Raw genomic sequence first — 53,041 nt, forward strand, 5'->3', positions numbered from 1 at the left:
TTTAAAGACATAGGTAAGTCTACTTTAGAGATGCAGTAGGAGTCTACGAGGCCTTTGGACTTGGTCATTGGGGTTGGCGTCACTGTGTTATGCTTCTGAGATGTCTTTGTACTCATTTGCTGTATCTGTATTTTCAGTTTCTGGCTTCTCCTTCTCTGGACCACGCTCTTCATTCTTGTTCCCAGACGGCTGGTGGCGTCTGTAGCTGGGTCTACTGCAAGGATGCATCCAGTGTGAAGAAAACACGTAGGAGCATCGTGGTGCACGCTGAGGCGCGTATTTTGGGAGGAATCTCTCTGCAGGTGGCTCTGAGCACAGGACTTCTGCTCTCAAAGATGCCAGTGGGGCTGGTGCATCTCCCTCCAGGACTGCAGAACTTCCCACCACTGTCTCCTGCGGGCACGTGCTGAGGATAGGCCCTGGGAACGTCACAACGACGGGAGGTGGGTATATAATGACTCTGGAGGCGCCGCAGGATACAACACATGGGTCATTGCAGCTGGTAGCAAGAGGCTGTGGGCACTGCACATCGCATGAGTAGAAACACCGTCCTGCGTCCAGCTCCCCACGGAAGGACATCTGGGAGAAATGGTGGCCAACCTGCAGCACACAACGAGTGTTTCTCAAAGGGTTTGCAACCCGCCCCCCGCAGAGCCCTGCACTCCTGCTCCTCTCCTCGCGGGGAGGACGAGGCACATGCCGCGGCTGGGGACACTCTGTGCTGGAGAAGGCAGCACAAGCGGTGCAAGCAGAAAAGAGTGCAGCTCTTGTATTTTAGTTTTAGGGGCTGTGCAGGTAACATAGATGCTGTAGCAGAGACAACAGGAGCCTGTGATTTCAGGAAATGAAGCTCACAGGTCAGTACAGGCTTATCCCTTTGCTCCATTCACCCCATCGCCCTGAGTCCTCTTCACCCTGCCTCCACCCTCCCAAGAAGGACCCTTAGGCCTATCCAACATTCTCTAGGGATTTATTCAACTTCCATCCAAATTTACCACTACCATCCCTTGTCGACAAGCCATTTCCACCTCTGCCGTGCCTCTTTTCCCTCTCCCAGTTACAGATCCTGTCTGGGCAGCCACCAAGGACAACTGGAGAGGTACTGCAGCTGTGGCCAGTGACTTCAACATAGCCACTGCTGGTGCCACTGGTTGTACAGGAATTGGGTATTTTATATCCCTGTACTGGAGAATGTCCTTGCCTGGGATTATTTGTTTGTCTCAGTGATAGAGCATGCCCAGCCCCCATCAGAGTAATTATGCGTAATAAGATTCCTGTGCCTCTGCTGCAATTGTGCTGGGCACTGTATCAGTGTCTTGAGAGGTTCCTGCAGACTAATGAATCCATGTGAGGTGGGAATGGGAGGAAAAAAACGTGATCCCAGGTCTGCAAACGGGGGACTGCTCTGCAGGAGATGGGAGGACCCGATTTCGTTGCCATTCTGTGTGCTAGCCCCTGAGCTCCTAGGAAAATCTTGCCTCCAGATACCTCCAGATGGTTTGCAGAGACCATTCAGGGCAGAGCCAAAAACTTCACAGAGATTTTTGGTGCTAACTGTTTTGCCTAGACCCCAAATCCACCTTTTAGGTCATTCGACTGGAACTAATTACAAAAATATGTTGTGGTATTTGTCAAAGTTAAAAACTGCATGATGCAGAAGATTACCTATAAAGTAGCAGTTTATTTCTGTCCCTGGAGAAAAACAGGCACTTTCAGAGTCCAGTCAAGCTCATTCAGAGGTAGGTACTTAAAAAAATCATATTAAATGCCTGTTTCTGACCGCTGATTATGACGGAAAAGTTAAGGGGGATCCCATTCCTTATCTTGTCTAGCTTATCGTGCCTGTCAATGCTCAGCATCAGATGTTCTCATCAGAAAACCCCTGAAGTCATTGATTATGAAAACAATTGTCCTTGCAGAGTTTCTTCTTCCTAACAGTGCTATGATAAAGGTGTCTTAACCCAAAGAGAGAGTCTCCAGCTATGAACAGACCTGCATGAATGACCAGTTGAAAACTGGGGAGACATCGCTTAGTGAAATGAACTGTTTGCTTTAGCTGAGTTTTGGATGGTCATTCTGGCAGGAAAGGAGAGAGGCAAAAATATTTTAGTCCCTTTTTATCCCTTTAAAAACTGAATCTTGCTGATTTATGAAGAAAAGCTTTTGGAAAACAAATTTGAACATCTCAGATCTTCTCCAAGTTTTTAATGAAAAAGTAGTAATACTAATGTCACTGAGCAACCTGATTTAGTTGAAGATGCCCTTGCTGATTGCAGGGGATTGGACTAGATGGCTTTTAAAGATCCATTCCAACCCAAATCATTCTATGATAATGTTATCTGAACTCTACCTGAATAGAGTTTAAAATGTCTTTTACGTTGGATACCATGTAGTTACATACAGTTAATTGATAATAACAAAATTGAACTACTGCTTTTTTTTTTAAAATAAGAATGCCAGTCCCCATAGACATATTTCTAAGGCTGCACACAGTCCAAGTATACACCTAAATAACTTCTAGCAGACTTTTTGAGAAAGAATCTCGTTATTATTTTTAGGAAGCTGTTAAACCCCAGATCATGTTAAAGCAATGTTTTACTCAATATAATTAGATCAAGGTGAATGGGACTTACCAGCTCTCCAGGAAGAAGTCAAGAGAAATGGCCAGAGGAGCCCTGAATCCTTTGAGTTTTATATGCTTTCTTGAACTTGCAGGAGGGTGAGACAACCTTTGTGCATGAGATCTTAATTACTTTCCAAACAATTTTTCCTGCATGTGTAACACTTATAATTACTATAATTATTTTAACATTGTTTACCGGCATTATGCAGTTTTCTGTGGTACATACTGTTACATGCTGTGGGGTTTCCTTTACATTATATTTTCATGGTCTAAATTAATTGCTGAATGGGATTCTACCACTTCTGTCTGTATTAATGCAGGGATGCAACTTGCTCCAGTTTGTTCATCTTTGACTTAAACATTGACTGCGTGAGTAGTGGTTTGCATATAGCAACCCCTATATTGCAGACATGTTGGCTCTATCTACTGCCAGGTGTGGGATTTTAATTCATTCCCCTAAATCCACGCTAGCATTTGGTTGCAAGCATCATGGGGTTCATTTTTGTTCATTTTTGTTCACAATGATTTGGTTATTTGCTTCCTGTCCTTTGTTTCACTGCCTGTTGTCACAGGTTCAGCTGGAGGACGTCATTCTGCTTGAGGATCCCCATTCCTGCTCTAGGTACTGACCAGCTGCCTGTGCCTGGCTCCAATCACCATGCATGATCACAAGGCTCAGAAGCATAAACTCTGAAGGATGGCCGCTTACAGAGGCGTAAACTGGAAGGAGATAAGGTAATAATTTCTGCAGATACAAGTTAATAATTTCTGCAGATAGAAGGTAGATGCCAAGGTGGAAGACTTTAGCTGTCATCTATACCTGCTTGAGGACAAGAGAAGTCATGGGCTGAAAATGCATCAAGGGAGACTTAAGTATGGGGAAAAATTTGTAATCACATGGCTACTGATGTACAGGAATTGCTGAATTTTGTGGAGCCTCACTGATTTCCCAAGGATTCAGGTGGGTTCTCAGAGTTTAGAGTCATGCAGTGGCCAAAGCCCCCACCTTAACCCATTTTGCAGTGATTGCTTTTGAATGTAATCAGAAATGCATTGGTTAATGAAAATGCAAAAGGCCTTGAGTTGTCAAGGCCTGAAAACAACATCCTGTTTATGAGAACAACTAAGACCTTTTCATCAAAAAATGCATATTCTATAGCTGCTATTAGCCCTGAGGTGTTTGTCTCAGATAACAAGCTATTATTATTATAACGATAAAACACTTTGCATGCATAAACCAGTAATGAATATTTTGGCAATGTTTTGACGTTCCCTGTTGTGTAGAAACCTCACCTCACCGGTCTCCAATTTCCCCATCTTCTCTCAAAAGACAAGGAAAAGTTCACACAAAGTTATCCAAAACGCCAGACCCCAAATTCATAACTCATGATGGAGGCTAAGCCCATTGAGCTCTGTTACTAGAGATTGCTGGCAGTTTATATTAAAAATCATATTTCATACTCTGATGATGTCAGGTAACTTATGGATCTCTTGGTGACATCTGAACCAATTTCTGATCATACCCTTCTTCCTTAAAAATGAGAAAAGTGTCTGGAAAAATGCGAATTCCTGTTTCTATGCCACTTTACCTCCAGAGCATCCAAATACCCCGAACTGGAAACCCATTTACACTTCCCAGGCTTCCTTGTAGGAAGAAAAGACAGCAAGATTGCTGTTTAATTTCTAGAAGTTATCAGGCCTTCTGCACAAAAGCAGCTTTGGAAATGACAGTAGAAACACAACCCTAAACATCTTCTGCCTCTTAATACCATAGGCAATGTGGAGTTTATCCAGCTGGGGGACTCTTTGGACAATGGTTGCATGGAAAAGCTGTGTAAAGTAAGCCCAAAAAGGAAAAAGTCACTCTGTAGCCCACCTTGTCACTGTCCACTTCAGAGTAGAGCCCACCTTTGCTCTAAACACTCATTTGGTGGGTGAAGGTGGTAATAAACTGTTCCTTCAGTGTTTTCTTCTCCAGGGCAAACATACCCAGCTCTGCCAGCCTCCCTCTTCTTGCTCCCAGTGCTCGAACCACGCTGCAGCCTCCATTGACTCACTCCTGCCTGTCCATGGCTCTTGTGCTGAGCACCCAAGGAGGTCATGGAGGTCTGGATGTGGCCTCCTGAATGCCAGCTGGAGGGCAATCAACCCTCTCCTCCTGCTGCTGCCTATGCTCTGACTCAGGCAGCCCAGCCTGCCATTGGCTTTCACTGCCACAAGGATGCAGCACTGCGTCATGTCACCTTGGGGGCCACCAGGTCCTTCTTTTTTGTAGCACTCATGACCTTTCCAGGAGGAGATCCCACCACGGATCTATTTGATGAGGGAGAGCAGGGTCTCCTGCCAGAGAAGGTAGAGGGAGGAGAGAGGGAACAAGAGAACACAAAAACCACACTCATGCAGAGCGCCAGGAAAAGTTCAGCCACTGTTTAGCAGTTGTTTTGAGATATCAGGGTTTTATATTATTACCCCTTTATCAGGAGTAAGCCCACAGAAACAGAAGCTCAGATTTTTAAAAGGAAGCCCTTTTCTGCTGATCAATGCCACCTTCCCTACGCTAAATGAAGGGGAGCCTGGATCCTTTTGGGACCAAGAGCGACCGAGGTCAGCAGAGCCTTTTAAACCGTGCAAATGGGATAAATGCAGGTGGGAGAACTTCTGGGCCTGGGTTCTGCCTTAATTGTGACCCCCCCATCTCCCTCGCATGGCTCCAGACCTCCAGGCCTGTCCTGAGCATGCCGGTGCCTGTGGGGAGCAAGGGCAGAGAGGAACCAGGTTTTACATTGGCCTGCTGTAAGAAAGGGGTTGATCCCATGCAAGGTAGTCAGGAGGGAGCTGCTTGCTCAGACCTTTCTGCTTTTTTTCATTTAATTCCCTAGGGTTCGTGATTTAACAGAAGTTAAAATGAATTCTCTCTCCCAGTTGGGAGCAAGGCTCCTCCTAATCCTGGAGGACTGCTGGTAGCATCAGTCTCTGTTTTTACAGGCAAATCTATCACTTTATTGGAAAAAGGAGTCTATGGAAATCCTGCGTGGTCTGTTTGGGGTGCTGCAGAGGAAGGTGAGGAGATAGGAGGAGGTTTTTTCTGCTGGGATTTGCCCAGAGAGCAGCCACGGGAGGAGCCTCTGGGTCTCCCACTGCACCTTTAGATGGTGGCAGAGAGCTTCTGCCCAAGGAGCTCCTCCTGGGAGAGCCTGTGGTGTAGAGCAGGTGTGCAAAGAAATGTGTTTTGGGACTTTGCCCCTCACACACACACACACACACACACACACACACACACACATATATATATACACACACATATGAAATCAACTGACCAAGCACAATAACTATTTCCTGCTGTCTACCAAAATATCATTGTCAAGGAACAGCTGGAATTGAAGGTTAGTTTCCCCTCTGGTTGCAGTTTTCTAACCACAGGCTCTTGATGCTGATCACCCACCCGGTGCAGACGGGGCCAGCTCAGGGTCACAGCACCAGAAGAGACCTTCTGCAGCATCCTCTCTCCCTCCTGCTATGCCAGGGACTATCCCACACAACCCATTTCATAATCTGCTCAGCAGCAGTTTGTCCAGGGCCTAAATTGCAGAGCAATTTGCAGGGGGGGAAGCTTGTCCTGGTCGTGCGGTTCACGACTGAAATCTCTCCTGTGTGACCTGCATGTGATGCAGGTGCCACCAAGCTAAGCCTGGATGGACAGTAAACTCCTGTCTGAGGGCTGCTAATGCGTATCGTTACTTTAGTCAAGCCTTCTTCTAAATACCACCCTGCGCTGCTGCTTTTACTACCTCTCTGGGTGACTTTTCAAAACCAAGATCTGTTCCCATAGATGGTAAATCTAGTCCTAAACACATCGTTACTGCCCTTATTTTACAGAAAGGAGTGATATAGCAACAGGGAATAATTTTTTCCAGTAGTAGATATTAGAAGCAGATTTTAAAATGGGAAAATAAATCAGACAGAGAGCAGGAATCCAGCTGCAACCTGAGTTTAATATGACTGGTACAACCGGCAAATATAATTGATCTAGTTACAGTAAAAATCTCTCGGGATGTGAACATGGTGACAGAGTTGTATTGGTTTGACGTTGAAAGCCTGAGCACCTGCTCAGAGTTACTTTGCTTCTCACTAACATCTTTTTTGTTGCAGGAATAACTGAAGTGTGGTCAAAAAAAGAAAGGGAACATGCTCTATGAGTTTAACATGGATACAATGAAGGGTAAAATAAGGCTAACGCTTCTCTGGGAGTTAAGAATGGGAGCAGGGGGAGAAAAATAATCTCAGACCTCTGCTACATAGCTTGCTGTTTTTACAACTCCTTCTTTATCTCCTTTAGCAGAGCCATTTTGAAGCACAGCGGCTCTTCTTGGTGTGGCTTGAACGTTTCACTCCCCCGGCATGATGCTGGTGAGAGTGCTGGGTGGCCCGTGGGTAGAGGCACTTGGACTTGCTTAGATGTTGTGTCGACGAGCTCTTATGCTTGGTTCCCTCCTGTGGCAGCGAGCATTTGGTTGCATGTTGCTGCGAGGAGCACTCCTTTATCCCCTGCCCAGAGGAGCACTTGGGAGCGTGCGTCTGCGGTGGGCACTTGGTTATGCACTGCTGTGAGGAGTAAGTGGTGACGCACTCCTGCGTCGGGTAGCCCTTCATGCACTTCTCCTGGGGAAACCCACTCACGTACTCCTGCAGGAAAGACTGCGTTATGCACTGCTGTGGGGGACACTCAGTGACTCCCCGCAGTGGCGGGGAATAGCAGCTGGTCAGCCCCTGCGGGGAGCGGAGGTCCACGTTATACCGCTGTGACGCGCATCTGGAGATCTTCTGCGACCTGCCTTCGTTCTTGCAGGAGGATGAGTACTTGATCCCACATGGTGGGAACTTGAGTTTACCGGGCTCAGGGCACCTGGGTGCGCAGGGTGGGAGGCTTTTGGCTGTACATTTTTTCTCAGGGCGGCTGGTCTCACAGGGCTGGAAACTCTGCATTGTGCTCAGCTTCAGGCTGGGCTTCCTGCAGGGCAGAAGGCGAGTGGTCTCGCAAGGCTCAGGGTACACCAGGACACACTGCTGTATGTAGGGCTGGCAAGGCAACAGGGATGTCTGGGTCATGCTTGGCTGTGAGCACACGTAAGTAAAAGGTTGCGTGTAGTTTTGGCATCTCGGCATCGGGCTCTTGATCACACTGACTGGGTGGCATGTGGTACTGCATGCACTGGACTGGGGCGTGCATTGCTGGATGCTTTCGGTGATGTAGCCTGATTCCGGCAGGTACAGGTATTTATACCGCTCCCCATAATAGTGCATGGTCATGCAAGGTGCTTATGCCTGAAAGAAGCAGGAAAAAGACAGACAGTTCACATAGGCATCGGCTATTTTGGGTGATGTAGGACTCGGAGTTTCCCCACAGGCATTTCCACATGGTGGAGCCCACACCCTGGCTCTCCTGAAGGTCAGAAGCTCTCAGTGACTCAAGACCAGGCTGTGATTACCCAGGTGAGGAGAGGAGAGTCTGTTCTCAGCTCATGCCCCCACATCCTTCCCTTAAGAGCCCAGAAACAGTCAAGGATTGGAGCCAGGCAAACTGGGGACCTTTCATGCTGCCCTTCAAAGACTGGCTAAGTGTCCATCAAAGCATTTCACCAAGGAGAAGTGACATTGTGACCCTCTGCCTCACTACCTGGAAAAAATCCTGTGTCCCCACTGGGATGTTCTGCAACTCCCAGGCACTGGAGATGAAAGGCGAGCCAAAATTAAAGGTGTGTCCATGCTGTAATACTCAGGTGTGGCTGCAGTTCATGTGGGCAAACCCAAGCTGAGGTTAAATTAGCAAGCAGAGGGTAAGGATAGGTTTGTGGCAGCATGTACAACCTGCCTGCCTGCCTGCCGATTCATGCTCCCACAGGGCTGGCACCAGCAATTACAGACTCTAAGCTCGCTACCATAGCATCATAGAATCATAGAATTGCCAAGGTTGGAAGGGACCTTTCAGATCATCGAGTCCAACCATCAACCTAACTCTGACAAAAACCATCACTAAACTATATCTCTAAGCACTAAGTCTACCCATCTTTTAAATACCTCCAGGGATGGTGCCTCAACCGCTTCCCTGGGCAGCCTGTTCCAAAGCTTGATAATCCTTTCAGTGTAAAAATTTTTCCTAATATCCAGTCTAAACTTCCCCTGGCGCAACTTGAGTCCATTTCCTCTTCTCCTATCGCCTGTTAGTTGGGAGAAGAGACTGACCCCCACCTTTCTACAACCTCCTTTCAGGTAGTTGTAGAGAGCAAGAAACCTCTTTTTCTCCAGCCTGAACACCCCCATCTCCCTCAGCCGCTCCTCATAAGACTTATTCTCCAGACCCCTCACCAGCTTCGCTGCTTCTGCGAGCCATGCAGTCCCAACTTCATAATATTGTTTGAAAATCTTCAAGGAAGAGAAAAAAGGAAATAGAAAAGGATGGTTTCTACATATTTGGTGAAGCCATAGTAGGAAAGGAGAAGCTATCAAGGCAGAATCTCAGCTGGCCAAGTTTCAATGAGTTGAGAGAATTACACCCATTTAAAGCAGCCTCCAGTCTTGCGCTACTGGCATACCAAGCCACAGTGCCCTGGTTTTGTTGTGGTAACCCAAAGACCTGCTGTTGAACTGCCTGGTGTAACAGCTCTGATGGTGAAACCTCATCCTGGCAGCCCCTGTGCGAGCAGCACAGAGGGGAGTCTAGCAGAGACCTCATCTTTGGGGAAGGGATCGGGTGGCACCATGGTCCACACTCTCTTCCTGAAGCCTCTGTGAAACATCTCACTTTGCCTTGGCCTTGAAAGTCACAGGAGAAAACATGCCACTTCATTCCATGCTCCAGAAAACCCCAGTTTCAGGGAGTTTTCTGAGTTTTTAACAGGATTATTTTGAGCAGAACAGGTACTGGAACCACTGACGTGAAAAATACTCTGATTGAAAAGGTTTTTTTCATTTTGACATTGTTGGGCAATTGAGGTATATAATTAAATGACTGTAAAGAAACTGCATTTTCTGAACACCCCCTGTTCTGTCTATAATTATAGTTTTATCTTCCAAAAGCCTATCACTGTGTGACTATTAACAATAACAATGCTGTGTGTTATTGTCATTAGGAAAACTTATCACTACAATTATAATAATATTTGACTAATAAAACAGCCAATTGAAAAACAACTATAGTAATTGCTACTACTAGATATACAATGCTAAAGTATCTGGTGATGCTTATCAAGATAAAAAATTTCTAAAATAGAGGGATTATTTGCATCCAGGGGGTTGTTTGCATCTCAGACCTATTTTTATCATTGTTACCCTAGATAGAAATTTTAACATGTTCAGACTCAGCTAGAGAGTCTCTCTGCTGACTTTCACATTGACACTGAAGTTGGTCACCTTCTTCTTATTATCTGAAAAGTCACTTTGTTTAAATTCCAGAAAATAGCAGCAAATTTCTCCATACCACTTCCTTTCGAGGAGTTGCCTTTCCATGTGCAAGCTCATCTCTGACTCCCGCAGCGTCGAGCCCTTCCCGTAGTCAATAGCCTCCTTTGGACTAGATCTAACAGAAAACGTAGAAAAGCCCCCAAATCCTACTCCTGACTTCACAGTCCATCTGGAAGTGCTTTCCCAATATTCTTCAGTTTAGCACGGAGGAGATGCTCCCACTGTTGGAGCCACACATGCCGATGCTGAAGGCAGCATCCCCTAGAAGATGCTTCTCCGCGAGTACACAGGCAGGACCTCTGCCTGCTCTGGCCACCCAGGAATAAAATAGCATTTCAGGAGCTCCATTAAAAGCCAGACTTACCCACTTCATCAGTGAGAACAACCGGAGAGAAGTGCCTAAGAGAGCCCCACGATGGTAGAGCTTTTATACAGTGAATAAGTGCCCTAGGGGAGTGAGGTGGTTTGGCTGGGTGATGCTCTAATTGCCTCCCAGCCCTGGCCGAGCCACGTGCAGCTTCGCGCCAGCGGGAATGGCTGTCCTCGCTTTGTGGGGCTGCCATCGCTGCTTGGCACTGCCAGGACATCTGGCTTACCTGTGGGCTCCGTGAGGAGCAACATCCTGATGCAATGTGCCGAACTAGCAAAGCCCCTGGCAGGCCAAAGAAACATAGAATCAGAGAATGGTTTGGGTTGGAAGGGACCTTAAAGACCATCTAGTTCCACTCCCCTGCCCTGAGCAGGGACACCTCCCACTAGACCAGGTTGCTCAAAACCCCATCCAACCTGGCCTTGAACCCCTCCAGGGATGGGGCAGCCACAGCTTCTCTGGGCAACCTGGGCCAGGGGCTCACCCCCCTCAGAATAAGCAGAGGACACCTTGTCTTACACCAACATCTCACCACCCTTGGAGGACACCCTGTGCATGGGCCGCTCATGGTCCTTGCACTGCGAATCCCCATGCATGATGCCCAGGCGTCCCTGCCTGCCCATTGCAAATCCAGGCCAGCTAAACCAGAAAAAGATGGCAGTTGAGACCACCAAAGTGACAGCCCAAGGGACTCTTCATTTCCATGGGAGCTGCATGCATAAGTCCCCGCGGTGCCTTTGAAAACACCGTCCAGGAAGGACTCTTGGCAACTTTTTGCAGACCATAATTACTGTGGCACGCAGACTTCCTTCACTTACACAGGGAACCCAGGGAAGAGACAGATGATTTGGACTGAGAAAGCCTTGGGCTAAGGGCAAGACAGCTACTAAAAAGGACTTACCACCAAGTGAATAACCTGCCGAAAGAGGTGATGCTTTTCCAGCACAACAAAGAGGAGAAGGGAGGAGCGAGAGCCGGGGGAAAGGCGGCTGAATCAAACCAGGCTCGTGTCCTGAAAACACAAATTACATTTCCTGCTCTGATGCACAGTCTCTGCACGAGTCATCCCTCCCTTTGTTCCCTGTTTATGCCACCAATAAACCCAAGGCAAAATTAACAATGGCATGAGCATAAGTGCCGCCAAGGAATGCATTTTTACGTAGTCATATCTGCATAAGCGAAGGCCCTGGGATTTTTTTTCCTTTCATGCAAATCTGACACCTATGAATTGGGTTCCAGCATTCTGGGAATTCGGGTGAGGTCCCACACATTGAAATAAAAAGAGGTGAAATAAGTTAACTTGTAACGGAGTAGGTAGAAAATTTCTCACCAATATGAAGCACCAGGGATGCTTCTGGGTTGTATTGAAAAGACACATGGACACGGCTGGGCTTGGGGACATGGTTTATTGATGGACTTGGCAGTGTTAAGTTAGAGGTTGGACTTCATGATCTGAAGGGTCGTTTCCAACCTAAATGATTCTTTGCTTTGAAGCAGAACTTTGATCTCTGGCTTATGAACCACCAAGTAAGTTTTCTATTTGTGTTTTCAACAGAAAATCCAGAAGCCTGAAGGTTTGTTTATGATTTACATTTCTGATTTTTCCAATAAAAAAATCTCACCCCGTATCATAGAAAAAAATACAAAGTACATGTTTTCCCAGTTGAAGCCAACATTTCAAGAGCTACAAAAAACAAAGGGAAGAATGCTTTCTCTAGGCTTAACTTCTTTTCCACAGCTGGAGACAAACACGATGAATCCAACCTGGATTTCTCCAACTTTCATTGCGTTTCACATCCCTGAACTACAACGCCTTTCTTAATGTTAAATGATCTGACCCAAGATCTTAGGAATCAAGCTGGCGCCAGAAAGCAGGTAAACAGATTAATAGAATTTTTATAAGCTCCATAAATCCAGTTCCTGGGCAAGCTCCAGATCAAGTAGCCTTCAAGTAACCCTAATATTCAGTTTAGTGTTTCCAGTGCAGGTAGCAAAATATTAACCTGATGATAACATCATGCCCTGTCATCCCAATGTTCATAATTAGCATCTGTTACTTCCTTTCATCTCAGAGAGATGCACAGCGCCACATGGGACGTTGTTGTGGGGGCTATTATTATTCCCAATTAAGCACAGGGTAAACCGAGGCACATTGTGCTGTGGTCACTTGGCGGCGCAGCGTGAGTCAGAGCCAGGGTCAGAACCAGGCTCCATAGTTACCACCTCTTAAACAAGCCCCATGCTCTGCTGGCCGCTCCACCCCTGTGAGATGAGGTCCTGTGCCACCCAGCCACCCACCACCGGGCCACCTACCACCCAGGAAGATTCTCCTAATGATCCCCTGGGCTCTGGCTCCTATGGGAAAGCCACAATGATGTGACAGCTCCTCAGAAGGCCATTTCTTCGTTTTAAAGGGGACACAAGAGGTTGTGTTGGGTTGTGAACACTCTGCAAGGTGGAAGGAGTGCCACAGTCACTGCTGCTCTTGTATGATGCCTCTCCGGGTTGAAGCATCGTCCCTCTCCAGAACGAAGCATCATCACTGGACATTCAGGAGGAGGTATGAAAAGGGTCTGCTCCCCCGTCACACACTGTGCACCCCAGAGAAGCAGCCAGATACCACCTTGACATTGTTAGATGCCACCTCCTTGCCTTCAGAGGGCAGCCCATGGTGGTTCCCCAAGGTCACCGAGCAAGGGTGGAGCAGGGCAGGATGCAGGACAGCGTCCCAGCCCCAGTCACACCCTCGTCTTCTTCTTGCAACACTTGTTTTTTTATGCTCCAAATACGCATGATCCACTTAAGCGTGAGCTACTACTCATTTTCATAATGATAGGGCATATTACAGGATTTTTGTATTTTTCAGCCAGGAGTTCACTGTATTTAATAAAGAAGAACCACCAGAGGGCAAAAAGACAAGACATTTAATCTGAGGTCAGACAAGTATATTTATTTAAGTGTATATATATGTATAATACAAGTGTACATATATATATATGATTTATTTTCAATACAGTGTAGAGTACACGTCTTCAGGCAGCATAGAGAACATAGTTAATCACTTTTATAGCTGAAATATTTATAAAATAGTCGTGCTACAACTTTCAGTATTATTCCAGACTTTCTTTTGTTTCAAGTTGTGTTTTCAGTATTCATTAATGCCACCAAGTGAATAAAAACTTTCATGTATAAAGTTTGAGCCAGGACAAACTTCACCAAGCCAGAAATCCCATCTTTTTTGAGGACTCTGCTGAAATCAATGCAGAGTCAGTGTTTGAACGCAGCAGGGATTTCTGGCCACCTTCTGAAATGAAGGCCATGGGAATAAGATTCGTATACCTTTTGCTTAGCAAATTCACATTTGGTTTCCAAATCTGTGAGTGAAACCAGCTGGTTTGGAGAACTCGCAGCCTCGTGGAATCCAGGTTAACCTGACCATTGTCTCCCAAGGTCAGGACTAAACTCAGAGCCGGGCACGGGCCAGCCCTCTGCCAGACACCCTGCCAGTCCTCTTGATGCTGTCATGATCTGGACTCCTTCGACATTTCTATTTCTTTTTTTTTTTTTAATTTTTTTTTTCCTTACAAATCACAACTCGTTTCAATTAGGTGAGAACTTAACAGCATCCCACTAAACTATGCCTTGCAGCAGATGGTGGTACAAGCCACAGGCACCTGGAGTGCAGCCCTGGAAATAGTATCACAGCCTAGCCCAAAATAGAGCCGAGCTACAGGGGGAGGGCTTGAAAACACAGATAAAGCAGATTTAAGCCATAGGAACTAGTCGGCAGGTGGTGGGAGGAGAGAAATAACCCCTGCCCCAAAGCCATACCTCACGTTTCTTTTGTGGACCTTCCTTTCCCCTCCTCTACTTTACCAGGGCCATTTGGGCGCAGAGCAGTACTTTTTAGAGTGACTTGAAATTTTAACTCTACCTGACTGACATTGCTGTGGCACACACTTGGTGGCACACTGCTGCTGTGGGACACATTTGGTGGCACACTGCTGCTGTGGGACACACTTGGCGGCACACTGCTGCTGTGGCACACACTTGGTGGTGCACTGCTGCTGTGGGACACATTTGGTGGCACACTGCTGCTGTGGCACACACTTGGCGGCACACTGCTGCTGTGGGACACATTTGGTGGTGCACTGCTGCTGTGGGACACATTTGGTGGCACACTGCTGCTGTGGCACACACTCGGTCACACACTGCTGCTGTGGGACATATTTGGTGGCACACTGCTGTGGGACACACTTGGTGGCACACTGCTGCTGTGGCACACACTTGGTGGCACACTGCCGCTGTGGGACACATTTGGTGGCACTCTGCTGCTGTGGCACACACTTGGTGGCACACTGCTGCTGTGAGACATATTTGGTGGCACACTGCTGCTGTGGCACACACTTGGTGGCACACTGCTGCTGTGGGACACATTTGGTGGCACACTGCTGCTGTGGCACACACTTGGTCACACACTGCTGCTGTGGGGCACAGGTTGTCTCACACTGCTGCGGGACACACTTTGTCACACACCTGGTCGCACATGGCTGTGGGACGTACGTGCTGGCACACTGCTGCGGGACACAAGAGGTCACAAACTGGTGCGAGACACACTTGGTTGCACGCTGCTGTGGGACGCACGTGGTGACACACCTAGTGGCATGCTGCTGCTGTGGGGTGTACATGGTCACACACCGCTGTGGGATGCACTGGGTGGCACACTGCTGCTGCGGGATGCCCTTGGTCAGGTACGGCTGCTGTGGCACGCATACTGTCACATGCCTGGTGGCACACTGCTGCTGCGGGATGCAGTTGGTGGCACACTGCTGCTGGGGGGCATAGGCGGTCACACACTTGGTTGCACACTGCTGCTGTGGCACGCACTTGGTCACACAAGGTTGCTGCGACACACCCGTGGTCACACATTGCTGCTGGGGCACGCACATTGTCACGCAGCGAGGTACGCACGGCTGCTGTAGGATATGCTGGGTCACACGCTGCTGCTGAGGCACACACTTGGTTACATACTGCTGCCGCGGCACGCACTGGGTCACACACTGCTGCTGGGAGAAGCTGGAGGACATCATCCGCTGCCGGGGGACGCAGGGGGTCACGTACTGTGGGATGCACAGTGTCGAGTGCCAGGTGGGTCTGGCAGCGTACATCGGCGGGCACTTGATGGGGATGGGGTGCTGGTAGACTGGTGGGAGGCACTGCTGCGGGTAGCACGACATCTCAGTGAGGTTTCGGCAGGGCTGGAATGACATGTCAGAAAGCAGAGCCTTTAGACAAGCACCCACCTGCGGTTCTCGCTGTCCCGCTACTGGCCACGCCGCAGGACCGGCTCGCTGCACACGGTGCCGGACACATGTCCCGCCTATGCCACAGCCTCAAAACCACACCAGCAGCAGCTGAGGACCCAGCCCATCATTTTTAACTCTGAAACACAGCACCAAGTCAAACGGTGGGGCAATTCAGAGACGCAAAGCCCAGACGGCAACTCCCTCCCCATCACCAAGACATCCAAGGGGAAAAACTGATCTTGGAGGTCAGCAGAGGAATGGCTGATCTCAGCACTGCCTTTCAATCGTTAAATCCAGTTTTTCCCTCCTGCTTTTGGTCGGCAACTGCCTCTGACCTCCCGTTGATGCATCAAGAAAAAAGCCCAACCTAGAAACAACCTCTCAACCTCTGGCCACATCTGCCATAGCAGGAGAGGCAAAGAGCACCCAAGGCACCGCTGCCTGATGAGCCTGTCACACCGTGGGCAGGCAGAGGTTCACAGCGCAGTCCCAACATCCCAAAGTTCATGCTCATTAGGGAACAAAAGCCAATTAAAGGCTAGTGATACCACAACTGAACACAAACCTCCTTACAGCTCTTCTAGCATTCGGTTCCCTGACATGCCAAAGCTCCTCTGACCGTTGTCAGGGCACCCTCAAAAGCAAACAACTATAGCAGCACCCAAATTACTACCAACAACCTTTCCTCACATTTTACAGAAGCGTCTCTTGGACTCGGATGCCCAGCTGGAGACACTGAAAGTGAGTGCAACTCTAGCCCCGACACAGCAAGTCAAACCGCCCAGGTTTAAAAAGTTTTCCCACAGAGCAATTTTAATGCGCAAAAAAGCAGAAATAAATTTGCATTTCAACGGCTACAGAGGCTCAGGACAAACCAGACTTACCCAGCTCCCTGTGAGAACAGCTTTGCGATGTGACCAGTGAGCCTGAGTAGAAGGAGTGCTTTTATATAGCTACTAAACGTGCCTGGAAGGTATGAGGTACTCACGACATATCCTATTAGTTCCTATGCAAAAGCCGTCCTGTGTGCAACACTCGCAGTGACTAGCATCAGTGTACTCATCCTGAGGATGAGTAGTAGAATGTCAGCTCCCCGTAGTAAGAGTAATTACCTTTTGTATAATTCGCCCTGGCATGGGAAGACTGAATGGTATTTGGAGAGGCAGGCAGCAGCAGCATCCCCTGCCCCAGGGGTTTTGCAAGACAACCCAATAACACGCTGTTAGGGCTTTCCAGAGGTCTCACAGTCCCTGGCAATGTCCTAGTGGTCCCCAGAAATGGGGCCATTCTGTCACTTGACCTCTTTCTGCTCGCACACGGCATTGGTTTCATGCTGCGAGAGCTGTGCTGATGGCTCCATGTCCTTCTCTAACTTGAGGCCCTGGTTAGAGCTTGGCAGCACATCTCATCTGCCAGGGTGGGTTGTGTGGTGGATACAGGGCACCGGCTTCTTGAATTCAAATAGGAGCTCCTAGTGAAGTTCAAATCACCCCCTTGGGTGGGTGCAGTTCATAGAGAACCTCATTTTTAGCTCACGTAGCTCTGCAGAGCGCCTGGCTGTTGGTGTCCCCATGCTCCCGTGATCCCAATGCGATAACCTGTTATCAGCACAATGGGAATACACCAGACAGTGACTCTCAGATGAGCGGAAAAGATGAGCTACAGTCACGTTTGATTTCAGCCCTTGCACAACAAGCTCAGCTGGCAAAGCTGTGACCGGCAGCACGACAGGCCACAAAAAGCAGCAGGAGCAGACAAACTTCCTCCAGTTCTGCGTGTGACTTTCTCAGTGAGTCAACTTCTTATCGCACACTGCGTCCAGATTAAAGAAACCAGGTAGAAAACTGGGAGAATAATTTTTTGAAGTCACTGAAGATCTAATCAATGCTTTCATATGTACGTTGTCACATGAAATATCCCCAAAAAGCGACAATTTCTTCCTGCTCACTACAAAAAGAGCTGAGGGGGACCAGTGCTCTGTCCCACCAACGTTTAGCACTGGCTGAGATGAAACCCAGTTCTGAGTATATTTATTAAAAACTGGGGTTTCTTGTGAACTAAAGAAATGGCTCTCCCCAGGTGGTTTTTGAGGTGAAGAAAAAGGTCTGTAAATAATTTCATAACGAAGCCGAATAAAGTTTCAGGACTCTTGGACAATTATGCCCCTCACCAGGCAAGAAACACAGAAGGTGAAATGCTCCCTTTACCGTAGGCTTCTCCAGCAAGAACGAATCCTGACCCTTGCTAGTGAGCACTGAGTGCGTTCAACCTTGCCTGAACCACAAGAAATGCAGCTTTGTTGTGGCATCTCTCCTGCAGAAATTGGTTCTTTGATCCAAAGCTGTAACTCTTCATTGCTCTTTAGCTCCAAAGGTCGTAGGTGTGATCCTCCCTGTTAACCAAAGCGAGCAGTTCACATTTATATTATTTCTAGTCTAGTCTGGATGCCGGCACCGGCCTTCAAAGAAACCCTTATTTCATGCCATACTTGACTGAAACCCACATGTACCTGCCTAAATTACTGAAAGCCCAAGTGAACTTCAATTACTTGATCATAACAATAACTTGTCTTTCATGTTAATATCCAGCAATATCTGTAAGACTATGCACCTAAACCCTGTTAATCAATACACTTCAAAACTACAGTATCACAGAAAGACAGACAAACCCAATTAGGCTCCTTTTCAACGTTGGCAACATAACAACTTTGGAGACTTTCACTATGCAGCAGTTAAATGAGCGTTTCACTTTCACATGACAATGCCTGTCAAAAATGTGTGCTTCTGTTGTCATCATCTGTGCATATCCTGTTAGTAGCCACCTTCTCCTCACATGCCAGTCCTGTCCTGCAGTGGTTGTCAGCTTTTTTAACGTGCCTGACTCAACCTGGAAAACAGCACAAGAGGAAGGTAGGAAAAGAAGTTAAACCAGGGCTGTGGCACTGAGAAGCACCAAGAGGGAAGCTGAAAAACATCCTGGAGGAGATGCCAGGTGAGACGTTAGGGAATCCACCACCTTCCCTTTAATAATCCAGGAATGCAAAGGAGCACCGTCACAGTGCAGCAATTTTGGAGGATGAGCCAATGCACCAGGAATGCAAAGCTCCCTGCCAGCTCCAAATATAGAAATCTGGCAGAAGAACAAGCCAGCCAAAAAACAAGAAGATAGAAGAAACAAGGTAAATTGGCTGGGTGTGATCTGGGATATTGAGTTGAAACCTCAAGTGATGTAAAAGTAGCCTGGCTCCATTAACGGTAACAAAACATACCAATAAACAAGGAGCTGTAAAGGAGGAGGGAGCTACAGTGGGGAGGTGTTAAGCATTAAAACTAGCACATAGTGAAGGACGCTACACGCGATAGGCTACGACAGCAAAGCCAAGGAAGAGACTCCCCCCTTGAAGAAACAGATCCTCCTTGAAGAAGCACCTGCATGGATCTGGGATGGCCATTTCCTCCAGCCCCCCCAGAGCATGGCCGTGTCCTCCAACCTTGCCAAGGCAAGGTCATTTCCTCTGGTCTCTCTGAGGCATGGCCATCTCCTCTAGCCTCACCAAGGCATGGACATTTCCTCCAGTCTTGCCAAGACATGGCCATTTCCTCCAGCCTCACCAAAGCACAGCCATTTCTTCCAGCCTCACCAAGGCACAGTAACTTCCTCCAGTCTCACCATGGAACGGCCGTTTCCTCCAACCTTGCCAAGATACGGCCATTTCCTCCAGCCTCACCAAAGCATGGACACTTCCTCTAGCCTCATGAACGCACGGCCGTTTTCTCCAACCTTGCCAAGACACAGCCATTTTCTCCAGCGTCACCAAAGCATGGACATTTCCTCCAGCCTCACCAATGCATGGACATTTCCCCTGGTCTCTCCAAGGCATGGATATGTCCTCTGGACTCACCAAGACACAGCCATGTCCTCCAAACTGGCACGGCACGGACATTTCCCCAAGCTGTGCAAACCACTAGAGCGCAGCATTCACACATGCAACCGCCTCCTGCAACAGCCTTGCAGAACCAGGTACTGGTAGCTGGGAAACTACCTTCAGTTGCACTCTCTCTCCAGGAAAATGGTTTAAACTGGCAGCCTGTGAACTAGACCCAGCCCAATGCCTTTGTGTGATAGGACCCTAATGCCTAAATTCTCCTTACTGTACCAAGGCACTGGCATGAAGTTAAATCTGCGTTACCAACGCTCCCTGCAGCCCATCCACAGCCTCCCGGTCCCATCACTGTGAAAGCCAGAGTGCCTTATTCCAGCTGCTCATATCTACAGGTGTTTCTGGGCATTGAGAAGACCCACCGAAATGTTAGCTTGGCTGCACGCTGTCTTCTTCACGGGAGAGCAAGCCTGCTCCATTGACCACTGCAGGGCAGTAAGGTGTGTGCAGGGAGGGGAGGATGGAGAGTAAAGGAAACATGAGAAAATAAGCAGAGGTTGCACTTTTATTGTATCAGACTTGTAATTAGTAAGAAGCATACAGGGTGTAGATAATAAAACTTAACATATTATTAGCCCAGCAAGCAGTAAATTCACAGTCTTGCTATTTCAATGATTTAACAGCGCTGAAGGCAAAATGCTAACCCCATCATGCATTAGAATGAAATGCTCCTCACTTGGACTCCTTCTTGGTTCATTTTAAAAGTGTTTTATTACTTAATGAACTCTTGCTGTTCTGCAATTAGTAGCCCCACACACCTCTTTGTTCTGGTTGCTACCAGGCTCAGCGGAGGTTAGTCTCTGTAGAAAACCTGACTACACGATCATAATAGCCCTAGTGACTTTTAAAATAGTTAAGCTGAGCTATGGGGTTTCAACACAACTTTCTCTCTCCCCAGCCCCCATATCCATTAGCTACACCAGCCATTAGCTGGGCTTCCAATGGGAGAGATATCTGGGCGCTGAGGTAGGAACTCAAAGCTTGATCGCAGCCACAGCTGTCCCCTCTGCAGCAGCAACGGGCGTTAATGCCGAGGCACGAAGCCCCCAGCAGCGCAGCCCCAGGGACCACCAACACCTCTGCTCTGAATGGGGCAGCAGTGTGTGGTCACCCAGGCACCCAGCTGCAGGAGATGAAGTTGTGAAATATGTCTAGTGGAGCCTCTATCACACCATCAACGAGAACATGAAGTTACCATGCCTCAGATTTTGTTCCTCTGCCATCACTTTCCATATGCAGGAGCTGCTTTTGCTTGGGAGACCATTGACTCGGCTCCTGGTTTTGCTGCTTTTCCAGATGTGGCACAGAAATTAGAGCCTGGGCTGGCGGTGGGCATTCCTTGGCTTCTGGTTTTGATGTAGAAAGCTCCATCTGTGGCTGTTCCGCAGCTTGCTTTTCTTTTTGGCTGTTGCTGTGTCTGGCTCTGCCACCGCTGGGTGACTGGTGCTGACTCCAGCATGGCTTTGCTTACTGCGGGGGCCAGAGAGGCTGCTTGCTTGCGCTGCTGCTGGTTTAGCTGGGAAGACATCACTCTTGCTAGCCAGGAACTGAGAGCAACATTACAGGAAAAAAGAAAATTGGATGGTTTTTTAGGAAATAAAAAATTGAACTTTTTTTTTCTTTTCATAAAAGCAGAAACCAAGAGAGGAAAGAAAAGCAGCAGCAAAAGCAGCACTTCTCTATTAGAAACACCGGTATCTTCACCTTCATCCACATACAGGTGTCAGAATGAAGCAAACTGTGAGAGCTCAGGATTGTTCTGATTTTAATGACTAACTCAGAGCAATGGAAAGGAGAAGATCCAAGATAACTCTCTCTCTCAAGCTTGAAGACCAATAATTGTCCCTCCCAAGCTATCTTCCTGCTGTATATTCATCTGCTCAACGTCCCTTTCATTACGCAGACCATGTCAGACGATTCCTTTTCCAGCACTCAACCCTGTCAGCTCTGATTTGTGGTCTAAACCCCTTTGAAGATACCAAGGTTGGGTCAGAGTCTGTTTTGTCAGACACAACCTTCGTGCAAGGCTCTGAGGCTCCTCAGAATCTTCCCTGCTGCTCTGGGACTTACCCCTTCCTTTTCCTCCCCAGAGAGGGAGGAAAATCAGATGCTCAAGACATAATAAGCTTTTAAAATTTCCTCTTTCCATAGCAATCCAGCTAATAGAGCAGTTTTAGGATCATAATGCAAGGCATGTGTGTATAGTCTCTGAGACCTCTGGGCCTGATTCTCTTCCTATCATCACCTTGTGCAACAGTGTGATGCCATCAAAGTCACAAGAATGGCATAGGTATAACCAAGATTATCTCCATTAATCTGTGGCATTACACAGATGCAGAAACGGTTGGAGAAGAAACAGTTTAATTCCTAGAGTCTGCAGCTCCTGAAAGTTAATCTCAATTAATTCCACTTGCAAATGTAAGAGTCTGGAATTGCCATCAGCAGACTCTAATCCTAGTCATAGCAAGTGTAATTAATGGTATTTAATAGATTCATCAAATTTACCCAACCCACCAGTGAAACAATGAATCAATGCGAAGACAGTGTAACAGACTGGGGACTTGGAGATATCCTTGTATACCTGAGGAGCCTTACCTCCCAGAGAGAAGGGCCTGTGCTGTGCATATCTACATTTTTTTCACAGCTCAAGAACTGCCCAATTTGCAGAAACAGGTGTTTTTTCATGATCTTTGGGAGAGAAAACTCCCCATTCTTAGGCACTTTCTATTTTAGCAGCAGAAGGCTGTTCTGTTGGCCACACCTGAAGCCTGAAAACTTGTTCTTATTGCAATATTTTCCAAATGCTCTGCTCTAAAGCCCCATGACTGCAGTCCCGCCAGAAACAGCAACAACAAGAATAAAGCAAGCAGAAAATTCAGACAGAAATTGAAAATGTAGGGTCTGAACCTCAGGGACATTCAAGGTCTTTTCTGGCTTCTCTAGAAGCATAAAGCAACTTTAATCCAAAAGCAAGTGGTGCCCCAAGAACCTCCCTATTTCCCTGGGCACCTGTCTGATTACCAAAAAATCATAGAATGGTTTAGGTGGGAAGGGACCTTAAAGACCATCTCATTTCAGCCCCCATGCCCTGGGCAGGGACACCTCCCACCAGCCCAGGTCGCTCCAAGCCCCATCCAACCTGGCCTTGAACCCCTCCAGGGATGGGGCAGCCACAGCTTCTCTGGGCAACCTGGGCCAGGGGCTCACACCCCTCACAGCAAAAAATTTCTTCCTCATATCTCATCTAAATCCCCCCTCTTTTGTTTTAAAGCAGTTTCCTCCCATCCTATCACTCCACTCCCTCTTCAAGAGTCCCCTTCCAAGAGTTCAGGGAAGCCCGAAATGCGGGACTGTACCCCCACTGCTCCCTGTTCTCCAGCAGCAGTGAGTCAAAGATGAGCACAAAGCGAGGGTAACCCTCAGGCTGCTCTACCTTACGACTGCTCAGCCCGGTACATGGGCTAGAAAAGGCTGATGACAGACTAAACTCCAACAAGTTCATTCCTGAGCTCGAGTGCATGAATGGAGCAATTGAGAATTAGGCTCTTTGATGTGATGTCTGACTGGAAAATGTTCCTGTTGTGCCCAGTGGGTTTGCAATGAGGCAATGTGTTGTACTTGAGAAGCACAGTAATTCTGCAAGAAGCAGTTAGGAATAAATTTAGGCAGGGAATTAGGAGAACATTTTCAAGAAGAAGCGCAGGGAAGCTCTGGAAGAGGCCACCAAATCAAAAGATTGGGATCAAAATATGTAACAAGCTTTAAGATGGAGGTTGGTGAATTTATGGAGGAGGTTTTATATGTATGAATGTAGAGTCACAGACTTAATGCGGTGATTCATCCATGTGCGTCTCTTGAGAGTTGTTAAACTAATCCATTAATGTAGGTCTCATAGGAAACCCCTTGGTTCCTGGGAAGCTCGGATGCTCTATCACAAAAAAAAACCAAAGAGGAATCTCTCATGGAATAACAGGCAGGAAAAAAAAATACTGAAGCATGGATACTTCATATCCAGTACTTCAACACTGCAGCATTTGGCTATCCCTGAGCATGACCAGCTTCACTTCTGTAACACAACTTGACACACAGTATCCAGCTCTGAGAGAAGATAAAGTCTGCAGATGCTTGAGTGAGTGGACTCACAGGCAGACAGACCGATACTAGGAAATTCGGTAACAGGTAATTATGTCTTTTGTCTCGTGAGATGAGTCAATCAAGATGTCCACCCTAAAATGATGACAGACACAATAATAAAGAACAAGATGGGGTGTTAACGAAACAGTGTCTAATTAAACCATCAGGTCGAGCCATGTCTTGGGAGATCCAGTTCAGCGGCTTCTGAATCACACCAAGACATGAAATCCAGGAGTGCAATAGTTTCCTCAGATCGTTTTCTCTGTGCACAAAGGTTAAAAGTACTGGATGGAGAAAAATCAGAGAGTATCCATGCAGACATAAGGTGAAGATCAGCATGAGCATTTCACATCCTGACATGAGGTTGTCCGCAGTGGTCTTCACTTCTAAAAAAGATAACCCCTTTTTTTTTCGTACTGAAACAATACAGCTCTAGGACCCTTAAAGATATTGAGACCCTCATCTCGATGATAAACCCCCTAAAGTAGACAGTTACAGACCCCTATTTGGAGCTGCTAGCGTAACTGCTGCATGCCTCCTAGGGCAACTTAGAGTTTTGGGTATTAATTACCTGATCATAGAAGCATAGAATAGTTTGGGTTGGAAGGGACCTTTAAAGGTTGTCTAGTCTGATCAGCAAGGCCACTGGTGGGCTGAGAGCAGCGCAGCACCTACCCAAGCTGTGTGGGAGCTGGAAGAGCATTTTCTGTCTAGGAAGAAAGATGGGCTCAGGTCAGTATTTTTCTCATTTGTGGTGTTCTGTGCCCTGGAATTAGTGGTGCAACTTCAGTATCAACTGGGAGCTGAGCCGGGCTCTGCCAGGTGAGAGCTGAGGAGCTGCTGAGCTACACGTTCACTCTAAAGCAACCTCACTCAATGCACGTTTCTCCCATAGTTTCCCAAATGTTTCAGTAGGGCAGGTTTCACTGCATATGGCATTTGCCTCTAAAAATAGTCTTTGTGCAATTCGCATGGAAGGGGAAAGCAATTACACGTCTACTATGGGAAAAACATTCACTCCCTTTGCAACCTTTACAGGTTGACTTCAGAGCCTCTTCGATGATAATTACCACCATTTTTTCTGCTGAGGTTGCTGACATGGAGGTGAAGTGACCTCCCCAAGCCTCTCCAGACCTGGACCCAAACCAGTGTTTAAGGGCAGGATGGCCCCACCTTCTGATCTCCAGACAGGGTTCAAGTCGTCTCCCTTCCAGCTATGGAAAGTGATTTTCTTTAATCACTCAATGTTGCAAGTTGAGGCTGGAAATTCAACACCTAAATATTCCAGAAACCTCACTGCTTGCTTAAATAAAAGCAATGTCTCAACATAGAGCCATGGCTGTACAGCCTTTGCCTCGGCACTGCTCCACAAGTGCTGTGTGCCCTGTTGCTCTCAGGTGCTCTAATTGATGGGCATAACACAGGTTACTGAAGTTCTGACCTGAAGGTGCATATTCACTTGTGAATATTGCACAAATATTCAAATGCAATGTTTAATCTAATGAAATGCACTGTCTCCTTCTGAACCCAGCTGCTCTGCCCAATTCAGACTGACAAGTGCAATGATAAAAACCATGGGTTTTTATGAGCCTGAGCTTATTCCCTCTATCTTCCTGCGTTGAAGGGCTTTATTCCAAGAGCATATCTCAGCAGAAGGGCTATTCTGATAACCGCAAATCATGATGCTACCTAGAAAGCAGACGGGCAGGTTCTCCACTGCTGGAAAGTGTCCTAATTCCTGCCTTCAGCAGAGCTGCGACTGCAATTTGTACCAGCAGAGCAGCAGAGTCAGGGTTGGCTCTTGGGCTGGGGTATTCCCCTCACTAGCGATGGCTGGTGGCTAAAACTAAGCGTCTTCCAGAGCCAGGCGGGGCCCCACCTGCCGTGAGGTAAGAAAGGAAGTTGCACAGATGAAGTCAGGCTAGAGGGGGTGAAGATGTGGCTAAAATTCAGGTGTTCTGTCCTTCAGTTGCCAAATGATTATTAACAGAGGAAGTTACACCACAGCTAGAAACAGCTTCTGACATTCGCAGCCCAGGAATCCCAAGCAGGGACAGGTACCAGCTCAGCCTGTTGCAAAGATTGCATCTGGAGTGCGTGCTCTGATAAGAGCTCTGGTAAAACGGACAAAGATAGTCCCAAGACAACCAAATGTGATGAAATTCACCTCTGTGTGGGATGCGTCGTCTCCGCTTCTGAAAATAATCCTACCATCAGAAATGAGGATTGTGTGACCTGTATCCTGATAGCTCCCTGAGATTTTGGGGATAATAATCAGTGAGTTATTTTCACTCAATAAACATTTTTACATGGAATAATGCTTACATGCATTATATACACTTACATGAAACTGCGTATGCTACAAGCTCCCTTTTTTTCACATGTAGATTGAAACATCTTTTCAAATGCCATTCTGGCATCTAAATGAGACCAGCATCCCAATCCCATTTAGTTGTGATAAATCTTATACTTTATTAAAAAATCCCTTTACTTTTTACATGATACATGGAGATAAACTCAGCTCCCTCTTCTGTCACATTTAGATAAGTGGGAGCTGCATCCTCTGCAGCATGGAAAATAACACGCTTTCAAAATTATCTGTTCTGAAATGAAAGAAGAACGAAATCTATGAAGATCTTCATGGGCAAAAAAATAAACCCCTCCATCATGAGTTTAGAGAATCACAAGAAAGTCACTTTAGAGAAAGCATTGATGAAAAGCAGGTGACAGAAGCACAGATTATCCCCCCCCCCACCCCATTTCAAGCCACAAATACATCCTAAGAAGGGGGGCATTAGCTAACACGAAATGGCTCATGCATGGGTTGAAGTGGAACCACACTGGTTGACACCACACCAAGATCCCTGGTGTCAGCAGGGTCACAGTGAATTAATTAACCTGAGGTTATGACCTTTATTCACACAGAAAGTCAGGGGATTAAAAAGCATTCTGCACCAAAAGCCTCTCTTCACAATGCCTACGTGTGAAACAAGTCTGTGGAGGAAATGCACAACGGCAGTTGTGAAAGAATGAGCTCATTACCTAGGAGGACTCATTCCCAGAAGGCAGGGCTTTGAAACCATATAAAAGTTCTCAAATCTCCCTGCTCCACCATCCACTTGACTTCGTGCTTCTCCCTGTTGACTGGTCGGGTAAGTTGGAGAACACCGATACTTTTTTGTCATGTCTATAATTTTACTGCTTGGCTTAATGTAGGCAAACTCTTTAAAGAAGTGTTTTATTTGATACCTTTGAATATGCAAAAGATTCCTGTAAAGAAGAGAAACTGTGGGCAGTGGGGTAGGACAACTAGTCTCGGAATGACTCTGCAAGGCAAATTCAGGTTGTGTGTAAATCTGCAGATAGTTAAGTGCTAAATTAGATCCTTTCTGAAGAAGAGATTAGATAAAATTGTGTTGGTTTAAGTATAACTGATTCTGCCTTCAGGGAAGAAGGTGGTCTAAATGGCCTCCTAAAGCTCCTTCCAAAACTATTTTCTATAATTATGCTTTTTATAACAAGAGTATTTTTAAAACTTCAATTTCATTGGAGAATTATTCTGTAAAAGATTTGGGAGTACAACGGGCTGTAAGGAGCAGAAAGGTGAAAGTATTCCTAGTGTGTTGTATCATTCATGATAACCATGTCAAGAGCAATATATTAATTTGGCTTAAGATCTTATCAGATCCTTATAAAGAAAATAGCAAGAGACAAATGATATTGATCTGGAGGATCTTGGAGGATGTGGAAGAGCAGAATGAATTTGCTTTGAAGATGTGCTGGGAGGGGGAGGCAACATGGGGAAGGGAGAACGGCACTTGCACCCTCTCACAAGACCTGTGTTGATGCTAGTCCTGCATTGAGGGGACTTAAAAATGCCTCTTCCAACCAACCCTTCTGTGATCCTAACCTTTTATTTGTCCTTTAGATTGTCCTTAGAAAAAACAGCGATGCAGGATTTACCAAAGGCACGGCACCAGTCCAGCTGAGCCTGGTGCCTGCCTCAGAGAGGGAGTTTCATAAAGTGTTAGGAAAACTCATTTGGCCTCTTGCACATGGCCTGTTACCTTGGGAGAAGGAATCCCTCCTGATTATTCTGATTCATGCAAGCTACAGGTGTTATTAGTGGCCATGATAATCCAGAAACACAGGGACAAATTACCACCGCTAATTCTTTCCATGAGAGCTGGAAGGACTGTGCCACGGGTAACCTCAGTCCATTACATCATCAATGAAGTCAAAGTGAAACTGGAGCAAGAGGAGGAGTCTGCCAATTGTCACTGTAAAGACTCTCAATGATACAGAAAGATATCAGTTCACTAGTGAGGTCCACCTTGAGGCCTCAATGCCTCAGGTTTCTAATTCCAAGTAAAATCTGGAAACCATTTCAAAATGGGCAAAATCAAATTAAGTATTTCAGTTTTGTCGATGTAAAATATCCTGTTGGGCCTGGATCTGTATTTTTCTACTTTTTGATACACCAAACGTTTTTAAACGTTTGTCTTCAGCATTCATTAGTTTTTTGGTGGGTTTTTTTGACTTTCTGAAACCGTTATCAAACCAGCGGATCTGTTATTTGCCAGCTCCCTCATCAATTCCCCAGCACAGAAATGAAAGGGAGTTAACACATTGGGAAGAGCTAAGCAACAAGAGTAAGAGCTCTGAAGTGTAAATCAGCTCCAATTTCAAAGGGCTGGCTCTACCTCAGTCAGACCTGACAGGGCTGTCCCGAATTGCAGAACAGAAAGGAGGAACAAGATAAGACAGAGTCAGAGCAGGAGCTGAAAGGCAGGATGAAAAAGAAAGAGCAAATCACAATTCTTTCTGAGTCAATCTGCCTTGGGAAACCAAGGGCACACTAGGAGAAGTTTACTCTTGCAGTTGATTCGTGTTTCTTATAATGGTTTCACCCTCATCCCAATGCCGTTCATTTAGCAGACACAGTAACACTCTGACATTTCTTTCAGATAATCTTGTTTCCTGCAAAGATGTCTTTGAATCAAATGCAAATCAAGCAGGAAATCACCCTCCCACCTGGCCTAAGCAAAACAATTTCAAAGCAAAGCCAAGAGCCTGTGCAGTACCCTGAGCCGGTCCCATGTCCAGAGCAGCAACCTGAAGTCCAAGTCCCAACACCTTGCCCAGAACAAGTCCCAGTAGTGGTGGTACCAGAAAAAACAGCACCATTGCCAACACCGGTGGTGGAACCAGGCCAGGGAGAAACACCAGTGGTCGTAATACCCCAGTGTCCACCCCAGGAGCAGCAGCAGCAACAGCAATGCAAGCTACCACCAACTCTCCCACCTGTATCGTGCCCTGAACCTGTTCCATGCCCTGAAGAGAAATCAGCGTGCAAAGAGCTCCCTGTGTCAGTCCCTGTTTCCTGCTCTGAACCAACTCCATCTCTGCTGGAGAAGCAGGAGTGCAAGGAGACCCCTGTGCCAGTTTCTGTTACCTGCTCGGAGGCTGCAGAATGTCCCCAAGAGAAGCAGCAATGCAAGGATATCCCTGTGCCCATCCCTGTTCCGTCCCCTGAACCTGCGCCATGTCCCCAGCAGAAGCAGGAGTGCAAGGAGATCCCCGTGCCCACCCCATGCCCTCCAGAGAAGCAGGAGTGCAAGGAGACCCCTGTGCCAATCCCTGTTCCATGCCCTGAGCCCACACCATGTGCCCAAGAAAAGCAGCAGTGCAAGGAAATCCCTGTGCCAATCCCTGTTCCATCTCCTGACCCTGTGCCGTGTCCCCAGGAGAAGCAGGAATACAAGGAGATCCCTGTGCCTATTCCTGTTCCTGAACCTGTGCCATGCCCCCAGCAGAAGCAGGAGTGCAAGGAGATCCCGGTGCCCACTCCGTGCCCTCCAGAGGAGCAGGAGTGCAAGGAGATCCCCGTGTCAATCCCTGACCCCTGTCCTGAGCCAGGGAAGTGCTCCGTTCCAGAGAAGTGTCCTCCCATTGAGCAGCAGCAGGTGAAGCAGCCCAACCAGTGGCCACCCATGCAGAAGTAACTTGCAGCTGACAAGGGAAGCCCTGAAGAGAGAAGATTGCGAACCCGGATCTCCTTGCCCCACATCTTGCAATCAGAGGTCATTTTCCAACACCCTTTTATTCACTGCAGAATTTCTGTTAGGAAGCACAGCTCCCAGCTCCCCCTGCAGCTAACGCTAGCGTTATCCCATACTAACTGCCATGCGCTAACTGACACGCCGGGACCCTCAATAGACAATAGGGCTTCAAGTGGTGTTGTAGGCATGTGCACCCAGCTTTCCAGTGGCCTGAATTTCTGCCCTCTCCCAATGATCCCGCTGGCTTTTAAAGGTCCAGAGAGAGACCAAAGGACATGATGGCATGCTTGAGTCATAGAATGGTTTAGGTGGGAAGGGACCTTAAAGACCATCTCATTCCACCCCCCTGCCCTGGGCAGGGACACCTCCCACCAGCTCAGGTTGCTCCAAGCCCCGTCCAACCTGGCCTTGAACCCCTCCAGGGATGGGGCAGCCACAGCTTCTCTGGGCAACCTGGGCCAGGGGCTCACCACCCTCACAGCAAACAATTTCTTCCTCATATCTCATCTCAATCTCCCCTCTTCCAGTTTAAAACCATTCTCCCTCGTCCTATCACTACATGCCCTTGTAAAAAGTCTCTCCCCACCTTTCCAGTAGGCCTGCTTTAGGTACTGGAAGGAGCTCTAAGGTCTCCCCAGAGCCTTCCCCTCTCCAGGCTGAACACCCCAACTCCCTCAGCCTGTCCTCACCGCAGAGGGGCTCCAGTCAGGGTTTATTAAACTGAATATTCAAATTTAACCCAAACGTAATTAGGGACTTACAGCTCTTTGTCCAGACCCGCGTGCTGCCTCGTGTTTTCATGCCTTCATACTCAGCTCCCCGCACTCAAATGCCATCGCCCACCTTGCACTTAGGGGTTTTGCCTATTAATAATAGGATTTGAGGTTTGTGCAGAACCTGCCGCTAAGGGGTTCTGGTCAATGGCAGCAAGACTTTCTGAGTCATGAATCCATAGTGCTGAATATATTATGCAAATTAAAAAAAATCCATTGGGCTAGAGGAAATAGAAAGATTTTTACAAACGAGCCATCACCACTTAATTATCTGCTTAGTTGAATTGGTAGTAATCAGTGTTTTCCTCAGAGAGCTCACCTTGGATTTTCTAGGATGTGTAAAAGAACAGCTCAAATTGTGATTATGGAAAATATATAGATAATTAAATCTAATCCAGACATGTTTTGAAATAGATTAACCTCAGGCGTGGCTTCCATCTGTTAGACAGGATAAAGGAGGAAGCATACCCAGTGCTGTCTCAATTACACCCTGGAACACGTTTCACCACGCAGTGTTGTTGCGTATGTATTTGGTACTTATCTCTAATTATTTTAGGCTGATATTGTATCCAGGATTTACTTCACTGTGAAAATCAACAATAAAAATGACTTTGAATACCAAGTTGTGGAGATTTTTTATAGCATCTGCTTAAAAAGATGAAAAGAAGCCTCAGCTTGTAACAGTCAGGCATTTTTTAACCTCAAAGTTGGGTGAATCAGGAGTCAGAAGTTGGGGTGATCGCAGGGGACCCTGGGTCTGTTGTTAATTTCCAGGTGCTCAGGTTTGGAGAAGCTGCAAGAGTCCTTGCACCGTGCCAGACCACGGGCTGGCCGATGGCACTGAAATACTAATTGCACAAAACACTAATTGCACTGAAACGCTGCTCAGCAAGACACCCCAACCCAGAGCACAGCACACAAGCTGCCCCCATGGTCAACCTGCCCTAATTTAAACATATTCACAGCCACTCTGTGACCTTCAGCAGATATAAGCCATGGGCAGGTCTACAAGGCAGGTTGCAAGCACAAGCAAACGAGTTTTTCCCACACTTCAGACGAGCCAGGAGCGATGTAATCTCACTGGTTTGGCCCTGTACCTGTTAGATGGGCATTAGATACACCCAACCACACCATCTGATCACAGAATCGCACTGAGACACACAGCTTCTGGTTTGCAGGGCAAGCTTACGTCTGTCTGGTAGACACTAATACTCTATCACCCAATATTTTCTGTGTTTACTGTTTTCCTCCTTTACTCTGCCATACAGCTGGCTGGAGATAAATTAGCTCAGGGTCCTGGTTTGAGGTAAAACAGAACCAATTTTCTATTCAGTAACATCCTGCTGAGAAACCAAAACATTTTGAATCCTCTTTCTGATTCTCTTAAAACCAAAACTATTCATTCTGAGAAAGCAAAAGCTTCCTTCCAGACTTAAAAACTTCCAGAGACTCTTTTCCTCTCAGCAGTTATAGGATAACTGTTTTGATAGACCCACAAGAATATGCTTCAGAATATTACGTCTTAGAGAAAACGAAGTTTCCCCGGTTTGCTCCTGTTCAGGATGAAAACAACTTACAAGATCACCCTGAGATGGGAAGCACATTGATCCTGAGACAGTTTTGACACCCGAGCAGCAGCTCTGCCCCAGAGGACCCTGAATTTAAAGGGTCTTTCTAGAAATTGCAATCATTTTGTGTCCTGTTTGCTCTAGACATTTCACATTTCTGGTCACTTGGTCATCATATTAATAACTGCAGGTTTCTGGAACTATGTAAAATAAAAGCATGGAAAAATAATTCCTTGGGAAATCTCACTGGCAACCATGAATGGGTCCCTGCGTACATGTGCCTTGTATACAAGTACATGTTTAAAGGCAAGTCTTAGTCTAATAAAAGAAAGCAAAACAGAAGGAATGACACTAGTAAAGTGAAAAAATATCAGGAAGCAAGTAATGAGGTTACTTATAATTTTATTGTAGCATGTCCCAAATTAAAGATCAGAAGAAAATGGCCCCACAATTTTTTTATTTTTATAGCAGAGGATGAATAAATCCACATTAATGAATTGCATCTCTTTGTAAAGCAATTTCTGCTCGCAAACAAAGGAGGCGTGCTGCAAATTTCTAGCTATCCTGGCAGAGCCAGCAGACAGAAGGAGAGGTTGGAAATGAGCATTTGCCTCTTCCATGGCACTTTGTGGCCGTTGCTGTTAGTGCTACTTCTGCTTTGGGCATTGCTGCTGCTGCTGCTGCTGGGGGATGCTCTTCACAGGACACTTGGCTTGCCCTTTGGGGGCCTGGGATTGCTCCACACACTTTGGAGGACACTTTTCCTGGCATTTTGAAGGTATTTGCTGCTGCTGTTTCTGCTGGTGGGAAGACATCTTTGCTAAGCCTGGAAGAAAACCAAGGTGCCATTTCAGTTATTTTAAGCCCTACACATTTCTTCTTTCTGGATATTATAGTTTCACTCAGTTCTTCAGCTTTGACATTAAACCAACAGTGAAGAGCCTTTAAGAGTTAATCCTACCAGCAAAACCACAACAAAGCCCCTTGGAAATCCCTGAGGGTGCTGCTGTTCAGACCAAATTTGTGTTGGTGACTCCAGCTTGCTGTAGCTGCTCCATATTGTGCTTCTGGGCTCTTGTCACTGTTGGCCTCTGTGGAGATCAGCCACTCTCCTGAGGCCTCAGGGCGTAACTGTATATAAGCATAAATGAATAGAAGAGGCAAGCACCATCCTAACACAGGTAAATGGCTATAGAAGCAGAGGGAAGCGAAACAACAAGACGAGTTTTCCTTCTTTCCCTCTGCTCACTGTTTTCTGAGCGTTTCAGCTTTAACAAGTGAAGCAAGTTTTGAAGAAAGCAAAGAGAACCTCACGGCAATATTTAAAAGTAGTCAAAGAGGAGCAGAAAGCAAGTGACATTTCAGTATTGCATGTGGTTTTGAAAGAGAAAAATCACTCAATAAAAATCCCTTCTGGCAACAGCCCCATCTCTGCTTAGCTCGCCAAGAGCCTCAGAGCAGCAGCCATGTCTCTGGTCATTTAACACAGGTGACCCATCCCCCTGCTCAGTGATAAGATTTTATACAAAGACGTGAAACTCAGAGCCCTGGAGATGCAGTAGACTGCAGTGATCAGCCCATGGCTGCTCAACAGATGCAAAACAAGCTGCCAGTAGATGCCATCCTTTGGTAGCTGATAATACCCAGTGGTTATCCACAAGGATTCTTATCAGTTGGAAAGAAAAATATGAGGGTTGATAAGGGTTTGTGGGTCCAAAGAGTCAGCAAGCCACTGTCTGGAGCCTCAGAAAGTCTCAAAATAACATAATACGGCTTCCACCGGTAGAGAGGTGAAATTGCTGGGGAGCTGAGTTGAAACTGTTACAAGATAAATAAAGAAAAAAAATAATCACCCTGTCTCCCAAGAAGAGAGCACAGAAACCCCCACATACAGAGCTAAGAGTGTCTAGAGAGACTCACCTGGTGTCTCCTGCTGTTGAAGGAAGAGAAGAAGAAGGCACTCAGGTTAAAGTGCCTCCCGAATGGGAGGCTTTTATATGCTTTTAGAAGTCAGCCCTGGGAGCTGATGACAACAGATTAACTTGATGACCAGAATCTTTCACAACCAGAACCTGCTCCACTGACACCTCCGTACACCTGGACTTCAGTCAAGGTCTGTGAGATACCTCCTCTTTCAGGTGCGGGGGATTTGTTGTTTTTTTAATGCAAGGCACACCCAATCTGGTAATAGTTGGCTAATTTATTAATAATTCATCTTGTCCCGACCCTGGGCAAAGATCCCACAACTGAAGTCAGGTTTGAGAGACGGCTCAGATCTGCTCTGGAGTGAGAAGATCACGTTTGCGTACAGTTTAGGTGTTTCCTGATAGTTTTGTTTGTGATCACCAGGACAGATCTCCAGCTGGTGTAAATCAGAGTGGGGAGGGCAGGTCTGGGTGCTGCATCCCAGCTCCCAGGAAGGGCAGCAGGTCTGTGTTTGGCAGTCTGTGTTTTTGGGTTTTGCTTCTGTCCTTCTCTATTTGCCTTCCTCAAAAGGGAAATGAAGCATTTTATATTGCCAAGAAATTAGGAAGCTTTCCCCTTTATTTTTTCTGCACTTTCATGTAGTTTTTCACCAAAGCAACTAAAAACTTTTCTTTTACAAACACTGGATTCAGCTTGCTGAAGTTATGGCAGAATTTCCTTTTTTCCATGGATGAGTCCGTGTTTCAGAAAAGTGTCGGTCACCTTGAAATTTTTCCGAGGAAGGAGCTGAGAAAATGTTTCAACTGAAACACTGTCTTTAGCTCTAAAGGAGAAGTAGTTCAGTCCTCCCTTGAGCATTCCTCAATGCTATGCCCTGTGGGGTCATATTCAGCCCTGGGAATTACAGTCCAGTCTCCATTACAGATATGTGATACTGGGAGAGATGATGGACGTGGCTTCCACCGGGCGTAGGAGAGCAAAGGGAGCTAATGGAAAAAAACATCATCCCATATCTTAACATCCCTCACTCCTGCCTGATTTCCCAGGGTCTTCATGGTTGACATAGATCAAAGCTCACTAATTTGTTGTAAATATTGAGGAGAATCTCAGCAATGTGCAGACCTAACCACAGGCACATAGGAGAGCAGTGTGTCAGGGCTTTTGCAACACGTTTTCCTACAGGCACAGGAAGCGTGATGAGCACAAACCAGCAGGTCCCTTCTGCCGCTTCCCCCAGGGTTTACAGAGCTGCATGCCCTCGTCGATGATTACTGCACCTGGTGCAACACTTGCAGCAGAGAGGAAGAGAAGAAAGGAATTTAAATTACTAACACAGCTGATAGAGCTGGATGAAGATGCTTGGAAATCAGTCATAGGTGCCTAACCTGTGAGAGGGATCTCATTAGTAGCTTCATATGACTTCCTGACGAAGACTTTTTCCATGCCTGGAAGTGGGCACTGATGCTGTCACAGCAAGAAGTTATTAGCGAGGCAGAATTCATGGCTCAATCCCCAAATGTTTGCATTCAACAGCAGGAATTAGACGTTCCTAGTCTTCACCTCCACTTCCGTGCTGCTGAATATCTGGCCCACCTCCCCCTGTTTTGTCTATCTGAACCGAAAGGTGTGTTCAGGCATAGAATTTGTTTGCCTTACCGAGACATGTTTTACCTATCATTATCCCTGTTTGATGGTGTCACCTTTTGGTGTTGACAGAAATAACACAAAAAGGAATCTGTTAAACCCTCTACACCTGCACACAAGGTTTCATTAAAAGCTGATTTGGTAACAGTGTTTACACACACCTAAATATAACCCTTTTCCTTTCTAGATTAGATGTTCTCCACCCTTGCCATAATGATACGGTAGGTGGATAGCAATTCTCTGCATCCCAGACATGGAAATTGTGTGGCCGTCACGGAGACAGAGGTAAGCAAGTCACATACACACTATGGAAGACAATGGGAGCATTATCTCTGAAACTCGGCATTTAAATGGGTATAACGTCCCTCCAGACAATGGGCCTCCTTCAGTTTCAAAATTCTAACTCCAAATAAAGAAGATGTATTTATAAGTGAATTAAAATATTATCATACCTGCCAGTCATTAATGAACCTGAAATGTCAACCACTCTATCAGTCAGGGATGTGACTTCTCCTCCTTGCAGATGGGGAATAGACAGATAACAAGAGTGAGACCTGCCCAAAGCCACACGAAGTGTCTGCAGCAAACCGTGGCACAAAACTGCAATCTTGCAGGGCTCGGACCTGTTCCTGAACCGCAAAAAGATTCATCTCCTGAAGCCAACTTTCTATATTTAGTCAGTGAGGATCATGGGGAGAATTCATCAAAAATACCATTTTGGCCTCCATCAAAAATATCATTTTTGTCTCCATCAGAATGTTTTTAAGAAATAGTTCAAATCTCAGCAAGAATTCCTTCTTTCTTGGACCTGGGGCTTTCTTCCACTTAAATTTACCTTTTAACAGTTTCTAAGATTTGCCTCCAAAATTCAGAGGTATAAACACCAAAATTCTATCATTATTAAAGGTGAAAATTAAATTTCTATCATTATTTTCAACAAGGACAATGCTATTTTTTTTATATCTGTCAGAAAAGTATTGCTGGGATGGTGTTTTGTTTATGGCATTAGAAGACATTGCTCCACATTATAATGTACACTCTCCCTCTTTACAGCACTGCATTGCAAGCACAAATCCACCACAACCATAACAGCTTTTAGAAGGAAAACTAAAGGAAAATGTTCTTGGGTCTGAAGACATGGAAATGGGGAGATGAAAAAAAGACAGAAGACGCGTTATGCCATCAATGGTCAATTTTTATTGCTGTAGATAGACATTAAAAGACAAGAGGATATACATTAAAAGACAATAAGAGAATTAAGGAATAGAAGGGGAAACATCTTCCAACATCAACTGCTTACAGCACAGCCATTGCTAAATAACTTCCCACAATGCCTAGCAGTATAATATTGGCCAACTGCAGTTACCAAGATAAAGGTGTTGAGATAGCAGTAGCAGAAGTATCATAGGAAACAAAGATATAGGCTGGAAACGTTCAGAAAAAGATTTTTCAAGACAAAAAGAGCATGGGGTAACCACGTCGGGAGAGGTCTTGGTCCGTCGCAGGTGGGTCTGTAACCTGGTTTTCATGCCGTGGATACTCATGAGCCTGTGGATATTGCAATGCACCGAAGCATCAGGGCTGCATGCAAGGCTCATGCGTTGAGGCCATCAGCAGGGGTGAGAGCAGCCGGTGCTGCAGGGCTCCAGGCACACCGTCTCGCAGGAATCCACGCACTTGGTCGTACAGACCTCCACACATGGGGGCGGGCAGGGCTCCACGCACTTGGTGCAGCACTGGGTGACGCAGGGCTCCACGCACTGGGATGGGCACTGGGCGGCACATGGCTTTACGCAGACATCGATGCACTGAGGGGCGCAGACCTCCACGCACTGGGTGCTACAAGGCTCCACGCACTGGGTGCTGCAGGGCTCCACGCACTGGGTGCTGCAGGAGGTGGTGCATTGGGTGGCACAGGGCTCCACGCACTGGGAGCTGCAGGTGGTGGTGCACTGGGTGGCACAGGGCGTTGCGCAGACCTCCACACACTGTGTGGAGCAGGGCTTCACGCAGACGCTGCTGCAGGGCTCCACGCACACCGTCTTGCAGGGCTCCACGCACTTGCCGCATTTCTGCAGACAAATGGGAGGGGGCAGGCAGGGCTGCTTGCACTGCTCGTAGTAAGACATCCTTCTGAGGGGCTGGTAAAGCTAAAGGCAAAGATAAAAAGAGAGATACAAAATCAGGACTCTCATCCTTTCTTCTTAAACCACAATTCACAACCTGAGCTCTTGAAACATGTACAGCAGTTAGAGGTTGGACTGAGAAAAGGGCTCTTAGAAGAAATTGCACGTGTGAATGATCTCTGCATTCAGGCATATGCAACTAACCTGCCAGGTTATTCCTTCGTTCCTTGGGAACCTGCAAGCTTCACTGTTAGGAAGACTACAGACATAAATTTTACAGCCTGAATTTTATAGAATTGCCCCCAGTTAAACTTTGTAGAAACCATAACATGAAAATAGTTGATTTCCTTATTTTCTTATTTAAATCAGCAGACATTCCAGGGCCTGTCTTTTCCTTATCACTTTTTCAGTTCCTCACACACCACAGAGCACATCCCACTTTGTGCAGACGTTGAACGGCTAATCCCCGAGGATAAAGCCCAAAGACCACAAATTCAGACGCTATCCCAAATCCTCCAGCTGTATATCACGGTACACTATTGGAGTTGTATCAGAATTAACAGGCTCATCCTTTCATAAAAGAAGGGTCGGCCCAGACATCGCAGCTCACAGTTCCAATTCATTTCTTCATCTTGACTTCTCCCAGGTGTCTCCTGCAGCTTTGCCCTCAGGTGTTCTGCAGCTTCCTTCTTCCAGATAATGCTTCTTCCCACCCATCTCTTTTGAAGTCCCAAGTCTCACTCTGCAGCATCCACTAATTTATTTAATTTCCTGACTTAATGAGGTACGAAAAAATTAATGAAGATAGAATACGAAGGATGAGAGACAGCCACAGTTTCTGAAGAGGTGAGAAGACATTTGCAAGCTACTTAAGGAAGAGCAAACTCTAAGTAAGAGTTGAACGTTCTCTCGTCCATTCCAGGACAAAAACACCAGAAGCAAAGCTCTCCTGTGATCAGTTCTTTTGACCAGAACAACCAAGTAACACAGCCATCACATCATTCCCTGATAAATACAAGAGAGACTTACCAGTTCACCAATGCAGGTGAGTGAGGGAGAAGTCAAATGAACTGGTGTGAGCATCAAAATGCAAACCTTTTTATATGGCTTGCATGGCGTCATCTCCGGAAACAAGGGAGCCCAGGGGTATGGACACCTGACCACTAACTACCTGAATAGGCTCCACCTATACATGCTTTACATATTTGTTTACATCCTAATTTTTGATGGAAACCCTCTTCCAGGAAAAACATGTGATCCTGAGCAAATTCTGCTTCCACCTAATTTGTGCGTCATGTGGTTCCCAACGGGAATGACACAGTAATTAAAAAAAAAAACAGGTACTGGATTAATTGCTTTTCAAAAAAGATTTAATACGCTTGGATATTTTCATCGCCTTATTTCCATAAATGTCTGAATGATACCTTAGGTTTTTTTCAATGCAGTAAGAATGGACAGCTATTATTAGGGAAGATGGGCAATTGATCTGATTTACTATGGGAAATAGCATGTCCTAATTCTCATGGTAAGAAACAGCTAATCCTACAGTGGGCCATCGGCACTTCTACAAACTGTTGAGGTATTTTTTTTCTCTAATACCTTTTATAACCATCAAATACACCCAACCCATTCTTCCCCGCTGTGTATTAACAACATTCATGCTTGGCAATGCCAATGGGGACACAACTCCAGTTACCTTGAGGACCTCTTTAAGTCATTCAGGGCAAAGTAAAGGGTTACACATTTTGAAGGCATTTTTCACTGCCAGAGCAGTGTAAACGGCTTCAGTTTAATCAGAATTTAGGCCCAGGACTCCATATTAGCATATTGAAGCCTTTTCCTGACCTTGGTATCTCACTCAGCTCCACAGCACAGAAAATCTTTATCTCTCTGAGATATTCCAATCATGGAGTTGGAATGTGATCATCAGACTATGTGATCAAATTCCCCAGTGAGATCACTCACAAAAATGCTAAATGGGCAAAAAAAAACCCCAAACCCCAACCTGTTCAGCATGAGCAGTGCATCCTGTTTACGCTGGAAACCAGGAGTCCCGCTGGAGAATTGCAGGCATCGGCACTGGTCCCTTTCCAGTGTTTACGTGGGGAAATTCCTGTCCTAAGCCTGTGTGAGCTGACGTGTTTGCGCTGCTCTTGACATCCTCCCAGCATCACCTCATGGTTCATTCAGCCTTTCCACTCCTCTTCCTTTGCTGGACGGACTCGGTGCATCATCTGTTGTTTCTCCCAGCCAGACCCATATCCTGCACTGGTGGCTTTTATAGATGATAGGAAGAAATTAGGACATGTACAGCATTTGTTTGTGTTAGACATCTGCTCCAGGGTGAGGAGAAACACCCACGACTGCACCAAATAGACCCTGCAGACTGTAAAATGAACAGAGAGCAACTAGCTCAGATATCACACTAGCTCAATGTCTAATATTTTGACAGATTAATCTCTCTCCATCTTCTCATCCTAAACCTAACCCTGCTGGGTGATGCTGAGCAAGCAATTGTCCTCCAGTACATTTATGTTCCCCCACAGCCTCCAACACTTATCTCACTGAGGAGTTTGTCATAGTCTGGTCTGTACAGTTCTTCGTGCTTTCCTAGGGCTCCAGGCTCACCTCTAAAACCAGTGCTGAGGACCGGTCCTACATCTCCCTCTCTATAGTGGGTTATTGTATACCCTATTGTTATATTTGATTAGCTAGAAATTGTAACGACTTCTAAGAGAAATAGACATTTTAGGAGACACAAATTGAACTGCATCGGTAATATGTGGGAACATCACGGTGCTGGATTATTATTCTTAATTGACACTTATTTGTGGATCTCTATTACATTTATGAGCAATTTGGTCATTTGACTAGTCACATTAACTTCAGTGAGTCAGGACCCCACAGCAACATCCTTTTGTGGCCATCCTCCTTTGGCAAAAGAGCTCAAAATAAGTGATCTTTTTTTCCAAGTCTGACACTTCTGGGATCTTTTTAATTAAATGGCACGTGTTAAAGTCTCTTGTAGAACCAGAGGCTGGTGTGATGGGTAGTGCTTTAATGAAAAAAGCACAATAGAGCCAAAACCAGAACCAGAAGAGGTTCCTGGAGCCCAGGAGGAGAGAGACTCCCCTTCCCAGAAGTTTGTCTGGTGCTGCAGAAGAGGAGCCCCCTGAGCACTGTAATCTGGTGCTCAGCAGAATATTTCAGAAAATTTAGTAAAAAAAAATCATGGTCAATATTTTCGGCTCCAAATAATCCAAGAGGGACTTCATATTTCACCAAGAGCTACCAAAGATGGAGGTACATCAAGTTTGGAGCCATTTTCCTACATCTATGAACAAATTTGCCTGCAGACATGAAACACCGCACGATCACGGGAACGTGATTGCTAACATAGATACAAAATGTCAGGATGTGCAGATGTCATGACTTTGGATGGAAACATCTCAAACTGAAATTTTTCCCCGAGCAACTGTTTAGATATGCATCATTGTTCAGGGAGTGGAGCGATAGGATGAGGGGGAGCGGTTTTAAAATGGAAGAGGGGAGATTTAGATTAGATATTAGATTGGATTTAGATTAGATGTTAGATATTTCCTGTGAGGGTGGTGAGCCCCTGGCCCAGGTTGCCCAGAGAAGCTGTGGCTGCCCCATCCCTGGAGGGGTTCAAGGCCAGGTTGGACGGGGCTTGGAGCAACGTGGGCTGGTGGGAGGTGTCCCTGCCCAGGGCAGGGGGGTGGAATGAGATGGTCTTTAAGGTCCCTTCCCACCCAAACCATTCTATGATTCTATGGTTCAGCTGGATTTATGCTAGAAGAAAAAATAAATTCATTAACAGCTGAACACTTTGCTTTGAAACGATGATACTTCTGGATTTCTTTGCATCCCCTGGTTAACTAAAAGCCTCCTAAGCAAGCATCTGTGGCATCCAGCACTGGTTGGCATCAGGGATTTCATTTAACTTATGTGCAGCATCCCGTAGAGTACACTATACACTACCCACATTTTGGTGACCAAAGCGTTTTCATAGAAATCAAGGATTCTCCCCATATTCTCAGCATGGCCAGGCCTTCCCAGCCCACTCTCCTGCACTTTGTTGCAATTAAATCTTCAAGGCTGGGGCTTCATTACATCCGACTTTCCCCTCTCGTCATTCCCTACCACAACTCCCTGGGGAAGGTGCGAGGGTGTGATCCAGCACCGAGGGCACCTTCCAGTTTGGGCTGGTCTCCAGGCGGCCAGTTGATGGCTCCGGCAGCTTTGGAAATCGTCGCATAGCTGAGATGCCAGGAGGCTGAGTCTAAAATGTAATTAGCTTCACATGAGAACAAGTGGCTTGTCTAGTCCATGCCCTAGGGACTATTTGATCAAGTAATTAGATCGTTACTTATGGGGCTGGAGGAACCCAAATACGGCACTATCCGCCTCTTTTCCTGTTTACTCAGGAAGGTGAGTGCTCTGTGAAGAATGATAAGTGAGCATCTGAACACAATTAAATCTGAAAAAGAGGAACTAGCTGTGGTCATGAAAAAACCCTCGTCTGTTTTATCTTTTGCCTTCTGACTATTGTAGATATTTGCTTTGATTTCCCAAAATTTTAGAATGGGTATCTAACTTTCCTTAGGCTGTTTTTTTTTTTAATTTCTGAATAAAACTGTGTCCTGATCTCTGAGAAATAGTTTTTAGAGCTCAAAACAAGTTGCCTGACAGAGCAAGAACTGTGGGCCTACTGCATTTGCTTATGCAGAATAGCAACTTTCTCCCAAACTGTGCTAACAGTTTCATAGCTGTGGTATAAACATCCAGGTGTTCAGGGGGGAATGGAGTCTGTTTCTCTTCCTAGGGCACAATCCTGTGTTGTTCACCTGGAGATGGAATGTCTGCTCTCTGCTAATAGCCTCAGCCTTTTCAAATCTGATTTTCTATGTTCATATGAAGGATTAAATATAGTGCAAGCATTGTGCCATCAGAAGGGTGCTACAGAGAAATAGGCCAAGGGAAAATCTTATCTGAATGCCATTTTTTCCACCTGCAGTTTGTTATTTCCCAGAAGATCATTCCATTTGATTTGGGAGCAGAAGCAAAGGAAAAGGTTGTTTGCACAGAACCTTTCAATGAGTTTTAAAGGAGTTTTGGAGACAAATCGGACCTCCACAGAGAGACAATTAGGAAGCCTCAATTGGTTTGGAATTGCTATTGTGTGGTGTTTGTGCTTAGGTAAGGCATAGAGCCCTTGCCAAAGTCCAGACACCGCAGTGGCAAGAGCCGTACAACCAGTGGTGAGAGCCAGGGTTTGCCGCAAACAGTTGAGAGGAGGACGGAAACCGAAGGGCTGTGAGGGTGGGGCGATTTGTGTGAGGCCGGATCTCCCCAGACCACGTGCAGCGCCACATCCATTGGGTACGATTTATCACGTCCCACTATTGGTTGGACTCCTCTACTAGAAAAAGCGAGACAGTGATAATTGCAGGTTAGTCACCAGCCACGTGCCCTGGGGCGTCTTTAAAGAAGGAGCCAGTGGGTGCTCGCAGACAGAGCTGCGCCCATGTCTGCTGCTTCAGCAGCTTCCCCCGCAGTCTGTCTCCCCATCTCTACTCCCTTCAGCGGTTGCTGCTGAGCCCGATTCCATTCTGCACCACCTCTGCACTGGAAACCAGCAGAGCAATACCCTTGGCATGTGTAACAGGGCGACTTCGAGTCCCTGAAGATGTTGCCCACTCTTGGGCAAATAAATGTGGTGCTAAGGAGGAAGCACTGGGATCCTCTTAGCAGGTATTCATGGAGGGTTACCAGAATTGTCCAAGACACCTTGCTAACACTAATAATATTTCTGCAGAACTCAGTGGTGCATGAATCTATATCGATCTCCGCAACAGATGAGGCTTGCCCAATTGCCACCAGAGATAAGGAAATAGAAGTCAATTGCAAAAGGCTGAGCTAGGACCTCTTACACATGGGTGACATTTATGAGGCATGGTCTCCCAACCTGCTCAGCTTCCCCTCATTAGTGGCTTATTTACCCATTGCTTGTAATGGAACATTTCATTTCTGCCAGCAGGATGCAGACACAGCCAGCCCTGAGCTCCTCCAGCTTCGGAGGAGCACTTCAGCAAGTGGTTGGGTTTTCAAAGTCTTTTCAAAACCATGGGAGAGCAGTGCTTCCTCATGGTGTACAGCATCCCCTCTCCCAGCAACGACCTGGGATATCCCAGAGGAGTCCCAGGTCTCCAGCTATTGCCTTAGACTTTCTCAGGCATTCCAACAGGACCTGCCACTCTACAGAGATCAGGCTTTTAGGAAGAAATTAAAAGGAGAATGGGTGAGTCTGGGGGAATGCAAAAATGAAGGAAACACAGACAACTGATGCCTAGATAATAATATTTTTTTTATTGCTTCATACAAGAAAAGGAGAAGATGGCAAGAAAGAATAAACGTAGAAATTCCTCCATCTACACCAGTGCAAAGAAGAATTACAGAATCTCTCTCCCAGGCAATATTCCTGGGGGCACAAAACAAATCAGTTACATGTTACAAGGAAACGCATTGTGCTTGAGGTAAATATAGTAGAAATGATGCAGAACATAAGGAAAACCATTTGAGGATTTACTCTTCCTTGGACAGGAAGGGCATTAGGAAAACAAAGATGTGAGGAAGACCTTGACAAGTTCAGGGATCTGCAAACCGTTTTCATTCCTTAGCCTTTGGAGCCTCCACAGGGCAATCGCCCCCACCACAGGAGCCCCGACATGCAGCCCCTCAAGGAGCCATGCATTTACGACAGCAAACATCTGCACACGCAATGGAGTAGTGCCGGCCGCAGGCAGGGGTGCATATGCCCTTGCACGGGGGGGTGGCCTGTGTAACACAGGCGGTGGGACAGGAATCCACACACTTCGTAACAGCCTGAACGCCCCCACAGCAGGGATCCACACATGTGGTGGTGCACTTGGTCACCTCCTGACAGCAGGGATCCACACACGTGGTGGTGCACTTGGTCACCTCCTGACAGCAGGGGTCCACGCATCTGGTCATGCACTTGGTCACCTCCTGGCAGCAGGGATCCACACACGTGGTGGTGCACTTGGTCAACTCCTGGCAGCAGGGATCCACGCATCTGGTGGTGCACTTGGTCACCTCCTGGCAGCAGGGGTCCACACACGTGGTGGTGCATTCACTCACACCTCCACAGCATGGGTCCACGCATGTGGTGGTGCACTTGGTGACTTCCTTGCAGCAGGGATCCACGCACCTGGTGGTGCACTTGGTGACTTCCTTGCAGCAGGGATCCACGCACCTGGTGGTGCACTTGGTCACTGGCCCACAGCATGGCTCCACACACTTAGTAGTGCACTTGGTCACCTCCTGGCAGCAGGGATCCACACACCTGGTGGTGCATTCACTCACACCTCCACAGCATGGGTCCACGCATGTGGTGGTGCACTTGGTGACTTCCTTGCAGCAGGGATCCACGCACCTGGTGGTGCACTTGGTCACTGGCCCACAGCATGGCTCCACACACTTAGTAGTGCACTTGGTCACCTCCTGGCAGCAGGGATCCACACACCTGGTGGTGCACTTCGTCACTTCACTACAGCATGGATCTATGCACCTGGTGGTGCACTTGTTCACTCTGCCGTAGCATGGATCCACACATTTAGTGGTGTATCTGGTGACACCTCCACAGCATGGATCAACACGCTTAGTGGTGTATCTGGTGACACCTCCACAGCATGGATCTATGCACCTGGTGGTACTTCTGGTCACGCTGCCACAGCATGGATCAACACACCTCGTGGTGCACTTGGTCACTCTATCGCAGCATGGATCCACACACTTAGTGGTGCACTTGGTCACCTCTCTACAGCAGGGATTCACACGCCTGGTAGTGCACTTGGTCACCTTATCGCAGCACGGATCCACACACCTGGTGGTGCACTTGGTCACCTCTCTACAGCAGGGATTCACACGCCTGGTAGTGCACTTAATCACTTCACTACAGCATGGATCTACGCACCTGGTAGTGCACTTGGTCACTCTGTCACAGCATGGATCCACGCATTTAGTGGTGCATCTGGTCACAGGTCCACAGCATGGATCTACGCACCTGGTGGTGCACTTGGTCACCTGCTGGCAGCAGGGGTCCACACATCTGGTGGTGCACTTGGTCACCTCCTGGCAGCAGGGGTCCACACATCTGGTGGTGCACTTGGTCACCTCCTGGCAGCAGGGGTCTACGCATGTGGTGGCACACTTGGTCACCTCCTGGCAGCAGGGATCCACGCATGTGGTGGCACACTTGGTCACCTCCTGGCAGCAGGGGTCCACGCATCTGGTCGTGCACTTGGTCACCTCCTGGCAGCAGGGGTCCACGCATCTGGTCGTGCACTTGGTCACCTCCTGGCAGCAGGGGTCCACACACGTGGTGGTGCACTTGGTCACCTCCTGGCAGCAGGGGTCCACGCATCTGGTCGTGCACTTGGTCACCTCCTGGCAGCAGGGATCCACACACGTGGTGGTGCACTTGGTCACCTGCTGGCAGCAGGGGTCCACACATCTGGTAGTGCACTTGGTCACCTCCTGGCAGCAGGGGTCCACACATCTGGTGGTGCACTTGGTCACCTCCTGGCAGCAGGGGTCCACACATCTGGTGGTGCACTTGGTCACCTCCTGGCAGCAGGGGTCCACACATCTGGTGGTGCACTTGGTCACCTCCTGGCAGCAGGGGTCCACACATCTGGTGGTGCACTTGGTCACCTCCTGGCAGCAGGGGTCCACACATCTGGTGGTGCACTTGGTCACCTCCTGGCAGCAGGGGTCCACACATCTGGTGGTGCACTTGGTCACCTCCTGGCAGCAGGGGTCCACACATCTGGTGGTGCACTTGGTCACCTCCTGGCAGCAGGGGTCCACACATCTGGTGGTGCACTTGGTCACCTCCTGGCAGCAGGGGTCCACACATCTGGTGGTGCACTTGGTCACCTCCTGGCAGCAGGGGTCCACACATCTGGTGGTGCACTTGGTCACCTCCTGGCAGCAGGGGTCCACACATCTGGTGGTGCACTTGGTCACCTCCTGGCAGCAGGGATCCACACACGTGGTGGTGCACTTGGTCACCTCCTGGCAGCAGGGGTCCACACATCTGGTGGTGCACTTGGTCACCTCCTCACAGCACGTATCTTCACATCTGGTTGTGCACTCGGTCACTTTGCAGCAGCATGGGTCCACACATGTGGTGATGCACTTGGTCACTTCCTCACAGCACGGAGGCGCACAGGTGGTGATTCCGAGGCAGCAGGGATCCACACACCTGGCAGCCCGTGTCACACCAAGATTACTCAGGTTCACGTAAGTGGTGGTGCCCTGAGGAACCCCAGCGTAGCAGCAGGGATCCACACATTGAGGGAAGCACTGGATGTTACAGCCAGCACCACAGGGATCAACACATTTTTTCACTGGAAAACTCTTCACCAAGATTGTGGGAGGTGGAAGGCAGAGCTGTCTCAGTTGGTAATCGTTCTGGCACTGCATCTTTGAGGGAGGGGTAACGTCTGAAAGCAGGAAAGGAATAAACTTTGTGGAAAACAGAGACATTCAGCTTTCACAAGGAAAAGATGTACAAGGAAAGACAGATGTACATTTCAAACAGCTTCTCAAAACAGGAAAGAAAAGTGGTGTTATTTGGACTCAACTAAATTATATTGCATGTTCTGAAGTCATGACAGCCCCCACCTGCCCACAGCTCCCCTTAGTTTAGCATGAGCTCTTTGACATTACTTCCCTATTTCCACCTGTAAAGGAGACTACTAGGCTTCTGATGTGGACCTGTCCGCACGTAGGTCCTCACCTAGAGGACATGAGTGGAGCCTTCATGCCAGAAAACTTCCACAAGGAAAGGATCTGACGCTCACAGCACAGCTGCTTTCCCACCTCTCCCATAGAAGTTCTCCTAGCTCTTCTCATCCAGACTTCCTTCCAGGCATTGCTTACCCTTGCAGCCTGAGAGTCTCCACTTCTTATCTTCCCTCCCACTTTTTTCCTTTGAAGTCCTAGCCTTGCCTTTTGATCTTTCTCAAACCCAATAATTTCCTGGTTAAAACAGGGTAGCAATGTCATTGGGGAAAGAGAGAGGTTAGTCTGCTCTCAACTACCCTGAGATGTATCTTGATGGAGAACACAGAGCAATTGCAAAACATACAGCAAATAAAGACTGGTAGAAGATGGAATGAATATTTACCCTTACCTCAGCTGCTTGATAAATACCGTACGCAAATCTCACTAAGCAGAAGCACTCATAAGTCTCCTACATTGCTTCTGCAGATAATATTTAAAAACTAAATAACCCCAGCCACTATATTACTTCCCAGTAAGCCAAGAGAGACTTACCCAATTCACCAACAGCAACTAGCAAATGAAACCAAAACGGCTTGAGAAACACTACAATATGAATCCTTTTATATGATTTCAGTGTCCGTGTCTCCGGAAGTGAGACACCTCAGGGGTATGGAAATAAAATTTATAATAATCCAGACCTGCTCCACCTCCAATCCTTAAATTACTTGCTTACATTATAATTTTTAATGAAACCTGGCCACTGTGGTGGTACATGCGGCACTATGACTGCTGCCTGCAAGCTTGAATTCCTCATCCACGTATTTCCTATGGGGGATGTGGAACAAGGAACTGATGATACATCCTGGAAACAATGCCCCTCGGGATTAAACTTTGTTTTGATAAAAGTTGATTTGGTGCATTTTCTTGCGCCTTCCCCTGAGACAGCCATACAGACCAGGATTACAGATGTGATAGGACTCCATAAGTGACTTTGTTCTGCTCTATTGTGCGAGTTTGCTTGCTCTTACAAGCACACAATATCCCTCCTACTGAGAACTTTATTCACAATAATCTGGTCAGAATTTCCACTGTTGTAACTTGCAGTTGTTGCCTCTCACGCTGTCTCCGGGCACCTCTGAGAAACGCCTCTCCATTAATACTTTCTAGATAGCTGAAAGGGGCCCCAGGATCTCCCCTAAGTCTTTTCCTTTCCAGGATGAGCAGGTCCTTCAGCCTCTCCCCACCCATCACCTCCTTGAGGCCCCTGGACCATCTCGGTGGTCTCCACTGGGCTTGCTCCAGTTTGCTGGAGACTGTCTTGCACTGTGGACCCCAAATTGGACACAGCATCCAGGTGTGGTCTCACATGTGCCAGATGGAAGGGAGCACTCACTCCCCTGTAACTGCTGGAGAGTGCAGCCAGTACATGGGAGCACCCAAGTTCTCTGAGCAGCTTCATAACATCTCTAATCCTCAACCAAGTGCAGTATGTCAGCATAACCCAAATTTCATAGAATCATAGACTGGTTTGGGTTGGAAGGGACCTTAATGATCATCTAGTTCCAAACCCCCCTACAACGGGCAGGGACACCTTCCATTAGACCAGGATGCTCAAAGCCCCATCCAACCCGGCCTTGAACAGTTAGGCAGCCAGGGAAGGCTTCACACTGTGTTAAAACCTTCACTGTCACTTAGAGTCCTTCCAGGATATCTCCTATGATGGTCCATCTCTATGCAGCGACGCTCCAGGGGGATGACCCGTCTGTGTTTGGTGCTCTGACTGCAGTGTTCGTGGTAGTGGCCCTTTTTGGTTTGCTCTGCACGTTTCTGTCATACAGAGGGTTAAACCGAGACTGAGACACACCGTCCAAGAAAGATAGTGAACCGTGCACGACAGCCACAGCATGGAGTCAATGCTTTCTGCCTACCACAATTGCAGTCAAGTAAAGATGTTCTTGTCTGAAAATCCCTCATTGTAAGAGAGAAGGGAGAGCCACCAAGCGCATTGCCTGCGAGAGATCAAAGACTCTGAAACTTCCTTCTCTGCTCACTCTGAACTAGCCTTAAGTCACTTGGTGACACAAACATTGAACCAGTGTTACTTGCGTACAGAGACAAGGGTATATATCATCTGGAGATGAAGGTGCATTCTTGTGCCTGCACACTATTCTCCCTTTAAATGTGCCTGTCCATGCCGCTGGGCACAGTGGTGGCCAGCGTAGTAGCTTTTGGTTATTTAAGTTAAAATAAATAAATTTGAGATGTGTAACCACTTGGGCTGACAGTTTGCTGCTGACTGCAGTGATCTGAATTAACCCTTAGTATAGTTCAGCTGATTTTGGTAAACCGGTGGGCTGACGGGAAAAGGGTCCTATCACCCATCTGCTCTTCAGGGGTGCAACTGCAGGGGGATAAAGGCAACATCATGGCGATGGAGTAGCGTTATGTTATTTGAGTCAGAGCTTTAGGAGAAAATGCAAAACATCACGAGACTAGTGATGATATAAGAGTTTCCAGAAGCACGTCAGGGCACTACCACCAGCGGCACCCCGCCTGAACAGGACAGCGGCGGTGACAGAAAGAGGTCAGACACAGCTAAAAATAGAAGAATCCCCCAGATCCCACATCCCATCCTGTCTCTAATGGCCCGCATGATGTGTTGGGCTGGAGGATGTTTTACCGTCACAGAAAAACTGACCCATAACTGGGCGACTATTTGGGAGCGAGCCTGGAGTCCATGCATTTCCCAAATTCTTCTCTGACGTCAGCCCCACTGAAAGGACACGTGATCTCGCAAGCCATCTTTGCTCACTCAAGGTTACACTACAGCCGTGGAAATAGCTGGTTTCCATGAAAAATAATTAGTCAAATAATTCCTCACAGGGCGGAGGCGGAGCAGGGCCGGGTTAGTAAAGGACAGCTTGTCTGTGTGCCTGGGGCACCTCATCTCCGGAGGCCAGGCTCTTGAATATACAAGGCAGATCCCAGGTTAAAGTCGCCGTGTCTGCTCACTGTCTTTACTTGCTGATACTGAGCGGGGTAAGTATCTTCGGGATTGTACAGATCTAAGCCTGTTACTGGTGTTGATTTTCTACTATTTGCCGAAATAGATTACTGCTACCAGCTGCACAAGGGAAATTGTTTATTGGCTCTCACACCTCCTTGGTGACAAGGGTTTGAAAGAGTAATAATCTTCTTCCTTCGCGCTTTGCTGTAATTCCCATGGATGATCTGCAAAATGTCTCCTGCTGTCTCAGCACTGGATTTAGAGGGCTAAAACATCATCTTGCTCACTGAGTGCCTACGCGGCGGGCAGGAGCCGAAACTGCTCTGCATATAGATATCATCGAAGCGGCGAAGCAACTGCGGCATCGCATACGGCAGTGGCCAAGGTCCCAGGTAAGAGCTCCTAGCCTCATGGTAAACCTGAACAACTACGTCTCTCTTCTACCTGTCTAGCCTGTTGCCACTGAAAGCCCTGATAAAGGTGGGACAGTGATAGCTGCACCTCTTGCAGTGGTGCGAGATGGGTGTTCTCCTGCAAGGGAGTTTCAGGACAAGGACAAAAAGTCTGTAAAAGAGAGGGGATTAACTTGAAGTTTATAAACCTGCTGAAAATGTTAATCAAATCCACTGTTATCTGCTCAAGAAAATGCTGCTAGGGTGAAATTGTCTGGCTGAAAGCAGATTTCAGTAAGAAAAGATGAGTTTGGAAGTTTATACAGAAAAACAGAATGATGAAACTTCTTTTCATAAGGAGTGGTTGCAGAATCGGGGGGGGGTGGGGTGGGGAAAGACATAGCAATTTCTCTCTATTCATTATTTCGTGAACCAAATTGTGGCACAAACTGCAGGTGTCTTGCTGAAGAATTCACCAGCCAAGAAAATGAAATGTCTGATGCTTTGGGTTAGCAGATACCAAATTGCTGTTTTTCTTTCAGGCTCCACTGCAGTGTGGAAAGATGTCTTCCCAGTGTGAGGTGCCCTGCCTGCCTCCTCCTGCCTGCGTAGGGGAGCCTGCACACACTGACGCGTGCCCATCACAGTGTCCTGTGGTGGTCCTGGATGCCTGTCCCATGCAGGACACACAGCCCTGTCCTGAGCAGACTTTCCAGGTGGACCCATGCTCATGTCAGGGTGCAGCCACCTGCCTGGATGCTTGCTCTCAGGTTCTGCTCACCTGCCCACCTCCTGCTGTCCCCTTGCCTGGGGACACCTGCGCACCTCCATGTGTGTGTGCCTGTGGGTGCCCAGCAGCGATCCCTTGTGACCCCCCTCAAAGCAAGGGAGGGGCCAGCTTCCCATTCCAGCCTGCAGCCTTGGTGGTGGAGCCCTGCAGCCCCGAGACAGTTGGGACGTGCGTGGAAACCTTCCCCTTCCAGCATGAGATCTCGCCCATGGATCCCTGCACCCCTGAGACAGCTGGGACCTGTGTGGAAACCTTCACTGTGCAGCACCCAACCTCAGCAATGGATCCTTGCACCCTCAAAACAGTTGGGACCTGTGTGAAGACCTCCCCTCTCCAGCAAGACATCTCACCGGTGGAGCCTTGCATCCCCAAGACAGTTGAGACCTGCACAGAAAACATCCCATTGCAATACCCAATCTCATCCGTGGAGCCCTGCACCCTCGAGGTGCTCGAGACCTGCCCGGAGGAGCCCTGCTGCGCTCAGGGTGTGATCATTGGTGATCCCTGCCCCGCTCAATGCTCAGTTACATGTGTGGATCCCTGCACACCCCAGGGTGTGATTTGTACGGAGCCATGTGTGTCCCAGAGTGCCACAGAACCCACGGGGACATGCATACCCCAGAGCAGCGTGGAGCTGTGCACACCCCAGGGCACCGCAGGTCCCACGGACACCAGGTCTACCAAGGGCATGGCCAAGGGCATCAGCACCCACCCATCCACACGAGCACCCTTCCGCCTGAACACCCGCACTGCTGCCATCGTGGAGCGCTGCCTTTCCAGGTGTCAAAACTGGCTGCGAGGCAAGAAATAAGAGCAGCATCAGTGGGCACACAGCAAAGAAGAGTTTTCCCTGCATAAACAAGACCTCGTCTGGAGAGCCTCTTGGTTTCCCATGTGTAACAACAAGAAAGAAAATTACTTCATGTTAAATAAAAAAAAATACTTTTCAATCATCTGTTAATTATGGCTCTTATTTTTATTGCCTAATGTTAAGTACAATAATGATGGCAAAAGTGCAATGCAAGTATTAATTGCATTCACAGAGACCCATTTCATCATCTTCAACCTTTTTACTTCCCACGTATAAA

At 47.3% G+C, this 53,041-nt stretch overlaps 5 protein-coding genes across 5 annotated transcripts; 1 reads left to right on the top strand and 4 right to left on the bottom strand.

Moving 5' to 3' along the window:
- Positions 1–6,955: 6,955 nt before the first annotated feature.
- On the bottom strand, positions 6,956–7,924 carry LOC128901178 (uncharacterized). Its single transcript, XM_054183016.1, has one exon. It carries the CDS (start codon positions 7,922–7,924, stop codon positions 6,956–6,958), a length of 969 nt encoding a protein of 322 aa, XP_054038991.1.
- Positions 7,925–14,323: 6,399 nt separating this feature from the next.
- On the bottom strand, positions 14,324–15,688 carry LOC128901141 (keratin-associated protein 10-7-like). Its single transcript, XM_054182948.1, has one exon. It carries the CDS (start codon positions 15,686–15,688, stop codon positions 14,324–14,326), a length of 1,365 nt encoding a protein of 454 aa, XP_054038923.1.
- Positions 15,689–28,819: 13,131 nt separating this feature from the next.
- On the top strand, positions 28,820–29,836 carry LOC128900855 (keratinocyte proline-rich protein-like). Its single transcript, XM_054182436.1, has one exon. The coding sequence runs from the start codon at positions 28,820–28,822 to the stop codon at positions 29,834–29,836; it is 1,017 nt and encodes a 338-aa protein (XP_054038411.1).
- A 7,221-nt stretch (positions 29,837–37,057) lies between these two features.
- Positions 37,058–37,948, bottom strand: LOC128901115 (keratin-associated protein 9-1-like). The gene has a single exon (XM_054182921.1). It carries the CDS (start codon positions 37,931–37,933, stop codon positions 37,415–37,417), a length of 519 nt encoding a protein of 172 aa, XP_054038896.1. The 5' UTR covers positions 37,934–37,948; the 3' UTR covers positions 37,058–37,414.
- Positions 37,949–44,689: 6,741 nt separating this feature from the next.
- Positions 44,690–51,136, bottom strand: LOC128901179 (keratin-associated protein 16-1-like). Its single transcript, XM_054183017.1, has 5 exons — positions 51,059–51,136; positions 48,883–49,087; positions 46,463–47,481; positions 45,948–46,417; positions 44,690–45,317 (listed from the first exon to the last, which is right to left on the bottom strand). The coding sequence occupies exons 1-5, from the start codon at positions 51,134–51,136 to the stop codon at positions 44,690–44,692; spliced, it is 2,400 nt and encodes a 799-aa protein (XP_054038992.1).
- Between the last annotated feature and the right edge of the window lie 1,905 nt (positions 51,137–53,041).

The sequence above is a fragment of the Rissa tridactyla genome, chromosome 23 (assembly GCF_028500815.1).
Source record: "Rissa tridactyla isolate bRisTri1 chromosome 23, bRisTri1.patW.cur.20221130, whole genome shotgun sequence".
NCBI classification, from domain to species: domain Eukaryota; kingdom Metazoa; phylum Chordata; class Aves; order Charadriiformes; family Laridae; genus Rissa; species Rissa tridactyla.

Excerpts from the sequence above, each read along its gene's own strand:
- LOC128901115 (XM_054182921.1), bottom strand. The coding sequence starts at position 37,933 with ATGTCTTACTACGAGCAGTGCAAGCAGCCCTGCCTGCCCCCTCCCATT.
- LOC128901179 (XM_054183017.1), bottom strand. The coding sequence starts at position 51,136 with ATGCCGCAGTTGCTTCGCCGCTTCGATGATATCTATATGCAGAGCAGT. Across the intron at positions 49,088-51,058 it reads GCCCGCCGCGTAGGCACTCA|TGCAAGACAGTCTCCAGCAA; the intron begins GTGAGCAAGATG and ends TGGGGTCCACAG. Across the intron at positions 47,482-48,882 it reads CAGAGGTGCCCGGAGACAGC|ACGTTACCCCTCCCTCAAAG; the intron begins GTGAGAGGCAAC and ends TCCTGCTTTCAG.
- LOC128901178 (XM_054183016.1), bottom strand. The coding sequence starts at position 7,924 with ATGCACTATTATGGGGAGCGGTATAAATACCTGTACCTGCCGGAATCA.
- LOC128901141 (XM_054182948.1), bottom strand. The coding sequence starts at position 15,688 with ATGTCGTGCTACCCGCAGCAGTGCCTCCCACCAGTCTACCAGCACCCC.
- LOC128900855 (XM_054182436.1), top strand. The coding sequence starts at position 28,820 with ATGTCTTTGAATCAAATGCAAATCAAGCAGGAAATCACCCTCCCACCT.